Source organism: Hyperolius riggenbachi, chromosome 9, assembly GCF_040937935.1.
Source record: "Hyperolius riggenbachi isolate aHypRig1 chromosome 9, aHypRig1.pri, whole genome shotgun sequence".
Lineage (NCBI taxonomy): Eukaryota > Metazoa > Chordata > Amphibia > Anura > Hyperoliidae > Hyperolius > Hyperolius riggenbachi.
In genome coordinates this window covers 226091624-226163712 of record NC_090654.1, presented here as the reverse complement: position 1 = coordinate 226163712, position 72089 = coordinate 226091624, and positions in this window count along the sequence as shown.

Below are 72089 nucleotides of genomic sequence, written 5' to 3'. Positions count from 1 at the left end.
AGCGCTTTTCTTCCTAGGGACTCAAAACGCTGTGACCTTGCCTTCTGCAGTCTCAAAGGCTTGGGAAAATAGGTGGGGTTTTAGCCTGTTCTTAATGCTGAGAGATCCAGAGATGGGGCCTCTCACACTGATTGTGGAAGTGAGTTCCATAGAGTAGGGGCTGCGTAGGAATCCTGGGAATAACCATAATCGCCTTATTGGCGGAGCAGAGGGTGAGTGGAGGGGAATATAGTTCCAATAGATTCACTATCTATTTGGGTCCCATCTGGTTTAGTGCCTTGAATGTCAGCAGGCAGATCTTAAGAGATTCTCCATTTTACTGGCAAACAGTGAAGAGTTTGCAGTACTGGGGAGATGTGTGAGCTGCAGGAGGCAATGGCTAGGAGTCTGGCTGCTGCATTCTGTACTAGTTGTAAGGGGTGCAGAACCTTATCTGGGGATCCAACAAACAGGGTATTGCAGTAGTCCAGGTGGGAGGATACAAATGCATGAACTAGAGCAATTAGGTCTTCAGATAGGATAGGGTTGTAATTCTCTCTATATTACTCAGATGAGAGAATGAGGACTTCACGACAGCCGATACCTGAGTGTTAGTCTTCCATCCAGGATCAACCACAAGGTTTCGCACAGAGTCTTTATATTGTATGGTATCTACCTAGTTGTTAGTTCGAACTGGGGAGAGTTTTGGACTTTATCCATCATGTGTGGCCCATTTACCACCAACACCTCTATTTTGTTAGAGTTTAGCCTCAACCAGCTGGTGTTCATTTAGTTTTGTAATTCCACTAGACACGCAATGATGGATGCTGATGAATCTTGTGTGCCAGACTTGAAGAACATACCGTTGTGTGTTGTCTGCGTAACAATAGTATCCTAGGGCTAGGCCAAAGGATTATCTTACCCACTTGGGCAAAGAGTAAGGGTGATAGCACAGAACCCTGTGGGACTCCATAGGCAAGTGACACTGGACTAGAGTAGTGGGTGCCCAGACACACTTGCAGTGTCTTGCCAGATAGGAAAGACTGAAACCAGCTGAGAAAAGCACCCCTTAGACCGCATTCATTCTTCAATTGCTGGATTTATATCTCATGATCCATGCTATCAAAAGCTGCAGACAAGTTAAGAAGAATCAGAATTGAGCACTTACCCTTGTCTCTTGCTGTAAGCAGCTCATTCATTACTCGGACTAGTGCAGTTTGCTTTGTGTTTTCCTGAATCCTGAATGAAAGATATCAAATATGTTGTTATCTGTAATGCTGGGTACACACGATACTTTTTTCTGCTCGATTCTCCACCCGATCTTTTTTATCTGCTCGATTCTCTGCTGCATTCTGCACTCGATTCTCTTATCTTCTGCTCGTTTTTCTTATCTTTTTCCATTTACTTCTATGAGAAATCAAGCCAAAAAACGATTGGAAGGAATATTAGACATGTCGGAAATTATCTATCGAACCCATCTTTCGGGGGTAAAAACATATGGTGTATTCCCAGCATTAGCCTGGCTTCTAGCTGGTTGGCGACTGTTTTCTTGATAACTTTTGATAGGAATGGTAAGTTCGCCAGAGAGCTGTAGTTGGTCACAGAATCAGGATCTAGCAATGATTTCTTCAAGTGGGGTTTTATGATTGCTTTCTTCAGTTCTTCCGGCAGGGGCATAGCAATAGGGGTTGCAGAGGTTGCAACGCATTGGGGCCCTTGGACCCTGCCTCAATTGCAGTATTAGCTCTCTATTGGTCCTGTGCTCATAATAATCACTGTAATTGCCATTGACCTGTTTTGGTGTCCTGTATCAATTGTTATGTATAGAGTGCTTGGGGGGGAGGGGGACCCAATGTAAAACTTGCATCAGGGCCCACAGCTCCTTAGGTACACCACTGTCTTCCAGATACAGCCCACTTTGCAAGGAGCACTGAGTTATTTGTGTAGTGATGGTCTGATCAGCTCTGGGAACTGCATTTATGGAACCAGTTAGGCCGTGATGCAGACTTTGGATGAGAACACCAAAATCTTCTTCACTCAAAGGCCCATATGCAATTCACTTTTTCTCCTGAGTTTTCTCCTAGGTGAAATTTTCAAAATTGTCAATAAAATGCCATTCAAACCACCAACAAGCAAACAAATACTCAAAATATTTTTAATAGTACCTTTCACCTATTTTTTGGTACTTTTTCCATTGAAAAATCCTAAAAAGTTGTTATTAATTTGAAGATGAAAAAGTATCTCAGGTGAAACTCAGGTGAAAAAGTGAATTGCATATGGCCGTAAATGTCAAAGACTTGCCATGGTCGTACGGCAATAGGCACGTGCATAGTCTAAGGGTCAATTGATGCCGCTGGTGTAATGCTGGCATGGATCGCAGACAGTTGTGAAGAAGGCAGAGAATTATTCATGTCTTTCCCTGGAGAATGTGGTTGGGGGTTTTAGGCAAGAAGTATTGCAGAGTGTTTGCACTGTGTGAAAGATTTGAACAGCTCTTTTCGCTGTAGATATTTTGTAAGATGAAGAAATGTTTTTTCTTGGTTATTGCTTCTTGATATTGTTTGAGGCAGTGGCGTAGCTACAAACCTCTGGGCCCCGATGCGGAATCTGGATGTGGGCCCCCCCGGCAACAACAGCCCCCCCTCCCCCGGCAACACCCGACGGACGCACACACATATCAAAATCCCTATAGCCAGCTATAGGTCCCCCCAGTATAGGTAGCTAGGCATAGGTAAGCCAGTATAGTTGCCCCCGGTATAGGTGAGATAGGCAGGCGCCGCCGGTAAAAGTTAGATAGATAGGTGCCCCCAGTACAGGTTAGCTAGGTGGGTGCCTCTAATATAGGTAGCCAGAATAGTTGCCCCCAGCGTAGGTTAGATAGGTAGGTGCCCCCAGTATAGGTTAGTTAGGTAGGTGCCTCCAATATAGGTAGCCAGTTTAGTTGCCACCTGTATAGGCTAGCTAGGTGCCCCCAATACAGGTTAGATAAGTAAGTGCCCCCAGTATAGGTTAGATAGGTAGGTGCCCCCCAGTATCAATTAGATTAGGTCGGTGCCCCCCAGTATAGGTTAGATTAGGTAGGTGCCCCCCAGTATAGGTTAGATTAGGTAGCTGCCCCCCAGGATAGATTAGGTAGCTGCCCCCAGGATAGATTAGGTAGGTGCCCCCCAGTATAGGTTAGATTAGGTAGCTGCCCCCCAGGATAGATTAGGTAGCTGCCCCCCAGGATAGATTAGGTAGCTGCCCCCCAGTATAGGTTAGATTAGGTAGGTGCCCCCCAGGATAGATTAGGTAGCTGCCCCCCAGGATAGATTAGGTAGCTGCCCCCCAGGATTAGGTTAGATTAGGTAGCTGCCCCCCAGGATAGATTAGGTAGCTGCCCCCCAGGATAGATTAGGTAGCTGCCCCCCAGTATAGGTTAGATTAGGTAGGTGCCCCCCAGGATAGATTAGGTAGCTGCCCCCCAGGATAGATTAGGTAGCTGCCCCCCAGGATTAGGTTAGATTAGGTAGCTGCCCCCCAGGATAGATTAGGTAGCTGCCCCCCCCCCAGGATAGATTAGGTAGCTGCCCCCCAGGATAGGGCAGGTAGGTAGGTGCCCCGTCCCCATAATGGAGGGGGGGGGGGCCGCAGCCGCGGGGAGGGCAGCCCGACCTCTCCCTCCCTTCCTCTCCCCGGGGCCCCCCCCTCAGATGCAGAGTGAGCGGCTCACGGAAGCGCTGTAGGCAGAACTCACCTCCGTACCTGGTTCCAATCGCCGCTGATCTCCTCTCTGGCTGGCTCTGCATAGATGCTGTTACACACGCAGCTTCCTGTTTAGCCGGAAGCTGCGTGTGTAACACTACAGCATCTATGCAGAGCCAGCCAGAGAGGAGATCAGCGGCGAGTGGAACCAGGGACGGAGTTGAGTTCTGCCTACAGCGCTTCCGTGAGCCGCTCACTCTGCATCTGAGGGGGGGGGCCCGGGGAGAGGAAGGGAGGGAGAGGTCGGGCTGCCCTCCCCACGGCTGCGGCTCCCCCCTACCAGCGCGCACGGGCCGCATGGCCCTCCAAACGGAGATGGGCCCCCCGGGCCCCCTTCCCCGCCTCCTCAGGAGCCGGGCCCGGTCGCCAAGGCGACCACTGCGACCATGGGCCCTACGCCCTTGGTTTGAGGTGATGGACCAGGCTGGATTTGTGCTTCTCAGACCTCAATTTATGCCACTGTGTAGTCTGCACCCTGTCTGTTTTAGATCCATGATGGTTTTGTCAAACCAATTAGCTTTCTGGTTGCTGGTTGCTGATTTGATGCTCCATAGGGCGATACTGATGAATGTTTCATATTCGATGTTGTTGTGCTGGGTTGCTAGGGTGTTGGGGCCCATTGGACCATGGAGCAGATTTGTAAAATCAAGGATGGCCCTATTATGTTTGGCCCACTCTAGACCACCAAGGAAGCTATATTGGAAGTAAAGCCCTAGATCACCAGGGAAGGCATATGGGGGAAGGAGGGGGAAAGCACTTGACACCAGAGAACTGTTTATGGGAGGAGGGCAACTGGACATCAGGGAACTGTAAGGGAGGCTCTAGACACCAGGGGACTGTATAGGGGAGGGATGGGGCCACTAGACACCAGGGAACTTTACAGGGGAGGACCATTAGACACCTGGGAACTTTATAAAGGGAGGGAGTTGGTCACTAGACATTAAGGTTGACCCACCTTATTGTTCAATTTTGGCCCATTTTGTGTCTGAGTTTGAAACCCTTGGATTAGAGGAAGCATTGAGAAGAGTCTGCAATGCTGGACTACCACCTTTTACTTTTGAATTACAGTGTTTGTAATTTGTGGGTGGAGTGGTTATTAAATGACAAGACATGACAAATAACATTTATGTTGCACTTTTCTCCTGGCGGACTCAAAGCACTTGTGCTGCTGCCATTAGGGTGCATTCAGTAGGCAGCCAGTAGCAGTGTTAGATAGTCTTGCCCAAGGACTCCTTACTAAATGGGTACTGTCTTACTGAACAGGAAGAGCCGGGATTCGAACCCAGGTCAGAGTCAGAACCCTTAACCATTACACTATCAGCCACTACAAATCAGCTGGCTTATGGAACCATCCTAGTGTCAATACTGTGATACTCATGTTTACAGTCTTATAAACCAAAAAGGAAATTTCTTTAAATGGCAGGGGAAAAAAGTACAATTTATCAAGCTAGTCTTAGAACTGTCATCCGTTGTTGCACCCTAAAATTTCAACACGACCTCATTCTTTCTTTGTCAAAATGTATTTTTTAACCAGAGACAGGAGGCAATTACCTCTAATCTTCAAATCGTTCAGGGATAATTAGCACCCACGTATCTGAATTTACATAAGAAACATCTAGACCACTTGTATTGCTGTGACCCCTGCCACTCTAAGACCCCCTCTGATGCACAGGCTCCAGGGAAGCCTAGCTGTCAATCATCATTTTGCTTCTCGAAATCACTCGTGTTCACCGCCAAACACAACACAGAGTGACAGCTCTGCTTCCTTATTTAACAGCCTCAGACTTTGCTGCACTGACCTCTGTGGTGGATGACTGGCTTCCGACGTTGATTCAAATCATTATAATCAAACCAGCCTGCGGGCCAATTGCTCAGCTGCCACTCAGTTCTGCTTGCCCCAGAGCTGAACAAATTCCAGTGCCTTGCACGTGTTCCTAAAACAAAAGGTTGTATTTATCACATGACACCCCACATTGAATAACACAGCGTCTTCACATGGCCTGTGTTGTTTGTTCCCTCTAAAAGCTTTGTTGTCTTCAGGGTTTACTGGGCTCCTAATAAGTGTACGGTGTGCACCTATGACATGTAAAGGTTAGGATCCTGGTCCGTATTAAATTGGCTAGTCAGAGGAAGCTCCTTCAGCCTAAAGCCACACAGTATTTATATTTAAAGAGGAACTGAAACCAAAATAACATAACGAATAAAATTGCTTATTGTTTTACAATATTCATTTATAAATTATTTAGTCAGTGTTTTCCCATTGTTAAGTCTTTCCTCTCCCTCATTCACTTTCTGAAATGTATCACAGCAACATCTTTAGTACTGGCAAGTGATCTCTCATTACATGTTAGTAAATAACGGTAGTCGGCTATACATATAGCCGATACAATTACTAGGTTATATATGTGCCACAACCGTTTTGGCTATATTACAGCTGAACTCTGGAGCCAGTTGTTACCCCTGCTGCATTATAGCCCGGATTTTGGCTATATGATAGCTGAGCCCTGGCACCCCACATTCTACACTCAACGCTCCATAGCTGCAAATGTACAGTGCGGTCTATGGCGGATTTTAATTATACTATCACAGCGGGCGTACAATTAAACGTCTTCAACAAATTATTTATGGTTCCCCTGTATTTTTAGCTGACTTCTTTCTCCAGAAACAATGTAAATCGCCTGCCACCTGAGGACACCCATGTAAACCGGCCCTTATAACTTTTTTCTTGCTCTGCCCCTATTAAAAAGATTTTTTTTCAACTTTGTTTTTATTGAGATAAAGTTTTCAAAACATGAACATTAACAGCATGAAAGTGTTTTGTTAACAAAAGTCTCAAAAGTAAACATGTAAAAAAACATGAAGCAGCCATAAGAAGAGAATACAACAAGAACTGTACTATGCATTGTACACTTTAGGCTCGTCAGTCACCATAGAGACAAGTCCTAAATGGCAATGATGGGTTATGATTCTGAATCAGCAGAGTTGATAGAGCTCATGGGTCTCAAACATCCTTGAACTTGGATGGGCTATTACAGGGGTGCCCATTGGGTAGATTGTGATCTACCGGTAGATTAAGAAGGACTTCGTAGTAGATCCCGAGCATACTACAGTTTCCATTCTGTATACTTTATACAATTGTGCTCTTAAAATTGTACATAAGTAGATCATTTTGACTTGCTAATTTTTAAAAGTAGCCGTAAAAGTGTGGGCACCTCTGGTCTATTAGAATGGTCAGAGGTGAGCCTCTCTAGTAGAAAAATAGCCTGGACCCTGCAAATAAGAAAGGTCCAAGAGGGTGGGGGTGATCTCCAACTTTTGGCAAGCAAGGTCTGGGCTGCGTTGCATACTTGAGCTATAAAGGCACAGTTGTGCTTATTGCAGCCAGGTACTGGCTTATGAAAAAGCACCATGTGGGGATCTTTAGTAAGGGTCGTATCAAGGACATTAGAGATTAGCTGAAGGCAATCATCCCAGAATGCACTAACCACCAGGCATGACCACCAGCACTGTGTTTGATCTCTAGGGGACCCTCAACCCCTAAAGCAACCATCTGAGCTCAACACGACCCAGAAGAAGAGCTTCTGAGGGGTTCTGTACCAGTCATAGAATATTTTATTTGCTCTCTATTTGAGGTCTGATTTGATAGAAGCTTTGCTCATACCCTGGAAAATTAGGACCCACTCATCCTGACTCGGAGTGATGGCAAGTCTGTCCTGCCATTTGAGTATTGGAGAAGTCTCAGTGGGCAGGCGTTGATACCATAAGTAAGAATAGAGGGTGGACACCAAGCCTCTGCTATTGGGAGAGAAGAGAGAACATAGCAGATAAATCATTATGGAGGTTAACATGATTCTACTGTAAGAATTTGCTAACAAAACCTCTTGTCTGCAAGAGCCTGAAGAGCTCAGAGGATGGCAGTGCATGCTTTTCCTGTAATTGCTTCCAGCTGGGAAGGGAGCCATCAACTAGAATTTCCTCTACTTGGGCTATGGACCAAGAGCGCCAAAGTGTCCAGGCCCCTAAATCGCTACCAAGGGGGGAAATTCATTGTTACAGAACAAAGAGGTCTTAGGGACCTCCAGCCCTTCAGGGAGAGTTTATCTATTAAAAAGATTTTCTCCTCACTTTCCGATGAGGTGACACCCATCAATAGAAAGACAAAATGAGGTATTGCAAACCCTAAGATGAACATAGCAGGCTGGTAACAAATATGCAAATGCTGAATGAGAGCAGTATCTATAAATATACATAAGCCAAAATTAACAAGAGGACACACACACAAGTATGAAATGCAGGTAAAACTGTATTCTTATCTCAGAAAGAGATGCAAAAAGGTAACAGTATACTGGCCAGAGACATCAGCGCCAATCATTTGAAACATACATGCAGTACATACAAATGCACATAGCTCAGTGAGTTTAACTGAACAGAAATTCACCAGAATATATCATATATGTAATGAATAGCGGAGATGCCGCCGCATGGGCCAGCGGCATGGCGGCTATCTCCACGTTCCAGCCGGCGGCTTCTGCTGCGCAGCAACATGCTGCTGGTTCGCCTGGTCCTTCTAGTGCACACAGATTGAGAGCTACGTGCGCGCGCGCGCGCCAGGACCTTTATGCTAGTAGAAGGGGAGTCAGCTGATCAAGCCGATCAGCTGACTCCAGCTATGCTCCGGATTGGCTGCGTGACTGGGGCGGCGCTGTGGAGCGCTCTGGGTATATATAGGACTTGCCTGTCAGTTGCAAGTTGTCTGCTGTTGCGACAGCTTGCGTGTGAGCACTCAGACCCCAGTCAGATCTTACAGTGTGTTAGAACCAGCCGGAGCTGGGAATTCACACTTAGTCAGATTCCGTTGATAGCCTTATTACACTATTGTATTGTGTGACTTGTGTACCATTCTGTAGACTAGTTCCCAGGTGTTGAAACCAAGGACTTCACACCTAAGACTAGGATATTGCTACAATGTTACTGTTTATGTGTTGTTCTAGGTACCAGGTGTCGAAACCAAGGACTTCACACCTAAGACTAGGATATTGCTATATTGTTACCTGTTATGATCTCTGGCTTTCCTGACCTCTCTCCTGCTTGCTGATTCGGTACCTCCGCCTATCTGATAACCTGTTGCCAACATTGCCTGTACCCGGATACCGAATCAGTCTTCCGTCTCTGTGCTTTATCTGTCCGTGTGTTGCTGACCTGGCTTGTCTGACCTTTCTGGCTGTCACCTAACGTTTAGGTGATCAGCCTTACTGTACTGTATGTGACACTTGCTCTCAGGTGTACATTAGCTGCAAGCACAGGCTTATGGTCACCTGCTCCTCAGGAGATCATCTTGCAGCACAGTCAGTGGTCCCTACCCTTCAGGGGTCCACTGGCTGCAGTACAGTCTGATTCCCTGCTCCTCAGGGAATCCTTGGCTGCAGTCCAATCATTATCTCTCATTACACCAGGTATCACTCTCGCAGCCCAGTCAGTGGTCTCTGCTCCCCAGATGTCCACTGGCTGCAGTACTATCTGATTCCCTGCTCCTCAGGGAATCCTAGACTGCAGTTCGATCATAATCACTCATTCCACCAGTTATCACGCTTGCAGCCCAGTCAGTGGTCTCTGCTCCTCAGGTGTAAACTGGCTGCAGCACAATCTGAATTCCCTGCTCCTCAGGAAATTCTTGGCTGCAGTACAGTCTGTATTTCCATCTCCTCAGGAGATCTTCTTGCGGCACAGTCAGTGGTCCCTGCTCCCTCAGGGGTCCACTGGCTGCAGTGCAGTCTGATTCCCTGCTCCTCAGGGAATCCTTGGCTGCAGTAGTGTCTGTATCTCCCGCTTCTCGGGAGATAACTTCTCTGATTACTGTTACACCAAACACTATACCACATTGGGTGTCCTGTGTCTAGCTATACTAGTATTATTGGTGATTCTGCAGATCACCACATAATCAGGTATAGCGTCTGTATTATTGGTGATACTGCAGATCACCAATAATCAGAAAATCTGTGTTGCTGACACCAATTGTTACAACATACAAGAGGAAAGCAAGTGTAATACAAAATAGCATCAAAATGCATATACAATGGGGCTGTTAATGCTCAAATTATGCATTGAACTGTTCAGTGTCCATCAATGGAGGGAAAAACCTCCTGCAAAAGTCTATGAAAGCAACCAGTTTGCAAAAAGTCCCACACGGCAGACAACCAAAGTGGAAGGGAGATGCTGTCACCCCCTTAATTACCCAGACGTCAGTGTTTAGAGGATAAACCCCTTTATTGATGGGTCTCCAAGCAGTGAGGCAACTGTAGCAGCAGAGGAGGGAGGCAGGATTAAAACCAGTCAATCCAATCACTTGACTGAAAAGTCAGAAAAAGTAAGAAAAACACACACCAGGAACAACAATAGAAACTTAATGGCGTTTTATCCCTTCTTGTTATCTAAAACAAAACAAGAATAAATCGGCTTAATAAATTTTAATGATTAGATTTGGCTTGAGTTTCACTTCACTGCAGCATCTGCTCTGGGGCTTCACAGCTAGCGTTTTGAGTAGTGTGCTTGGAGCAACTGCTTTGTAAAGTGCAACCCAAGTTGTTTCCTACCCAACTACAAAAAATAATTGTACTGCTGTATGTTTCCCTGTTGGAAATAATGTTCCCTCACTTCTGGTTTATCATGGCAGGAAGTGAAAGGAAATCTCACTAGAGACAAAGACAGCAGCAGTAAACAAAACAGAGGCCTAACCTTTCCTCGTTGTATCCAAGCTTAAAAGAGAACTCCAGAATGTGTTCAATAAAAATATCCTCATAATGAATGTTTGCTGAAATTAGCATTTCTGTTGCTGAAAAGACAGTATATGCTTGGTGTGAGATACATTTGGACGCGTTTCTGCAGGTTCTGTTGTTAAAGCGGATCCTAGATAAAAAAAACTAACTATAATAAGTAACTTGTCTATATATCTTATCTAAAGTTTAGACACAGCAAATCTAGCTGCAAACAGCTTCAACAGAATATGATTATTTATTCCTGTGATACAATGACAGAGGCCATGTTCTGTTTGTAAACATTACACACAGACAGGCTGATCTGCATCTCCAGCCCTCAGCCTGCGAAAACCTAATTCCCCCTCCTCCCCTCTGCTTCTGAAATCTCTGGCTAGCAACACCTTCCCCTCCTCCTGCCCAGACTGAGCTCCCATAAGCCCTTGCTACTGTCTGAAAATGCCAAGGCACTCTGAAAAACTGTGGGCGAGGCTTGTTTAGTTTATAGGGAATTAGAGTATTAAAACAAAAACAAAAAGGTATTTGGCTTGAGGAATGCCCTATAAACTATATGAAGGGAACACAATTATGCAATAAGTAAAAGTTTAACTCAGATCCATTGTAAAGTGGACCCAAACTCTTGCACAGCACACAATGAAAATTCTATATTCCACATATACTGTACTTACTAAAGAAATTCACTTCTTTGTGTTCTGTGTTTGTCTAGGCAGATAAACTGGTCTAATTAGTTCTTATCACCAGCTGAGGATAGATTGCAGGAGAGCTCTGCAATCTCTCTCTATACAGTAAACACTGAGGCTTAACCCTTTCAGTGCCTTCTGCACAAGTGAAACCAAGTAAAAACAATTTGGGGGGGGGTGGGGAGGGGGATTTCCATGCATTGTAATGAAGGCATTTTTTCCCCATAAAAGTTATCATGAAATGGCTAATCTTTTAGTGCAGAGAAGAAGTTCTGACTTTATTTCCACTTTAATGCTTATTTACTCAGGCATATTTCTCCCAACTTCTACCTGTTTGTTAAATGATCTTTTCATCATTCTACTCAACTCTATCAAAGCCAAGCTGCACCTTGCTCTTGAAAAAAAGAGTTATAGGTAATAAGATAGCAAACGTGCTGCTTAAGTCCAAATTTACAATAATTCTGGTCCTGTACAAAACTGGACTGCTATCAGGGGCGTAACTAGAAATGCCAGATCCCCCCCTGCAAAAAAAAAAAATCACCCCCCCCCCCTCCCGGGGCGAACTCAGGGCCTTTTTGTGGGGCAGGAGGGGTCGCAATGTGAGAGGAAAGCGTGGCCGCATATTGGCGGGGAGGGGGGATTTTTGCCCCCCCTCCCTCACCTCGGGCTCTCCTCTCAGCGCTCCCCTCCTGCAATTATTAGTGGCGGCGCCAGGCCAGGCAGGACACATACCTCCATCCACCGTGGAGGTCTCCAATCTCTAAGTGCTTCATGCTACTTCCTGTTTAAGCAGGAAGTAGCATGAAGCACTTAGAGATAGGAACATCCGACACAATGAAGGTATGTGTCCTGCCTGCCGCCGCTACTGCCACTAAATTGCAGGAGGGGGAGCACTGATAGGAGAGCCCGAGGTGAGGGGGGGGGTGTCCCCCCTCCCCGCCGATGTGCGGCCATGCGTTCCTTTCATGTTGCAACCCCACCTGCCCCCCAAAAAGGCCCTGAGCAGGCCCTAGGGGAGCCCCAGGCCCCCCACGGGTGTAGGGGTTGCATCCCCTATTGTTACGCCCCGACAGCTATTCAGTTTTATGACCACTTCCTGTTTACACAAAAATGTAAAAAAAACCTGACTAAAAGCTGATCCTTTTTTATATTTAATGGTTGAAGGCTGAAGTAGACTAGAGTAGACAAAAATAGTGCTGACATCACTTGCAAAATGCACATATTTGAGGATGACACAAATAAACAATGATAAGCTTACTTAAAGAGACACTGAAGTCTTACCTGATTTTCTTCTTTAGTCCTCTTCAGCATTAAATTCTAAGTGAATTGGCCGCAGTCCCTTGGCAGAACGAAGGATTTACAGCAAAGAAATAGACCTGCAAAGTTCCACGACTTTGCAGGTAGCAGATTTTGCTCCCCGGGGGAGGCAGAGATTTGCGCAGTAGCTCTGCCTCCTATCCAGTCAATCTCCGCCGATCTCCACCTCTCCCCGCACCTCTCAGTGAAAGAAGACTGAGAGGGGTGGGAGGAGGCGGAGATATGCGAAAATTGACTGGAGAGGAGGCAGAGCTACTGCGTAAAGCTCTGCCTCTACCTGGAAAGTTCTGCAAGCCTAGGAACATTTTCTTTGTTATAAACCACTCGTTCTGCCACGGAATGCGGCGAATCCGCTTAGAATTTAATACTGAAGAGAACTTAAGAAGAGAATAAGGTAAAAAAAAAAAAAGGGGGGGACACTATGGCTGGCTGGTGGGGCCATTTGGATGATCAAATCAATGTTTGTATGGTGAGCTTTAGATATCTTTTTCCTAAATCAGTTGATAAATTTAAGGCTAACTAGTTCAGCAAGAATAAAACTCAATCAGAACTCAGAGGCTTTAGAGCAGAGCAGATTGTCCAAATGATGGTGCTAGTAAGAAAGAAAAGTTACCTAAAGATGTACTTGGCTAGTTGGCTGACATGCTTTAATCCTTACTTGCTACCAATCTGCTCCTGTGTGGACAGATCACAGACAAATCACTCCAGCCCCCAGCCTATGTCTGATGACTCTACAAGCAAGGGGAGAAGGGAGAGGCAGAGGCGTAGCTATGGGTGGAAAAGGTGGAACACATGTCCCCGGGCGCAGCACTGTAAGAGGGTGCAGAGCATGGCCACCGCACCCCCAAGTGAGTAAGAGGCAGCTCACTGGCTGCCCGAAGTGGCCCTTCTTTTCTCCATCCCTCTGCAGAGGAGTGCGAAAGTGTTAACAGCAGCAGTACAAGGGGCACATCTGGCTAACTATATATCTAAACAAGGGGAAGGGAAGCACATGGCTATCTAAAGGGGGGTACATTTGGCTATCTAAATGGGGGAAGGGGGGCACATCAACCTGTCAGGGAACAGCCATGAGAAACGACAACGCAACCGTAATCGGTTTCCTGCCTCGATTGCCGTTGCACTGCCAAATCAGAATCTCATGTCTGTGGATACCAGGCAGTCCAGCCTGGAGGGTCTTTGCTGTCTTCATAAGAGCAGCAGAGTTCTTTTCATGAAGCCTGGTGCCTGTGACTTGTTAGCCAGAGGTGTAAACTCACATTCAGATGTTAATTAAAGGAACCAAAAGGTCCTTTTCATACAGGGAGATCCCAGGAAGCCAGTCACAGCTTGACACCAGTCAGCCTGGCCTGGCTGCAGCCTTATCAGGAAGAAATGAATGTATTATATAATTTTTTGCCTATTTACAGAATACAGTAAATAGGGTAGTTATGAGAGCGGTATCATTGGATCCGTAGGGTCATGCTGAATCTCTTGATACCAGTCGAGAGGGGCCCGGGGCCCCTACAACCCAGGTATGAATCTTCTCAGGAACCTGACCCGCTGCCCTAGCCATGTCTGATGTCATATTAATCTGTATTTTCCGACAAGTATGAATCTGTTACCCCCCTAACTATAACGTGTATCGTTCATGAGTTACGGCATTTTATAAGTTTAGCCCTAAAATCTCTCAGAGGGAATGAACTGTCATTGGTGGGTAACTCAGAGGGGGCCGGCATTGCCACACCCCCAAACCAGCGTCATCAAAAGCACATGGTCGGCAGGCGGGCCTTCAGTCCTCCAAATTCCACCTTCACGAAAGCACTCTGCCAGCCAGGGGACCATGTGGTTGGCGGCCATTTTGTCTAAGCTGAAACAAAGGACACATGGCTAGCGGCCATCTTGATCGGCCATCTTGTCTGAACTGAACAAAGGACATTTTCCAGTTTGCTTGGATTTTAAACTTTGCTGAACTGAACAAAAGAAACTCTACAAGTTTTCCCAGAACGGACATATTTCCTCAAACCCTAAGTATTTTCTCCTTTTTTATTTCATACTGGCTATTACTGTTTTAATAATTGTTGATTTTAATAATTTTCTGTATATATTAATTATTTATATTGCCGTGAATAAAAGACTTCATCAAAGTCATTCACTGTTCCACTACCCTGCTTATCAGCCGCACAACTGAACCAGACCTCTGAAGAGACGCTACTATTGTTGATATCTAGCCAGAATAGAGTGTGTTAACCGTTTTTATTTGCAGCTCGAGAGATAACCAGTTAGTGAGTTCCTCTGTCTCAAAGAACAGAGGTGGTGGCAGTTATACCCTGAAATAGTGTGTAAAGTTGTAATTTCCGTAACCCCACAGGCTCCCTTCTGGTTTGTCTGCGGCCAATTCCCAACGGTTCCTACACATTGACTTGCGACCAGAGTTCGCACGATCCGCGGGCACCGTTTGGAAGGCATTTCGCGTTCCGACCACTAGGGCTCCTGTGACACAACCCATGACCACACCCACATTCTGATGCATGGCCATGCCCGATGTGTCCAGAGGGAGGGCGCAAAAACGTTGTCCCCGGGCGATTTAAAGCCTAGCTACGCCTCTGGGGAGAGGCAGGAGGGAGAGAAACACTGTGTGTGTAATTCCTTATCTTAGTAACTAAGCATTGCTGCAGACTATAGCTTGTATTATGCAGACAGGAAGTTTTGTATCAGGATAGTAGCATTTATTGGCTAATTTAAAAGAAAACAGTAAGCTTTCAGCTAGTGCGCCTTCTTCAGACTCTATTCCTGTTGACTGACAATGTTAGAACATACAGTACAATCAGAAGGAGGTAGAGAGATATTTTTGCAAATATAAGACTCATTCGGATACATTAATTACAAGGGATTTTGGAAGGACTGTGAGGTATTTATTTCAAATAGATGAGGCCCTTGGTCTACTTAAAGTCTATATAGACTCAGACGGACATGGATAATGTTTTACAGACCCTATCCTGTTCACTGTACTGCTGAAGTCTGTAAACATTTAACTGTATGTTACTGAGCGGGAAGGGGGGCACTGTGATTCCCACTGGGCCCCAGTGTAGCGCCGCCCATGACTGCAAGATGCAGATAGTGTCACATTTACTTTCAGTTTGCATTAAGTAAAGACTTAAGGTAGCCATACACTGGCTCGATTCCCGGCCGTTTCGACAGCAGATTCGATCCTGGGATCGAATCTGCTGCCAATCGTTCGCGGTAAACGCAGCCGCCGATCAGATTCCCTCCCGAAATCGGATCGGTCCGTTGATCGCGCCGTGCGGGAAATTACCCTCGATCGCCCACGGGTAAAGTGCGCGTCGCTAGCGGCGGCCGATCCGATCAGGTATACATTACCTGAGGCTGGCTCCCGGGCGTCTTCTCCGTACTGCACGGCTCTGTTCCGGCTCCATCCATCCCGGCGCTTCCTGTGTCACTGCAGTGACCAGGAAGTTCTAATAGAGGGCGCTCTATTTGAACTTCCTGGTCACGGAGTAACACAGAAAGCGCCGTAATGGATCCGGAACAGAGCCGTGCAATGCGGAGAAGATGCCCGGGAGCCAGCGTCAGGTAATGTATACGGGGGGGGGGGACAGGCGGCAGGAGCAGCTCAGCAGATGGTGAATCGGTTTCAGGCTGAAATCGATTCACAATCTGTTTGCAGTAAAGGCAGCCATACGATCCCTCTCTGATCAGATTCGATCAGATAGGGATCTGTCAGCTGGTCGATCTAATGGCACATCGACCAGTGTATGGCTACCTTTACTTTAAGATAGCTGATTGTGCAGACCTGTTTTCCACCGAGCCCTTTTGATGCTTTTTTGCTCTTTGCTCTTATATGGTTAAAGTGAGAGCAAGAGGAGGCTACAATCTTTATGCCTCTATAAACAGCGTCTGTTGTCATACTGAGCTTGTTTCTGAGTCACACAGCTGCAACAAGCATGCAGCCAGTGGAGTCAGATCCACCAAAACCTCTAGCAGATCCTCAAAACGCTAGCGGTTTTTGAAGCAGATTTCAGAGCGATTCTAGGCATGTTTAGAGACGTTTTCTAAACATGCCTAGCGTTTTTGGGAGCATTTTTGTGTAGCAGATTACAAATATTGTTACAGTAAAAGCTGTTACTGAACAGCTTCTGTGACAAAAACGCCTGGAAAACCGCTTTGATGTAGCGTTTTCCACAGCGGTTTGCATTTTTCCTATACTTTACATTGAAGCAGAAGCGCTTCTGCAAACTGCAAAGGTGCAGCAGGAGGCATGTTTGCAGTTTGCTAAAAAACTCAAACCGCTGGTGTGCACCATCTCATTGAAATACATTAGCCAAGTGTTTTCACAGGCGGATGCGGTTGGCGGATCGCTCCTAAGGCCTGGTGCACACCAGAGGAGTTTTTCTAAGCATTTTGAGTTTTTAAATCTGCTGCTAATGTTATCCTATGTGTCTGTGCACACTGGAGCAATGAGGGTTTGTAAAAAAAAACCATAGCATTACATTGGGAAGAGCTTTTGAAACCTCTAGCGTTTGGGGAGCTTTTCTGGTGTGTCTCAACCCTAAAACCGCTCGGTGTGCACTGGGCCTCTGAGTCAAAGCATCTGACCTGTTTGCTGATTCTGGGCCAGTGAATTATAGTATTGCAAATAAGGCAGTTGAATACTGTGATAACTCTCAATAAAGGTGATTAGAAGCCAAAACACTCCTTTTTGACTGAACAAAATTTCTGTATAACAGGATAGAGCTGAAAACTTCAAAAACTAGTTGCCACTCTTTTGTGGAAGCTGAATAAACCAGATCTAACCTCCCACTTCACATTAAAATTGCAGCCCTTACACTGAAAATAAGAGTATGAGACTCCAGGAAAGTTCTATTTACTATTAATACTGCAAAATAATAATTAATTATCTCATTGTGTTTATTTTCAGTCCGGGTTTGCTATAAAAATATTTATACTAAAAACTTGGCTGGGTCTCTGGTTCGAAACCCAGCCAGGACACTATCTGCACAGAGTTTGTTCTCCCTGTGTCTGAGTGGGTTTCCTCTGGGCACTCCGGTTTCCTTCCACATCCCAAGAACATACAGATAAGTTAATTGGCCTCCTCCTAAAAATTTACCCTAGACTGCGATACATACACTAATACATACATAGACATATGACTATGGTAGGGAATAGATTGTGGGCCCCTCTGAGGGACAGTAAGGCTAGGTCCACACTAGACACAGTTGCAGGATGGACCCTGCAGTCCGGATCAGGGGAAGTACCCACCGTACTGCAAACTGATGAAAGTGCATCAGTTTCCGTTCAGGTTTTTCCCTGACAGAAAACGTCTCCATCATTAGGAAGGAGTGGGAAGATTTTTTTGGGCCAATCATAAAGCTCAGGCTATCCGTTTTAACATCCGTTTTTTGCCAGTGGAGCTGGAGATGCGTTTTTTCATTGCTTTCACTACCCCCTGCGTGTATCCGTGGTCCTGATCCGTTGCGTGAAAATGCAGCAGATCCGGACCTTCCGTTCAGGTTTTGAAAACGGATCCCCGCAAACGCAGACGGATCCGTTTTTTACTTGGGTGAGGCTGGCTGCTATTTTCAACATTAGTATCCGGGACTCCGTTTTTCATCAGGTTTGAAAAACGCAGCCACGGATACGTTTCCGGACCTAGTGTGGACCAGCTCTTAGTGACAAGACAATATACTCTGCACAGCGCTGCGGAAGATGCCGGCGCTATATACTGGTAAATACCAAATCATCATAACACTGCTGTCAGATTCACACTCGTGCTTTAATATCACGTAATCTTCAATCTGATTGGTTGCTGAAGCAGCGCAGTTTGTATTTCTGATGCTTTGACAAATGAGGCCTGTAAAAGCTAGGATATACTGAGGTGAATCTGTCACTCTGTAATCTGTGTTCACATAAAAACAGCTCCAGAATATTCAAAGCATAAAAAATAATCAGCCACCACTGACCCAAGATAATTTATAATTGCGGTCTGAAATTGCACAGGCTCCTGGAATAGAGATGTATTTCAGCTAATTAGCTGATAGATCCAACTCAAGAACCTGCAGCTGCAGATCAAAGAGGTTCAAGTCATCAGGCATCCTGTGGAGAGAAACATTAGCCAACATGATTTATTTCTGAACATTACTTAAGGTCAGCATGAAGCCATACTTTAGATATGTCACTTATTCTCAGCAGATTTATTGGCAGTCGCGTTTTATTAACATATTTTTAATGCATTAATATTTTCAGTATTTGAAACAAGTTTCATTGTATTTGCAAACTAATGGTTCGTCAGTCAGCATTGTTTAATGACAACCCTACCATGAAAACTTTCTTCCTGAAATACTATTCAAAGCACAACCTGCTCTTTTATAGAAATATGTTACGTTGCTTTCCTTTTAAGCCATACATGTCAAACTCTGGTCCTTGGAGCCATCAGATTTGGCCCTCAGGTGGTTTCCCCACTTAGCATTATGTTTGGCCCACTCTAGACCACCAGGGAAGCTATATTGGAGGGTAAGCCCTAGATCACTAAGGAAGCCATATGGGGAGGGGGACAGCACTAAATACCAGGAAACGGTATAGGAGAGGGAAGGGGCCAGTTACCATCAGGGAATTGTATAAGGGAGGGAGGGGGCCCACTGGACACCAGGGACATGTATAGAAGAAGGAAAGGGTAAATACTAGGCACCGGGGAACTTTATAAGGGAGAAAGGTGGCCACTAGACATTGAGGTTGGCCTGCGACTTGGTCCCAGAGCTCAATTCTAGCCCACTTTGTATTTGAGTTTGACACCGCTGCTTTAAGCGGACCTGAACTTAGAACTACCTCTGTGCTGTAAAAGATAAGCAACAGCATAATAAACGTAAGGCCGGTTTTACACTGCAAACTAGCCTTGCGGTGCGATGCCGGGGTTGCATCTAACCACAACGTCAAAAACAGCCTTTGGGGATTTCCGCGTTAATACGCAATAATTCCTGCTCTGGCGTCAGGCCAAACAGGAAGTGAGGCTCTCTTGCGCTCACTTCCTGTGGCCGAAAAGACAAACTGCGTGGAAATGTATTGACAATATACGCTCTCGAAGCAAATTTGTGGGGCAGCCACTTTAAAATATCTACGTCGTCATAGACTTCCGCTTCGACGCACGTTGCTGCGCAAGATGCCCATCAACCCAGTGATGTGCTCACACCGGTCAAGCATCAAAAATGTCACTTCTGCCACATCCGCATCACATGGCACAATATGAAAGGCCCCATAGACTTTCATTGGCGTAGGGTTGGCCTGCAGCAAAACAGACCAATGCAACGCCACAGTGTGAAAGGGGCCTTACAGCTGATACAAATCCTGCAATAAATCTACAGTGTGTCTACTTTCTACTTTCATAGAAGCAGACATGGGGTTAACATCCTGTTTTTACAAATTAGCTGCTCAGCCAAGGCAGTCAGCTGACACAGCTGAGAGATCAAATTACAGTGGTGATTAGGCACAGATGATGGAGAATTAAGGTGGCCACACACCATACAATTTTTTAAATATTTGTTCAATTTAAGAATTGCAATCAATTTTTCTGACTGATTGTAACATTTTAAAAATATGACCAATGTACCACACACATATGTTCAATTTTTCCCCAATTATGATAAAAATGATTGGATACTCTGACAAAATTGCTAGGGTGTGTATATTCATAAATTGGCAATCTAACACACACCATACAATCTTTAGAAAGATTGAAGAAAAATATCTGGCACTCCGGATCAATAAAAATCGAAGAAAACGGGAAATCGGATAGAATTTTTCAGTCGAATGAAAAAAAAGCTTTCAATTTTTTCGGGAGATACGATCGTTTTTATCGAATTACCGTAAAATCGGATCATTTTATTGTATCGTGTGTGGTCACCTTTAGAGAGACTAATCTCTCTAAATGCATACAGGATGTATTTCTCTGTTTTCCTTCTATCCTGTGCAAGAGTTCAGGTCCACTTTAAGACCTTCTTAAAGGACAACCGAGGTGACCTGTGACATGATGGGATAGACATGTATGTACAGTGCCAAGTACACAAATTACTGTGTTGTATTCCTTTTTTTTTTTCGCTCTACCTGAAAGCAGGGATGAGCAGAAACTACGCCAGTGTGAATTTACGCATCGTAGTTCACATCTACACATCGTAGTTCATAGGTGAAGTTTCAAAACTACGCTTACGAATTTTCGCGTAGCTTAGGCCTTCTATTCGTAGTTAACATGTGTATTGCGTAGTGAACTACGAATGCGTTACTCGCATATAATTTTCCACGTGCGATTGTATGCTTACAAACGTACGCATTGGAAAGGGGAATGTACGCATAGAAGAGGTCCCGGTACAAGCATTCACTGCGAAATTAATGCGTAAATTTTTCTGCATACGGGCATAAGCATCCGCATATAATACACTTCACACTACGCGTAATTGCGTATTTTAATGCGTAGTCTACAAAATGCATACGAAGTGAATATTTGATTTCGAAGCCGTAGTTTGGCGAAGAGTAATTGCGTAAAACTACGCGTAGTTTCAGCGTAGCGAAGTTGGCTGACTATGACCATCCCTGCCTGAAAGCATTAAACATCAGTTATGCAAGTGACAGTTTCTATCCTGGTCGGGACCGGGTCGAACTGGGTCAGACTATAGCATAACCCTCACTAATAAGTAATTACAGCCATAAAATACTTTCCTGTCAGTAAATGGCTTTTGAGAGCAGGAAAGAGATAAAAAGGTCAATAATTCATAGATCTGAGCTGTGGCATACTACGATGAAGGTGACATTGAGCAGAGACAGTGAGACAGTGAAAACTTAAAAACTAGATTTAAATATAAAATAAAACTGTGGGATATCTAAAAAAAAAGTCATTTTTAGGAGAAGGAGGAAAGATACAATTGTTTTTCTCATAGTTTACTTTCACCTCAGATGTCCTTTAAGAAGCAGCTGGGCTATAGTTTGTAATAGGGAAAAACATCCAGAAATCCCTATGCAAGGAAATCCCAAAGCCAGCTATCTTGAAAAAGAAGAAGCTGTTATTCAACACTTCTCAGCCACTTAGCCACCCACAGGTTGCTTAGGAGAAGTGTACTTCTATATGATATGATCTGTTCCCCCGGAAACTGCACTTAGGTTAGTTCACTTTCTACAGATCCAAATGCGGTTTCCATGGAACGGTTCAGCTTGAAGCACATCCCAGTGGCAATCTGCAGGGTGGCTGAGAGGCTCTCTGGAGTGACATAGGAATGCTGTTTTGGTGTGTGCAGGCTCTTTTTTGCAGGTTTAGTAATGCTGGGATATGCCTACACGATAGCAATGTTAATGGAAACAGTCTCCATTAGATTATTTTTGATAAGCAGAGCATTTCCCCATGTAAGCACATTACAGCATTTGTAGCAGTACATGGAGGGCAAGCCCAGTCAACCAGATAAGCCCTGCTGCATGTTATTTTAAAGTGCTGAAAACCTATTTTGAAGAGGTGAAAAATTGATCTCCTAGGAGAAAATATTGGAGAAAAAGTGAATTGAATAATGGCATATGAATGAACTGGGCTTCTCTCAACCTCCCTACCCTCAAAAAAGGTCACACTTTGGACTTCATATTCCAGTCATAACTTTTAATATCCAATGTGGAAATTGATTCAGTAGTTTTGTCAGACCACTACACCATTCACTTCTTCCTTATAGCACTAACTGTAAAATGCCAAGTGGAAAAAAATAAAAATAAAATATTGTTCTTTTGTCACCTAGCACCTTCAGAACAACCTTAACCTTGATGGACTGATGGATCACAGCTTAGACCTTGACTCCATGGTCCTTAAAGAGACTCTGTACTGAAAAAAACATCCCCCGGGAGGTACTTACCTCGGAAGAGGGAAGCCTCAGAGTCCCAATGAGGCTTCCCCCATCCCTGTAGCTGCAGGCAATCCAGCGCTGGCTCCCCCGAAGCGTCCCGCAATCCTCCCTCGACAAGCCTGACGAGGCTTGATATATTTACCTTCCCTGACTCCAGCGGGGGCGCTGTTGCGGCTCTTAGCACAGAGATAGGCGGAAATAGCCGATCTCTGTCGGGTCCGCTCTACTATGCAGGCGCAGGAGACTTGCACCTGTGCGCAGGGCCGGATTTGTACTCTTTACCGCCCAAGGCCGCTGTCACCAGTCGCCGCCCTTCAGTATAGGTAGCCAGATGACCCCTACCCCTTTTCCTCTAGTATAGGTAACCTGATGACCCCCACCCCCCCAGTATAGGTAGCCAGATGAATCATCCCCTTTTTCCCTCTAGCTGGCTATCTATACTAATCTTTAATCCCTCCTTTTCCCACTTTTACCCTTTCAGTATAGGTAGCTAGCTCGCCTTCACACCGCAGCAGCCATCAATGTCACTCATCTCTCAGCTCATCTCCAGTGCAGAAGCTTCCTTTTTCCCTCAGTCTCCAATGCTGCCCAAGTCCATAGCCGCAGGCCACAATGCAAACGTGCACAGAGAGCAAGATGGTCCCTGCACAAGCCGCTGGCAGCAGAGTACCATGGCCAGGCGCTCGCCTGATCTCCGTGGATTGCAGTATTTGCAAGTTTGCAAATGCTGCAAAAGTTCAGCCTGCTGCTTTGGTGCCCTTGCTCTTGTGGTGCCCTAGGCCATGGCCTAGGTGGCCTAGGCCTAAATCCGGCCCTGCCTGTGCAGTAGAGCGCCCCGACAGCGATCGACTATTTCCGCCTATATCCGAGCGGAGAGCCAATACTGTGCCTGTGCTGGAGTTGGGAAGGTAAATCTTTACATTCCCGCTGTTCGGAGGGGAACAGCGAGGCCGCCGTGGGACCCAGGAGGACGGGGGAAGCCTCGATCGGATCCGGAGGCTTCCCCCACCCGAGCTGAGTACCCCCCAGGGGAACTTTTTTTAGTTACAGGTTTTCTTTAAAGTAAGTCTGAAGCGATTTAAAACAAAACAAAAACAACAGATACTCAACTAATGAGAGGGAGGGCTCTGGGTCCTAAAGAGCCTTCCTGTTCCTCCTATCGTGCCCATGTTTCAGCACTGAATGCCCCGTTAGCAGTCTCTAACCGATTGGCAAGGTAAATATGTAATATTCATTTGCAGGTACATTATGTATTTATTTTAAATAATTTTACTCGGTTCAGGTTTACTTTAAAGGGCAGGTCCGAGGTGATCAAAATGCAAAAATCTACTTACCTTGGGCTTCCTCCAGCCTCTTGCAGCAGTCCTGTGCCCTCGTCACAGCTCCGCTCCCCGCTGGTGGCCCGGGGTCCGCTCCAGTACAAAATGTCTCCTGTGCTTCTGCATGCGGCTCACGGAGTTGCGCTGACATCATCCGGACTGTACTGTGCAGACGCAGACTCCGGGAGCCGCACGCTGAAGCGCAATTAGATGCCAACCTTGCAAGATCGGCATCTGCACCGAAGGGGATCGGGAGCCATCGGAGCTGCCATGAGGGCAGCCGGAGGAAGCCCCAGGTAAGTAGATTTTTGCTTTTTATTCATCCTGGACGTTCGCTTTAAAAAAATTGGAGTTACATTTTAAAATATGATGTGGTCCCTGCATTTGCTTTCCTTCATAACACTTTATTCATATTCTGTGTACTTTCATTCACTTAATTATTTTGTGACATCTAATGCTGACAGCAGATAAAGACCAATCAGCCCATCTGCTCTGCCCTGCGACTGACTTCAGCCGCCATTAATTTTCCTCTTTGTTTCATAAATACACGCAGGTTGAAAATCGTGTTGCACCAGGAAGAGTCATGGAGTGAATTGTGGCTGACTTAAATTTACGCAGATTGATAAATATGCCCCTGAAGTCTCAGGATGAGGCTAATCTACAGCTGTTACTAGCTTCATGAAATGTATTCTGTCAGGGAGATGACATGCATTTCAATCATGGATTCAATTTAGAAGTCTTGCTGTTATTTATTCAAACCACCTGTACCTCAGCAGCCATGTCTGAATGAATACAGCGTATGGAATTTGTGATGTCTAAACAATGTTATCAAGTGAGTCAAGTAGACCACTGCCTCAGTTCTGTGAGATACAGCAGGCTGTGTGGGCATGGAACTGTGTAATGGTCAAGAACTTAGTGTCAGTGCAAAAAAAAAAAAAAAAAAATCCCATGATACAGTGTGTGTGGCAGGCAGAAGAAAAGACAAGATCTTCTTTGGAAGAAGTGTTCACATTATCAGGACAATTTTGAAGACCCATTTCAGAAACGTGTGTTTTTTTAGTTCTGTTTCAATCCCCAATAACCTGGCTGGCTGTATCATGGACTCTCTTAGAATGGGACTCCACACCACTACTATGCAAGATACAAACCGCAGTGAGATTTTGTCACCTCGTTAAAGCACCTTGATGAAGAACATATCACCCCCTTTCGAGAGACCAATCACTATAATCACTATATGCGCTTTGAGTCCCACGGGAGAAAAGCGCTTTACAAATGTTATTTGTTGTTGTTGTTGTTGTTATAATGGTCTTAAAGCGCACAGAACGCACTGTCAGGTGTATGAAAAGGAGGCGGCTGTTTACTTTGAAAAGGGAAGCACAAAGACAACGGGAGCCCAAATAGCACAATATGTCACCGACCCGAAAATTATACAGAGAAGTACAAATAGTAGTACTCACAAAGGTGGGTTGCACTGGGGGGGGCAACCAACTACATAATGCAGGTGGAGATTCACAGCCCTGTCTCCACTTGGGTGTCCAGGAAGTGCTCTTATAGAAGAAACATGAGCTACCAATCGTGGGGGTGCCACAAGAGACCAAGAACTTCCCTCCAATGGAGGTTGAGAAGCACCAGGGGATAAAGGGGTGGCCTGAGGAAGTGGGCTTAGACCTACGAAACACATTGCCAGTGCATAATAAATTTCATTTCTATATGAAATTGTCTTTATTGAGGTAAGCCACCTCCTTTTTCTTCTTTTAGTTGTTTTTAATCTAATTTTATATACTTCTGGGCACCTCTTTATGCCCCCCTATGGCAGGTGTATGAGTCTTCTGACGTAAGTTTACTCCTACTCCATTGTCAACAAACTTCAGCCGTTCCTCCGTCATAATAGTTCATAATAATAATAAATGGCTCTTCATAGTGTGTAACCATAGTACTGTATTTACTCATATTACAAGTTATAGCATTTCAGTAGGCATGATGAACTTGAACTGAGAACACAGACTACACAAGTGAAAGATGTCCCCAGCACTCCTCTCCTACTCTCACTTTTCCCCATCAGAACTGCTGCACTAGGCTCCACCCACCACACACAAGCTGAGCCAAGTGCAGAAGCTCCATACCAGGAATGCCACAGGATGGCTAATTCAATTTCATTTCCTGCTGATTTCCTATTGAGTTCACACCATGGACTAATAAGAAACCCTGCTGATTAATTTAGAGCCCACCAATGAGGAGGCTTATAATGAGTTTAGTGGTGGGTTGTAGTGGAGATGAATGACAAAGCCAATAAAAGTGATTTGAAAGTAAATCAGATTTCTGCAGGTCAGTATCAAGTGGAGCAAGGCAGTAAAACATTTGCTATTTCCTGATTTTTGCACTAATGTGCCAGGTGTATTATGCAACAACGGAAGGCAGTAGAATTTCATACCAGTAGTATTAGTTTTAGGCTATTTTAGATTTAACCTCTTGAGGACCGCAGTGCTAAACCCCTCTAGTGACCAGGCCATTTTTAGTAAAATAGGCCACTGCAGCTTTAAGGCTAAGCTGCAGGGCCGCACAACATAGCACACAAGTGATTCCCCCCCCCCCTTTTCTCCCCACCAACAGAGCTCTCTGTTGGTGGGGTCTGATCGCTCCCCCATGTTTATTTTTTTAAAATAAATATTATTGTTCTTTTTTAAAAAAAACAAAAACAGTTTCTTTAAAAATGTTCCCTCCCTCCCCACAGCCAGCCAATTATGGCGATCGGCTGTCATAGGCTTCTGCCTATGAGAGCCGATCGCTCTCTTGTCCCCCAGGGGGACAGCCGTGTGACACAGCTGTCCCCAGTACAGCGCTGCTGCCAATCGCAACGCTGTACATGGTCTCCCGCTCGGAGACTGAAGGCGGGGCGGAGCTCCGCCCCCCAAGCAGGAGATGCGCGCGCAACCTGCGCGCGATCTCCTGCAAAACAGAGCCCCAGGACGCCAATCAGCGTTAGGCGGGCCTGGGGCTGCCGCCGCGGCCACGCCCATCGGCGTGACACGGTTGGCAAGAGGTTAACACATTTAAAGGAAATCTGAAGTGAGAGGGATATGGAGGCTGACATTTATTTCCTTTAAAAAATTCACATTGCCTGGTTTTCCTGCTGATCCTCTGTCTGTAATACTTCTAGCCATAGACCCTGAACAAGCATGTAGATCAGATGTTCCTGACTGAAGTTTGACTAGATTAGTCACATGCTTGTTTCAGGTGTGAATTAGACACTCCTGCAGGCAAGGGAATCCGCAGGACTGCCAGTCCACTGGTAGGCCTAGTGCACACCGGAGCGTTTCCGCTGCGGTTTGCGATCTGCTTGCAGGTGCGGATCCGCTAGGGTAATGTATTTCAATGGGCTGGTGCACACCAGAGCGGGAGGCGTTTTGCAGAAACGCATACTCCCGGGCTGCTGCAGATTTTGGATTGCGGATGCGTTTCTGCCTCAATGTTAAGTATAGGAAAACCGCAAACCGCTCTGAAAAACGGCACTTCAGAGCGGTTTGCCAGGCGTTTTTTGTTACAGTAGCTGTTCAGTAACAGCTTTACTGTAACAATACATGAAATCTACTATACCAAAACCGCTTCACAAAACCGCAAAACGCTAGCTGAAACGCTGCAGAAAAATAAGAAATAGCGTTTCAAAATCTGCTAGCATTTTGCGGATCTGCTAGCGTTTTTTGGTGTGCACCAGGCCGTATTGTTTAAAGGAAACCAAAGATGGTTTCCCAGCCCTTATTTATACTTACCTGGGGCTTCCTCCATACCCATGAGCACCAGGGCCTCCCTCACCGACCTTGACGGGTTTCCCATTCTGCTGCTTTAACTTCCGGTAATCCAGTTAGTCGTAGCCTTCTGCGCATGCACGGTTAAGCTGCACGCTCATCCCTTGTCACGCTCCCGTCCCCTGGAGCAATCTGCCCCAGGTGCATAATGCTCCAGAGGAAGGGAGCCATGGCAGGGGCATGTGCACGACCAAGCTACGCATGGATTACTGGGAGCCGTAGCACCAGAATGGGGGACCTGAGGTGGACAGCAAGGGAAGCCCCGGTGCTCATAGGGCTGGAGGAAGCCCCAGGCAAGTATAAATAATGGCCAATGTACCATCTCTGATACACTTTAAGAGGAAATCAATATGGCAGCCTCCATACCTTTTCACTTCAGTTTCCCTTTAAAATCAGTGGTGTAACAATAGAGGATGCATAGGTTACAACTAGACCAAAGGGGTCCTCCTTCAGCAGTTGACTTGGCTCTTCATTGGTAATGATGTCTTTTATAAGTGCTTTGAATAGCGGCAATCGTTAACCAACTGCTTCTCTTCCCTGCTTACAACTCTTTGAATTTGAGAGGTACTCTATAATAATTGCTATTTACCGTATTTTTCAGAACATAAGACGCACTTCTCTTTCTCGAAACTGGGGGTGAAGTGGGTGCATCTTATATATATATTATTATATTCCGAGTATATGGTAGTCCTGCCTCCACAATATACTTACCTCATCTTGCCACTGCTCTCCTCTCCCCCTCGCTCCGGTCCTGCAGCCCCACACACATGACGTACGACGCATTTGCATCACTGGGGTCATGCAGTGAACCACTAATCATGAAATAGCCAGCCAGGAAGTACGGAGGTGTATAGCGGCAGGCAGGAGGAGAAAAGGAACGCATGTGAAGCTGCTGGACTGGAGCGAGGAGGAGAGGAGCGTGTGGCAGGATCAGGTGATAGTGATTGCGGTGTTAGTGTAGTTTAATGTAGGGCAGCAGGGATAATGCAATGTAGTGTAGCTTAGCTGGTAGGGCAGTGGGGATTAGTGTAGTGTAGTGCAAACTTAGATGGTAGGGTGGCAGAGGTTAGTGTAATGCAGTGCAGTGCAGTGTAGCTTAGCTGGTGTGGCAGCAGGGGTATGGTAGTGTAGTGCAGTGTAGTGTAGCTGGGCAGAGCAGCTTAGGTAGAGTAGCTTGGAGACAGCTTGGGGAGGAAAAGGTCCATAAGATGCCCCTGACCCATAGATGCACCAGGCTTAGTATTTTATTTTTTTTCCTCAGATTTTTGCCCTCTAAACCTAGGTGCATTTTATTGTTCCTCTTATAGTCTTAAATTCCAAATCATATGGTATAGAGTGCTTGAGGAGATCCAATGTAAAACTCACATTAGTGTCTATAGGTCCTTAGCTACGCCGCTGTTTAAATTCAGCTACATGTCTCATTGCTTGGTCCTCTCAAATCTCGTATGACCCCCTTTTTTATACAGCCTAATTTATATGCAGCCAATCTTCTACCTAGCAGTTTTTTTCTCTATAAGAATAGCTGTGCTATTCCCAGCCTAACCGCTTATTATTTTTTAAGCAAGAGGCAAATTAGAATGTGTAAAACCTATAAACATAATTCTATGTCAACGCTGATTTCTGATAAGATTACATTTGCATAAACCGTTAGAACAGAACTGAACAAAAAGAACATTATACGTGAGAATGAAAAAATCAGTCAAGCTTACATATCATCATTCAGTCCTACTTTATCCAGACCAGCAGCTGCGTGTGCAGGGCTAAAGGAGAACTCAAGACGTACTAAACGACGCTAAATAAAATATCTTCCTTGCGTTATCTGTTATTGTAAATCATTTTTGAGTGCTGCTTTTTTTCCTGGACGATATCAGTGGTGTACCTGACCTACCTTAAACCTTGTGTATGGCCACCTTCAGCACAGCAAGAGCGACTGAGATGCCTTCTGGTATGTCCTTTAACCTTAAGGCAAGACTACCACCCAGCGGTGTAGCAATAGCCATAGCAGCCATAGCAGATGCTATGGGGACCTGGAGCACAAGGGGCCCAGGAGGTACTTGATGTATTCACTATTAACTTTCTTGTGTTCCTCCACCTTCTGACTTTGTCTCAGTGCCCATGGACTATATGCAGTGTCGATAATGATCTATTTCCTGTGTCGCATGATAATGTAAATTGCTCAATTAACTCACATCCATAGGTTAGGGGCAGGTGGCATTGCCTACATCTTAGGGCACTATGAAAGGTTTGCTATGGGGCCCCACAATCTCTAGCTACGCCACTGCTACTGAAAAAAAAAACAAGGGAGGAAAATTACATACAGCAGTTTCACACTTCCCAACAGGGGCATAACGAAAAATCATGCCCCCCCCAGCAAGATTGTAATGGGGACCCTCAATTTTCACACCCCATCCTTCCTGTTTGGTAACCCTCACACCCCATCTTGCAAGGGTCATAAAACAAGTGTGGCTATCTTGATCTTCACGCCCATAACAATTGTAGCCACAAAAACACCTGATATGAAGCATGGCGCAGTTTATTGGAGAAAGGGAAGGGTAGTAGTTGGGGCTCCTCACAGCTCTGGGCCCCCCTGAAGTTATGCCCCTGCTTCCCGATCCTCCTGAGGTCCACCATTCCAGCACTGGCTTCCTCTAAACATATTTGACAAGAGCTTGTTGAATAGGTTTGTTGTGGCTGTGGTCCCACCGTGTACGAGTGCATCTGTACTGGGCACACACAAGTATGTAAGGTAGCTTTTTACCTTCCTGCACAAGCGCTTTGTTCTACTTGTCCTTCTTAATCACGCATGCCCGGTACGGATACAGGAGTGCGTACATGGACGGGAGTGTATCCAGAAGAGCATCTTGCGGTGGAACGCAAGAGGATCTGGGAGGCCTCTAAACCACCTGGAGGCTTCTAACTACTGAGGTACTGTAAGTATTTTCTCCCCATCACAGGCTTGCTGTAGAGAAATTAAAAAAAAAATTCTACCATAGGAGCTCTCCTCCCCGAGTCTCTGAACCCTTTGGAATAACTGTGTTTCACATGCACATGCTCTATACTAGGATTAAACATAATAAAGCTGAATTTATGGCTTAATATTAATGCCTACTGTGCAGGTGCAGATGGCTTGCACCTGCTCAGTAGTGCAGAACGGTTCCACCCTGGCTTTTTCCGAAGAAAGTCGAGTAGGATGGTGCTAGTGCGCCCGTGGGAACTATCAACAAGTGTTGACAAGCAGTTTTTCAAGGGTCCCAAAGCAGGAACGGGGCAGCAGGGAGAACGAGGGAAGCCTCCTGAGGTTAGAGAGGCTTCTCCCTCCCAAGGTGCCTTGGGGCACTTTTTTTAGCTAGTGATTCACTTTAAAGCAATCCTGGAGCAGTGTAAAAAAAAAAACATACTCACCTATGGAGAGGTAAGGCTCTGGGTTATATAGAGCCTTCCCATTCCTCTCACAGTCCCCTCATTCCAGATCTGTCACCGCCATTCAAATCTGCCTCCTGGGGAGTCTTCGAGTGCTCCCGAAGATGGGCGGCTCTGTACTGTGTGTTCAGGAGAGAGCGTGCTCACATAGGCGAAGTACAGAGCCGCTGTCTTCCGGAGCACTTGGGCTCCTGAAGATTTCTGAGCCTCCTGCAGCGGCACAGAGCAGTCTTCAGCCCATCGGTCAAAGGCTGCTAACAGGGGTTACAAGGCTGGAACGAGGGGACCGTGAGAAGAACGAGAACGCTCTATAGGACCCAGAGCCTTCCCTCTCCATAGGTAGGTATGTGTTGTTTTTTTGTTTTGTTTTTTTAAATTTGCCTTCAGGATTGCTTTAAAGATGAGGTGCTGCAGGACTCTTCTTCCTCCTTCCCCTTCTCTATAGGGATGAACATGTAACTCGGCCGCTAAGCTGCATATTCATACAGTTATATCTGTTTTGCATGTCTGCCTTCAGTTACCTGAGAGCAGCAGGCTGTCTTTTACCATAGAATAATCCACTGCAATGTAGTCTCTTTGATGGTTTTACTCTGGGTAATTCTGTCTTTCGGTATTCCTCAAGAAATCCAGAGGCTCTATGTGGATATTAAGAATCCACAAAGAAATTAAAGGCTGTTTTCCATTAGGACTGAAGTGTCTCTGGGATTTAGGACTTGATGAACCCGAGGCAGACTGCAGCAGAATCTGTTTGCAGTCAGACTCTGGGGACAGATATCTGTTTATTGAAGTCCTGTCTTGTAGTATGCCCCAGGTGCTCAGTGGGGTTTTCTCACTTGAACCGTGTATGTTGATTACAGCATTCAGACACATGGTTATACATGTATCGGTGTTAACAATTCTCCAGGAAACAGATCATTATAGAAACCTTCTCCTGGCACAGGGCAACCTCTCTGGATCCTATTGTGTCAGGCGTTTCCCTATTGATGCTGGCTTAAAGGACATCCGAGGTGAAAATAAACGAATGGGAAAAACAATTGTGTCTATCCTCAGTCCTCTAAAACTGACTTTTTTTTAGATATCCCACAGTTTTATTTTATATTTAAATCTAGTATTTAATTTTTTACTGTTTCATTGTCTCTGTTCAATGACACCTTCATTGAAGTATGTCAGAGCTCACATCTATGAATTATTGACCCTTTTTATCTCTTTTCTGCTCTCAGAAGCCATTTACTGACAGGCAAGGGTTTTATGGCTGTAATTACTTATCAGTGAGGGTTATGCTGTAGTCTGACCCAGTCCGACCCGGTCCCGACCCGGACAGAAACTGTCACTTCCATACCTGATGTATAACTTTTTCAAGCAGAGAATGAAAAAAAAGAACACAGCCGAGTTATTTGGGTGCTTGGTACTATACATTTACATGTTTATCTCATCATGTCACATTTTAACTCGGTTGTCCTTTAAGAGAAAGAATAAAGCCGACTGTAACTTTTACGGCCATGTTTCCCGCAGTCAGAGCCAGATCGTCCACAGGGCAATCCTAGGGCCTGAAGAGAGTCTTGGGGCCTGGTAGGCTTACGTATACAGTGGGATGCGAAAGTTTGGGCAATGTTGTTAATCGTCATGATTTTCCTGTACCAATCGTTGGTTGTTACGATAAAAAAATGTCAGTTAAATATATCATATAGAAGACACACAGTGATATCTGAGAAGTGAAATGAAGTTTATTGGATTTACAGAGAGTGTTCAATAATTGTTTAAACAAAATTAGGCAGGTGCATAAATTTGGGCACCACAAAAAAGAAATGAAATCATTATTTAGTAGATCCTCTTTTTGCAGAAATTACAGCCTCTAAACGCTTTCTGTAGGTTCCAATGAGAGTCTGGATTCTGGTTGAAGGTATTTTGGACTATTTCTCTTAACAAAATATATCTAGTTCATTCAGGTTTGATGGCTCCTGAGCATGGAAAGCTCTCTTTAACTCCAGATTCACCACAGATTCACCACAAATTTTCAATTATAGTCAGGTCTGGGGACTGAGATGGCCATCCAGAACATTGTACTTGTTCCTCTGCATGAATGTCTTAGTGGATTTTGAGCAGTGTTTAGGGCAGGCCCGTTTCTAGGGCCGTGCGGCCCGTGCGGGCGCCCTGGGCGCTGAGGGAGTGTAATGGAGGGGGGAATCAGCCGCGGGGAGGGCAGCCCGACCTCTCCCTCCCTTCCTCTCCGCGGGCCGCCCTCCGTACTCCCCCCTCCGAGTGTGACTGCGCAGGAAGCGCTGTGTACAGAGCGCATTAGCGCAACTCACCTCCCTCCCTGGTTCCAATCGCCGCCGGTCTCCTCTTCTCTTCATAGCCGCTGATACACACGCTGCTTCCTGTTTAGCTGGAAGCAGCGTGTGTATCAACGGCTATGAGGAGAAGACAGAAGAGGAGACCGGCGGCGATTGGAACCAGGGAGGGAGGTGAGTTGCGCTAATGTGCTCTGTACACAGCGCTTCCTGTGCAGTCACACTCGGAGGGGGGAGCACGGAGGGAGGCCCGCGGAGAGGAAGAGAGGGAGAGGTCGGGCTGCCCTCCCCGCGGCTGACTCCCCCCTCCATACTGGGGGGAAGCTACCTATCTAACCACACTGGCGGGCAACTACCTAATCTAACCTATACTGGGGGGCACCTACCTAATCTAACCACACTGGGGGGGGGGGCACCTACCTAATATAACCTATACTGGGGGGCAGCTACCTATCTAACCTCACTGGGGGGACCTACCTAATCTAACCACACTGGGAGGCACCTACCTAATCTAACCACACTGGGGGGCACCTAATTAATCTAACCATACTGTGGGGCACCTACCTAATCTAACCTATACTGGGGGGCAGCTACCTATCTAACCTATACTGGGGGGCAGCTACCTATCTAACGACACTGGGGGGCACCTACCTAATCTAACCACACTGGGGGGCACCTACCTAATCTAACTACACTGGGGGGCAGCTACCTATCTAACCTATACTGGGGGGCAGCTACCTATCTAACCTATACTGGGGGATACCTACCTAATCTAACCACACTGGGGGGCACCTACCTAATCGAACTACACTGGGGGGCACCTACCTAATCTAACCGCACTGGGTGGGGGGGATTGCACCTACCTAATCTAACCTATACTGGGGGCACCTACCTAATCTAACCTATACTGGGGGGCACCTACCTAATCTAACCTATACTGGGGGGCACCTACCTAATCTAACCTATACTGGGGGGCACCTACCTACCTAGCCTATACTGGTGGCAACTATACTGGCTACCTATATTGGAGGCACCTACCTAACTAACCTATACTGGGGGCACCTACCTATCTAACCTATGCTGGGGGCAACTATTCTGACTCCCTATATTAGAGGCACCCACCTAGCTAACCTGTACTGGGGGCACCTACCTATCTAACCTATACCGGGGCACCTGCCTATCTAACCTATACTGGGGGCAACTATACCGGCTACCTATACTGGAGGCACCTACCTGGCTAAACTATACTGGGGGCAACTATACTGGGGCACCTATGCCTGGCTACCTATACTGGGGGGGGGGGAGCTATAGCTGGCTACCTATACTGAGTGCAACTAGACCTGGCTAACCTATACTGCAGGCATGTATGTATTTAACACCCTCGCCCTGGGTGCATTTTAGCCTAGAAACTACCCTGGTTTAGGGTCGTTGTCTAATTGAAAGATCCAGCCCCGGTGCAGCTTCAGCTTTGTCACTGAGTCCTGGAAATTGGTCTCCAGAATCTGCTGATACTGAGTGGAATCCATGCGTCCCACAACTTTGGCAAGATTCCCAGTCCCTGCCACACAGCCCCACAGCATGATGGAACCACCACCATATTTTACTGTAAGTAGCAGGTGTTTTTCTTGAAATGCTGTGTTGTTTTTCCTCCATGCATAACGCATGAATTTAGTTTCAGCAGTCCACAGCACCTTATTCCAAAATGAAGCTGGCTTGTCCAAATGTGCTTTAGCACAGAGTTCCCCAACCCTGTCCTCAGGGCCCACCAACAGTGCATGTTTTGCAGAAAACCACACACATGCACAGGTGGGGTAATTAGTGTCGCAGCAGAGCTGATTAACTACCTCCGTGGCTTTCCACAAAACATGCACTGTTGGTGGGCCTTGAGGACAGGGTTGGGGAACACTGCTTTAGCATACCTCAAGTGGCTCTGTTTGTGCTGTGGGCGGAGAAAAGGCTTCCTCTGCATACAGCATCTCCTTGTGTAAAGTGTGCCGAATGGTTGAACGATCTCCATCTGCAGCAAGATGATGTTGTAGGCCTTTGGTGCTGGTCTGTGGGTTGACTCTGACTGTTCTCACCATTTGTCGCTTCTGTTTATCCGAGATTAGACGCTCGCTTTGAAGGCTTTTAGGAAGCGTTCAAGGCTAGCAATTCTGGTCTCTGCTATTGTTTCCTGGCGTATACCGCCTCTGAAAGCAACATGTTGCTTTCGAGACTTGACGCAACGCCGGGATCAACTGCCAGGCTTTCATGAAACCCTGCAAAAGCCAGCTCTAAACGCTTCCATTCACTTGAATGAGACAGCGGTAGATCCCAAAAAACGCAGCGCCTGAAACGCTGCGTTAAACGCCCCAAAAACGCCCGTTTGAACCAGCCCACAGGTTGGCTTCCTGCAGTGCTTTCCAATTGCAGGCGATCTGCAAAGCACTGCAGCACTGGAACCCTGTGAGGGTGGTTCCACTGCAGATGACAAAAGCACTGCATGCAGCATTTTTGGTGTGATCCTGGAGAGTGAGCATTGAAGGAATGCAGTGGTAAATCGCATTCCTTCAAGATTCAACCTTCTGCAAAAAGCCAGAAAACTGTGCTCTATTTACCAGTAAACCAAGGTGCAGACTACTCCTGCTCACAGAACAAACAATAGTTTTTCTCCATTCTGAGAGCCGGTGTAGTCTGCACCCTGGTTTACTGGTACATTGAGCGCAGTGTGACTGCTTTTTGCCAAAGGTTGACTGTTGCAATAGGGGAAAGCACCCTGATAGTCTAACTGCGAACAGAGACATGGCTAGATCAGAAACGGCCTAGCTGGGCACTGAGCCTGGTTGCAGGTGTTCACATATTTTAGTGTTTCTTATTGTATACTCTAAACAGATGTAGTAGAGCAAGCACAGAAAGTCTGTCTCCAAATACATGTATTAGAGTGAGTGCAGGGAGTCCATCTCCAAATAGATCTAGTAGAACAAGCACAGGGAGTCCATCTTCAAATAGATCTAGTAGAGCGAGCACAGGGAGCCCATCTCCAAATAGATCTAGTAGAATGAGCGAAGGGAGTCCATCTCCAAATAGATCAAGTAGAGTGAGCGAAGGGAGTCCATCTCCAAATAGATCTAGTAGAGTGAGCGAAGGGAGTCCATCTCCAACTAGATCTAGTAGAAAGAGCACAAGGAGTTCCTCTCCAAATAGATTTAGTAGAGCAAGCGAAGGGAGTCCATCTCCAAATAGATCTAGTAGAGCAGGGATGTCAAACCAGTCCTTCGAGGGCCGAGGTCCTCACACTTTTTTGACACAGCTCAAATTAATTGATTGGTCTGAATCAGAAAAGGTGTGGTCCATGAGGTAGAACACATTCCTCTCCTTCTCAGTCCATACTAAACACTGGCATGGATCTGGCCCTCCAGGCCTGGAGTTCAGCACCTGTGTAGTAGAGCAAGCACAGGGAGTCCATCTCCCAATAGATCTAGAAGAGCGAACGCAGGAAGTCCATCTCCAAATAGATCTAGTAGAGCAAGCGCATGGCGTCCATCTTTCCATTCCTTCAAGATAACTCCTGGAATTGCACACAAAATCACTGTGTTTTTGCGATTTAGAAATCATAAGCGTTTTCAGGAGCACTTTCCGAAATCGGAAAACTGTTCATAGTGGTCCCCAGAAAGACATTGATCCCATGAACTGCAAACTCTGATTTACTTAAATGTAGCTGACTCTGGGAAACCTGTTGCAAACAAAAGCTATGGCAGAGTTCCCCTCACTGTTCTGATTTCACACAAACCTCGTGTCTACAACTACAATTTTTTTTTTTACTAGATAATGATGTCTTTCACTGTGTGTCCTTGGTTGAGAGTAATACCTTGTTTCTGCACCTCAAGCGTAAATAAACTGGAATAGATGCCAGATCTCATTCAGGTACATATGCACTGTAGGTAAGGTAAGTTCCAGTCTTTCCAATAAGTAAGATGGCAGTTTTATTAAACAGAGACTGCGAGAGGTTGCACATAGAAGGATCTGCTGCACAAGTTTGTCACTCCTTATGGAAGAGAAGGACTTCTGTATATAAAAGAAAAGGCATCTGCACAGGTTGCATATGTTAGCGAGAGCAGCACATAGAATTAAAACAGTTGTAGGGTTGAGGTGAAGCTGTACAATAGCTGTACAATGGGAGCCTCTAGAAATGGATGGGGGTTTATCATAAAAAAATGAAAGGGATTTGGATTTGCACAGGCAAGCTGACTTAAAGGAAACATCGGGCAAAAGGAACAAAATGAGATTTACTTTCCCGGGGCTTCCTCCAGCCCTTGGCAGCCGACATGTCCCTCGCCGCAGCTCCGGTTGCTCCCGGTCCCCTCGGACCGGGAGCCACGGAGCTGCGGCAAGGGATGCGTCGGCTGCCAGGGGCTGGAGGAAGCCCCGGGTAAATAAAACTAATTTTGTTCCTTTTGCCTGATGTTTCCTTTAAGGGGCTAAAAGCATAAATCCAATCCTGCAGGTACCCATGGGTTACCAAGTTGCAGGTTGGGTTCATTGGACCACAATGGGCCTGATCCAATTCACTTTTTTTCTTGAATTTTCATTGAGGAGATAATTTTCATCTTCTGTTTAAAATAACTTTTCAGCACTCTGCTATAGAAAAAGTGAAAAAGTACTGTCAAAATTATTTTGAATATTTTCTTGCTTGCTGGTGGCTTACAAGACATTTTATTTATAAGATGTGATAATATCACCTAGCAGAAAACTTAGCAAAAAAATAGTGAATTAGGTCGGGCCCAATGTGTGTAAGTGGATCAGGCGCACGCAGAAGGCAAAACATCTATAAGACTGAAAAATGTCTTGTAAGCTGATCTATTCTGTCCTAACTGCCTATACATAGCATGTGGGACAAGTAATGTATTTCATTTGGGCTGTGGACATGGCTCAGTCAGGTCAATGGCAGACAACAGATGAGATCACGTCTTCCTAGTAAACTGGCAAATCCATATTGCATTTCCTATTAGGAAGACACTGCAGGTATGTGCACATAAGAACAAAATAAAGTTCTGGAATAAAGTTTGTTAAAAAAAAATTACCTGGGTAGGATTGATTTTATTATTTTTAAAATACAAACAAATAGAGCTATACTTTAAATTAAATAGTATATTTATTTGTTTTATTTAGCTTTTCAACCATTATACCAAATTAAAATCTTAAAATATGTTCTTATTCATTTTGTAAAGGACTCATTACAAGAAGATCTTTATTGTACAGTAATTTTCTGGTTTAAGTCTCCTTTAATTATGTCAAATTGTTATGCATAATTTCATATTGTTTGTGATAGAGGAAGCAAACAGATTCCCATTGCTGTTCCTAATGCTTCATTAGCTCAGCTAATTCTGTAGATCCTGAATGTAGCATTATTATAAAACAACACCCTTGCATTTCTAATCATTTCCACCAGCTTAGGGTTATACGGCAATATTATTCTATTCTATTTTTTCTTCACAAGTCAAAAACATTCCCAGATGCTCAAGATCAGCTTCTCTCAACCTTTTTAGGGTTGAGGAACCCCCTACAATATTTTTTCAGACCTCAGGGAACCCCTGCATAAAAATTACAGATACAAACTGCACCACTTTTTTTGAGTTTTCCCTTCTACCTACTATTATACGCTTCTTGGTTAACAACAGCACCATCGGTAAGACCATCGTCACATTGCAAATGCAGCAATCCCCCACCACCTTCCCTGTGACAGGAAATCTGGGCACCAGGGGCGCCTTGGAAGTTTGGGCACTTCATATGCGTGACACATCTGTGCATAAACTAGGAGGCTGTCTGGAGAATACAGACTTTTTGCATTTATACATTGGTACTTTGCTGTGGAATGCAACCTCTTTTGGACTTTCATATTGTTTGTGATAGAGGAAGCAAACAGGCATACCCTGGTGAACTAAGAACGGCTATGCGCATGTGTGTTTACTGTTTAGTCTGTCTTCTGTACATAGTGTGATGACCTCACAAGGAAGACATCACCAGCCACAAAGGTAATGATCAAAATGGAAACAGAAACATATGGTAAAGAAGTAATAGTTAAAATTATTGTGGTAACATTTTTAAGTATGTATTGACGGGTTTACTTTAAATTTAATCAATCTAAGGCCAAACTAGACGCCAACTAACATCTGTATTTTAATAATACAATGTTGTCTTTGATAATGTCTGCCAGCGATCACAGGTTTCTGATTTCTGACTGATTATTTCTTGGGAACTACATTTCAGCAATGTCTTTAGAGTCCGCAAAGGGCCAAAAGGAACAAAAACACAATTTCAAGAAATGAAACGCCAGAGAAGGTGGACAGAAAAACACTGTGTGGGTTCGAAGATTAGATTTGGAACAACAATACTCAAAATGATGGGAATGTTACCAAGTCATTAGTGAAATAGAGGGGAAATGCAATATTGGAGCTGAGATATAGGTCTGAAATAACAGAATGGTGACCTGCTCTGCAGAAACAAGGCTTAAATGCTCAACAGAAAATCAAAGGTAAGAGTAACTGGCAGAAAAGCAAAGAGTTCTCTACAGCTATTTATCAATATGTAGAAAATAATCTTAATCTTAATCAATAGAAAAAATAATCTTGTGAATATTTTACCTCAAAACAAGGGTGTCACGCTTAATCGCATAAGAGGCCAAAATGTAAAATGCAGTCTGAGCTGGGGACAAAATTATGACATGGCACTGGTGTGCTCCTCAGAATAGGAAGGCAGCATGGCACTGCTGTGCTCCTCTGGATGGGAAGGCAGTGCTCCTCTGGATGGGAAGGCAGCATGGCACTGCTGTGCTCCTCTGGATGGGAAGGCAACATGGCACTGTTGTGCTCCTCTGGATGGGAAGGCAGCATGGCACTGCTGTGCTCCTCTGGATGGGAAGGCAACATGGCACTGCTGTGCTCCTCGGGAGCAATAGTATTGCTCACTGCAGTGAGGGGTGTGTGTTGTATGAGAGAACGTGTTTGGGCTGCTCAGTATAGGTATTTACCTAGTTTGTTTACTTCATATTATTGACTGTTTACAGGGTCGGTTCTCTCATGAGGCAAGGTGAAACATTTGCATCAGGCGGCAGAGATTACAGGGGCAGCATTTTTGTACTATGTTTACACTAACAGCATGCAGTCAGAGTAGGAAGAGAATAAGACTCACAGGCCCTGATGCAATTCACCTTCTCTCCTAAGTTTTCTCCTAGGAGATAATTTTTCATCTTCAATTTATATTAACTTTTTAGCACTTTATAATGGAAAAAGTACCAAAAAGTAGGTGAAGAAGCACAGCCAAAATTATTTTGAGTATTTGTTTGCTTGTTGTTGGTATAAAAGGCATTTTATTAACAAGTTGTGAAAATATCACCTAGGAGAAAACACAGGTGAAAAAGTGAATTGCATATGGCTCACAGACTCATGGCCAGCCAGTGTGCTATTGTGTTGAGCTGCAGCATGTCACGTGAGAACATTAATTGAAGCAGAGTAAATTGTTGAGTTCTGTGTGATCATTCCAAATCAGGAGGGGGGGGGGCTCATCCTCAAAAGTTTGCCTCAGGCAGCAAAAAGTCTAGAACCGGCCTTGACTGTTCATTAAATATATGTTTTATACTGATAGCACCATGGATTTTTTTACATTAAATAGGACAACTGTGAGGGCAGTAGAGTAGGAAGCAGCTTTGTATCCTTCAATAAGTTTTTACTGTTTAAGTATCTCTGCTTAATGAAGCATTCATTGAAGTATGCCAGAGATAATATCTATGATCTACTGATTCTTTTTATGTCATTCCTGCTCTCAGAAGCCATTTACTGACAGGAAAGTGTGTTATGACTGTAATTCCTTATCAGTGTGGGCTACGCTATAGTCCAACCCAGTTTTGACCTACACTGAAACTGTCACTTGCATACCTGATGTTTAAAGGAGTCATCAGGCAAATGACATGAAATCCGATTTACTTACCTAGGGCTTTCTCCAGCTCCTTACAGCTGACATGTCCCACGCCGCAGCTCCGCTCTCAGGCGCCGGCCTCTACTGTGTCTGTACGAGCGCTGCTGTCAATCAAGGCCATGTTGTCCGCGGCTTACTGCGCAGGCGCAGAACTGCGCCAGCACAGTATGCCGCGTACCACGTGGGATTGATTGACAGCAGTGCTTCACGCAGATGCAGCAAGGACTACCTCGAGGTCCTCCTCTGCACTTTGCTGAGACCCTGGGCTGGAGGCTGTGAACGGAGCTGTCAGCACGGGACATTCGGCTGCAAGGGGCTGGAGAAAGCCCCAGGTAAGTAAATTGGCTTTCATGTCGTTTGCCTGATGAATTCTTTAACTCTTTCAGGCAGAGAAAGAAAAAAAGGAACACATCATAGTTATTTGTGTGCTTGGTACTGTATATACATATGTCTATCTCATCATGTCACATGTCATCTCAGTATTCCTTTAAGGGATGTTCAGGCGAAGTAAAAATGGGAAGAAAAAAGCAATTATGTAACTTGCCAACAAATAAACAGAACCAAAATATCTGTAAAGATCTATAAAACGAAGTAACTGTGGCAACCAGCACAGTTCAGCTACACTGTTATTTGTTGCTAACATGTTTTCATTTTTGCACATACTGTTTTTTGTTTAGTCGTTCATTGTTGTCCTTCTTCCATTTACCCATAAGTCCATGAACACGACAGCAGCAATACTACTTTGCTTATTTACTAGCCAGATGAAAAATGCCATCAGATTTTCCGAGAACCCAAGCATTCAATTACATACACATTATATTTATATCTATAAATGTCTGCAAACTAAACACAGGAGGATTCCCTCTGCCCACCCTTTCCAGCCACCTATCATTTGAGTTCCTGTGGTCAGCCACAGTGTACGACTAGATGTTTGTCTAGCTAAGATGGCACATCTTTGTCAAGGCACATGTGTCACATCTAAATCTACCTTTTCAGAATGACGAAAGGTCTCCTACTCTTACAGTTATTTGTGTTTGTCTTAAAGAGGAACTGCAGTGAAAAGGGGAAAAAATTATTCAATACATTGCAAAGTGAGAAGTTAAAAAATAAAAGAGAGATCAAGAAATGATTGATATTCACCATGTAATTTGTTCATGTTGTTTGAGCCACAATGCCTCAATTCACTAAGCAGTTTAGACTAGTCTACAGATGGTTTTTAGTCTACTGATGGTTTGGTGTAATGTTTTAGACCTGGTCTGAAACATTCGGTAAATAGGTCGGTAAAGCAGGGAAAATTATCAAAAGATGCATTTCACAAAGGCAAACAAGTAGTAACCACACCCACTTTTTCTGACAGAGATTAGACCAGCTGATTTCTGTCGGTAAAGTAATTCGGTGAGGTATTTTAAACATGAGGATAGAACCTTTTGAATTAATTATGTAGGAGTTTAATTGTATCCAGAGGAGAGCTCATCAGAGAAGGAAGTCGGTCATAGCTATTCGTTTGTGAATTGCATCTTTTGATCATTTCCTCTGCTTTACCGACGTAATTACCGAATGTTTTAGACAAGGTCTAAAAACAAGTCTAAAACATTTGGTAATTATTTGTGAATTCCCTCTTGATGCAACTGATTTACACCAAACCATCAGTAGACTTAAAACCATCAGTAGACTAGTCTAAACTTCTTAGTGAATTGAGGCCTATGAGCCTGCACATAATCATCTTTACTACTGGCAGACAAGAAAAAAATAGCACCAACTGCCATTTTCCATAAACACACCCCCTAACAATGTGATAGGCTAAAAGGTTGTTTTATGTTTAATAGATATACAGTACATATACACAGAGGGAGATACTGGTTGCTTGGCAGTTGGAACCAGCTGTTATTTCCCACAATGCAACAAGGCTTACAGATAGGAAACTATCAGGACCTTGGTCATGACATCAAACTGTGGGAGGGGTTTCTCCACAATATCAGCCACACAGACCCCCTAATGATCTGTTCAAGAGAAGGTAAAGATTTCTCATGGGAAAGTTCCAAGTGTAATCTTTGGTAAAAGTTCCTCTTTAAAGGTTATCCTAAGAAAAGGACTGCTTTGGGGTGTGTAGACAGCTGTTCATATTTTGCTCTCATGTGTTTCTAAAATACTTGATAACGATCTTGAGCACAGAAAAAAAAGATTTTGTATTAGATCATACAGGGAGATGTGAAGATCTTTTTTTTTTTTTGCTGGGGGGGGGGATGCTATGAGCAATTTCTATGTATATCCTGTTCTGATAAATGCCTATACAGCCTAAGGGCTGGGAACCTTTATGGGTGCGATTTACATAATCGCGAAAGTGCCGTGATTTCCTGGAGCGACCGTGGTTTGGCTACTGTAGCCACTACTGCCATGGTTCTGAGATTGCTACCAAACTGCTACATGCAGCATTTTGTGATCGCTCTACAATCACAATGCTGCTACTAGGACCACCTCCATCGGGATCCACTGGCAAAGTGCTTTGCCAACCACCGGGGATCGTCTAGCATTGCCAAAGCGTGCTTAGTGGGTCCCAACCCTAAAATAGTTGTGCACTAGTTGGTACAAAGAACTCTGTAAAATTAACACTTTTATAAAAGGGATCTTGAAGTGAGAGGAATCTGGAGGCTGTCATTTTATTTCCCTTATAAACAATGCCAGCTGTCTGGCTGTGGTGCTGAGCTTTTGGCTTTAGTTGAGTCACACACCTGCAACACCTGCAATCTCCCTTGGAGATAATTTTCATATTCTCTTTAAAACAACTTTTAAGCATTTTACTTTAATTGAAAAAGGACCTAAAAGTTGGTTCTGTCAAAATTATTTAACTATTTCCTCACTTGCAGGTGGTTTAAAGTGAAACCTAGGTGAGAGAAATATGGAGGATGACATTTATTTTCTTTTAAGGTTAAAATAGCCTGAAACAGCTGTCTGAAAGCTGGATGTTATTCCAATGTAAAATTAATAAACTATAGGTGCGCTCTAAACCAAATATGTTGGAAAAATGCTTGGGTTTCAGAGACGTAAAGGAATAAGTTGCATACCTATGCACTGTCCCGAAGTGAAGCATAATGGGAGTTACAATTTGCAAATAGAAAATATATTATTTTTTAGGAAACAAATTGTACTTTTTAAATGTAACACTTTCTGTTTTGTTAATGTAGCAAGAAGGGAATGGCAACATAGCATAGGTAGGGTATACCTTTCAAAACAAAAGTAAGTAAAACAAAAACATCACATTTCCTGAATATAAATAGGAAAAAAAAGTCCCAAGCAAGACTTTATACCCTTTAAATAGATTTGTTTTTTTTTCTGCTTTATTCTAGTTTTAAAGAGGAACTGTAACCAAAAAACATAATTAATAAAATGTCTTATTTCTTTACAATATTAATTTATCAGTGATTTTATTTTTACTCGTTTACTGAGAGGTCTTAAAGTACCCCTGACCCCGACCTTGGCCCCCGATATTTTTAATATTGTTTTGTTCCTGGTGCTGTGTGACTAGCACACAGCACCAACCTCCCACCACCAGCACCCCCTGTGGCCTCGTTCTGCTGTCAAATATGGGCAGGGAGGAAGTGGCAGCTCTACCTCCCCTCAGCCCATCCTTAACTTCACCCCCTCCAGACGCAACACAGGAAAGCCTGAAAGCCTGGCGGCCAGCTAGCGGGGGAGAGTCCATGCCTAAATTACTCTGAGCTGTAATTTTATCAACAAGCATGTAAGTGCATTTTAGATTTATTTTAATAAATTATTAGTTGGTTTTACACTATATGGAGTGTTTTAATTGAGGTACATGGGACCCGGGAAGTGCAATAAAAGTGTTTGCCTGGAGGACCAGGAACGTTTGGCAGAAGTATCCTAAAGAGGTGGGGGACGACCCGAGAATGGTCCCAAGGTGCAATTAGACCTAATTGGGGGTCTCATCACATGGTGAGTTGCTCACTAGGGTGTGTTGGAGGCTTTCCCTATCTGAACTATCTGAGGAAGACGAACTTGGAGGAAGTTTTGTTATATGAACTGTATTGTTATCAGCAATTTAAGATCGTGGTCATATATTGGTCTTGGATGTCATATTATAGAGTGGACTTTGTAATAGTGTGGTATCATACGTTGAGAGCACCATCCTCTTTCTGTGTATGTTTATTTGGGGCGAACCAACCATGACTTTTCCAAATATAACGAGCTGGTGTGTAATTTTTATAGTGGTAAGTGGAGGGGGCTGAATAATGGACGGGCAGAGGGGTGTAATAACCACTTCCTCCCCGCCCATATGCAATGTTCTGCTCAGTTGAGGACTATGACTGAGCAGAACGGGGGCTACAAGGGGCGCTGGAGGTGGTAGGCTGGTGCTGTGTGCTAATCACACAGCACCATTAACAAGATATTACAAATATTGTAGCCAAAGTCGGAGTCAGGGGTACTTTAAGCCAGCACAGAAACATAGCTGGTCTGCCATAATTCTCAGGGGAAGGGGGGTCCATATAATAGACGGCCTGGGAAAAGCCTCAGTGTAAGGGCGAGGCTACATACCAATATACAGCAATATTTAGCTATAGGAAGTGTTTCTGATGCTGATATCAGGATATTTCATGTAAAATTGTGTATCCTGAATAATTAACTGCATTCTACTATAGTTTGTTACAGTTCTTCTTTCAGGACAGAAATGTATTTATATGTTATTACATTTAATAAAATGTTAGGAGGTCTGTTTTTGCCCCAGTAATCACTGTTAATTGAAACTATTTGTAGCACCTAGCCCTTTTTGTTCTTACTATTCAACTGGATTTTTTTCTGGTATTGTTACTAAGGAAAATTCTTAGTAAACACATGGTGAATACATGGCGAATCCTTGACCAACACCACACAAATACATCTGATAAACAATCCATTTACTCACGCTGCTTTTAAAGGGACTCCGAGCAGTGCAAAAACTATGGAAAGATGCATATCATTTTAAAGTTCTCTTTCTCCTCTTTCCAATGATATATAAATCGCTACGCTACGCCTTTTAGTTTTCGCTATTTTCGTGATTGAAATCACCGCGGCCGCGATTTCGATCGTGAAAATAGAGAAAACTAAAAGGCGTAGGGCGACAATTTAGGGGTCGTCAGAAAGAGGAGAAAGATACAAAGGCTCCTCCCATCTCATCAGCCTATTCGCAGATGACGTAGCTTTATTATTAACAAATCCACTAATTTCCCTCCCATCATTACTGCAGGATTTAACCAGCTTTGCAGATGCATCTCTGTACAAATTGAATCAAAACAAATCTATAGGATTAGGCCTAAACTTATCCAATGAACTAAGACAAGCATTTGCCTTTTCTTGGGCAGAGGAAGCGGTTCCCTACCTAGGTATTCACCTAACCAGATCTTCATCATCCCTATTTAAGTATAATTTCATTCCGTTACTTTCAGAGGTTAAAAAAGAATGCTCTAATATGTCTAAATTTCACCTCTCATGGTCAGGCCGAATAGCAGCTTTCAAACTATTTATCCTCCCAAAGATCCTTTACATTTTCCGAACCCTACATATTCCTATTAATAAAACGTGGTTTATTGATGTTCAAAAATGCATCAACAACTTTGTCTGGAATGGAAAAAAACCTTGTACCTCACACAAGATAATGACCCTAAAAAAAACATTTGGAGGTATGGGTTTACCTTGTATCGAATCATATTATAAGGCGGCAAACCTAGATATGATCAGACACTGGTGGTCTTCAGATAGACCCTGGGTACAACTTGAACAACTTCTCACAGGCGCAAACTTGAGGGACTTACTAACTAGCTTTATAATGGGGGCAAAACTTCCCCCAAATCCGTATCCTTCCATACAAGCTTCATTAAAAGCCTGGGAAAGCTTTTTTAAACACCCCCCTCCCAAATCTAACTCCATTGTAATTCAGACTAATTTAAGAGCCCTCAGATATTTCACACCAGACCTAAACCTGTCGGTATGGAATCAACTGGGAATATCCTCCTCTGACCTTTTCGTAAACAACCAACTCAAATCCTTCAGTTCATTAAGCAGCCAATTCCATCTCCCCCCAAACCAACTCTTTACTTACCACAGACTGTATCATCTGATCTCCTCTAAAAATCTATGTCCACCTTCTATACAACCTGAAATTTTAGCCATGCTTAACTTTAAAGGCCATTATAAAGGTGGCATTTCTGTTTGGTATGAAACAATTAGAACAGGCAAGACTTCACCATTACTACGATACTCCAGAATTTGGTCTACGGACCTTCATAGAGATATCTCGGTACCTCAACTAATAAAATCCAACAACATGATCTCTAGACTGTCCAAATGTAACTCCCACTGGGAAATGTCCCGTAAGATTCTCTATAGATGGTACATAACTCCGAGGAAGATTGCCTCATTTGCACCTAATGCCTCCCCGACTTGCTGGAAATGCAACTCTGACACCGGTACCTACCTACATATGTTTTGGAGCTGTCCTAAAGTTTCACCACTTTGGACAGAAGTAGAATCTCATATTAGCAGAACATGCCTTCCTGGCTTCAAATTATGCCCTTCTTTAGCATTATTGATGGTTGACATAGATAAAATTCCTCCCAATCTACAACCCATTATTGCCCATCTCATCCTGAACACACTCTATACAATCTCTTCGAACTGGAAATCTCAGGAAAACTTGGTATTTCGACAGGTACTATCCTCTACCTGTTCAAACATCCAACTAGAGCAAAAGATCAGAGCTAGATTAGGAGTTAAATCTGAACACTACATTATCCCTAAATCTTGGTTATAAACCCCTGGCTTAGGTTTATGTATATGCAATTTTGTTCTCTATATTCAATGATGACATCAAAGTCTGTCTTCAGCTAATAATGCTTAGACCTTGGTTTGTTATGTCTGTTCCTTATGTTCTATATGTTAAGGTTGAAGGTTATTACTTATAGCCATTTCTCTTCTTGGAAACCAACTACAAGTCAAACCAGACGATATACCTACACTGGCGGGTGGCCTTATGGCCATCTGGTCCCGCCGGTTTTAGTAATTGGACTCACCCCCCTTGATGACTACCCTAAGGGTTGTGTAAATGTCAGATAAGGGGCTCTCCTCCTGATTAATGACTTGTCCTGTTAAGTATAATGATGTTATTTCTTTTTCATTGTTCCGCATTTGTACAATGAGCTGTGTATCCAAATAATTTGTAGTGAACTGCCTATCTTACCTGTTACAATTTATAATAAAAAATTTTGTATAACGAAAAAAAGAAAGAGGAGAAAGAGAGTTTTAAACTGATATCCATCTTTCCATAGTTACATTGTATTACACAGGGCGACTTTTTCTGTTGAATGGAGCTGCTGACTTTAGGAAAAAGTTGCCCTGTGTAATACAATGTAACTATGGAAAGATGGATATCATTTTAAAACTCTCTTTCTCCTCTTTCTGACGACCCCTAAATCGTCGCCTTACGCCTTTTAGTTTTCTCTATTTTCGCGATTGAAATCGCGGCCGCAGCAATTTCAATCGCGAAAATAGCAAAAAACTAAAAGGCGTAGGGTGGCGATTTATATATCATTGGAAAGAGGAGAAAGAGAGCTTTAAAATGATATGCATCTTTCCATAGTTTCTGCACTGCTCGGAGTCCCTTTAAACATAAAGCTAGATTTTAGAGCGGTTATCATCTTTCAGCAACTACATGTTACACAGAGCTGTACAACTGTCTGTACATTATATTGTATAAGGTGTGAAAATTACAAACATGAGACAAATGATCAAAAGGAGGAAAGATGCACCCCACCTAAACAAAGCTTACAGTCCAAATGGTGGGGTTACAAATAAAATAAGTAAGCGGTTGGAGGTGATCAGAGTCAGTCATTCAGTTATAACGAAGGGTATAGAAGAAGTGTGTAGGCAGTTATGAAGGTTTGGGTTTTGAGGGTCATTTTGAAATTGCTAATTGCTGATGGTACAGTAAGCCTAAAAGGCAAAAGAAGAAAGTTCAAAGGAATTGGGGTGGCTGTAAAGAAATTCTAAAGTTGTGGACAAGACGAAGTTGTGAGCGAGAAGGACATTATAAGGTCAGATGAGGAAAAATGAAGATGAAAGGAAAGAAAGGAAGGAAATAAAGAAAAGGGAAAGAAACAGCAAACTAAAAGTTGTGATGTGCAGAAAAGCTGAGGCTCTTGTTAGTTGAAGAAAGATGATGAAGTTACAGCAGTCAAGGGAGATCTAATTGTGGCATACACTAGGACTTAAAGGACACCCAAGGTGAAAATAAACGAATGAAATAAACAATTGTTTCTATCCTCCCTCACCTAAAATGACTTTTTAAGATACAGTATTCCACAGTTTTATTTTATATTTAAATCTACCTTTTAAGTTTTTACTGTTTTATTGTTTTTGCTCATTGGCACATTCATTGAAGTATGCATGTGCTAAAATCTATGAACTACTGACTCTTTTTTATCTCTTTCCTGCTCTCGGAAGACATTTTCTGCTAGCAAAGTGTTTTATGGTTATATTTTCTTATCAATGAGGGTCACACTGTAATCTGGCTCAGTCCTGACTCAGACAGGAACTGCCACTTACATACCTGATGTTTAACCCTTTCAGGCAGAGAAAGAAAAAAAGGAACACAGCATAGTTATTTGTGTGCCTCGCACTGTACATACCCATATCTATCTTATCATGTCTCATGTCACCTCAGGTATCCTTTAACTGGGCTCTAGAATTAGTAATGGGCATGGTTTAGAAATTTTATGGAAGAACATAGAGATTTGCTGGATGTTTTGAATGGTCAGAGTCAAAGGCAATTTAACTCAGTGAACGTAGCAAACAGGATAAGGGTAACATAATTAGTTTTTAAGTTTTTGCATATTATTGATTTCTCAAAACTTTACATGCTGTATGAGTATCAGTGCCACTACATAAATTGGCAGCAATGAAAATAAGCTCATTCTCATTTATAGTTGATGAATTTTCATGTACTGAAAACTTATGTAACCATTGGCTTACACTAAAGAGAAGCACACGGTCACATTCACTCTACGCAACACATGCACAATTGCAATTTCGTCCTCTGTACCCGATGCATGGCATATGCATTGCAGTGCACTAAACTAAAGCATGTATGACGGTGGCCGCAACGCAGTAGAACCTGATGGGAAAACACGTGTTGTACGATAAAATGTTCTTGGTCGCATTACTTCACAATGCGTGGAACGCACAACTGTACTGTGAACGGTAACATAAAAGTCTATGGACTTTCATGGTACCATACGAATCACACACTATGTGCAGTGGGTCAAGACTTACTGCAATGCACACAGTGTAAATGAGCCCTAACTGTGTTTACTATCCCTAAATCAATGTACTCTAGCCAGACGGAGATGTTTTGACAGCCATATGGTCATGGTTCTTTGTGACTACCAACTGCAATACAACCTAAGAAACAAATAGGGTCGCTTTAACTGGTAGCTACCATATTTTTCCTTTGGATTCACCAGGACCTAGATACACAAGAACCTTTACAGAAAAATTCAGTGTAAGTGCAATCTCTGAAAATTTCAGTGTAACTTAACTCTGATTTTTTTCTGTTTTTTCAGCTTTTTAAGAAAGAAACAAGCCATTCTGATTTCCAGCGACTGCCCTGGACCTATGTAGTCTTTGCACCAATACAGTGTTGTCTGCTGTAGAACCTCACGGCCCTGGAACTAGAAGTCTACTTGGCAGATGAGTGAGTAGCTCTAGAAATACAGGTCTGTATGCAATTAACTTTTTCTCCTTAGTTTTCTCCAAGTTGATATTTTTAGATCTTGACAATAAAATGCCTTTTAAACCTCCAGCAAGCAAGAAAATACACTGAATAATTTTGACAGTACTTTTTCACCTACTTTTAGTATTTTTTAATTACAAAAGTGGTAAAAAGTTATTATTATTATTAGTATTATTAACAGATGATTAAAAATTATCTCCTTGGAGAAAAGTTCGGAGAAATTGCATATGGGCCACAGAACACAAACCCTTGCCCATCTGAGCAAACATAATGCCCTTCTGAGCAAACATAATGCTTTAATTGTTGAAAAAGGTCACGGTTGTTATACAGTATAAGCTACTCAATGCTTTCTAGAAATCCTGGTGATCCCTAAATGCGTTTCGCTCCTGAAAGGCTATGGAAGTCAGCCCACAGCAGGGTTGTGATTACACGGCGTTCGTAAAAAGTGCTGCCTGCACTATTTTTGTGATTTGACCAGAATAATTGCATTCATTCCAATTAGAGCAAAATCGCAATCTCTCCGGAATCATGTGCAAAAACGTGGAACTTCAGCGATTTGGAAATTGCTAGTGATTGCTAGGAAATGCGGAATGCTGCCGCAATTGGGCGCCCAGCCAAACTCCCTTCCACTTTTGGCAATATGAGGGATGTGTAAATGTGCAATGCAAAACATCCCTGGTTTGCTATAGTTATGTGAACATACAGCACATTTATTTGAGAAATAAGTTGAGGTTTAGCTTCAGCGACTTCTTGTTTCTGGCTTAATAGAGACAGGGAGAAAGAAAAAACAAAGTACTTGATAAAGTCACTGAACGCTACAGAGTTACAAAATGGCACCGGGGTCACCGGAGGCAGAGAACAATAAAACTAAATGGAGGCAGAAAAACATTTCTCTGACAATGCTGCTGTCAACCTGATGCTCCAACAAGAGGGCCTTTCACAGTATTTGTTTGTTTCGTGCAAAGAAATGCTTGTTTTGATGTGCCCGTGTTATTTGTCCTTCACATTAAAACTACTTTAAATATACTGAATGCAGGCATGACTTTTGCAAACAGAACATATGGTAATGATGTTTACCATCAGAGCTCATGGAAAGCTGTTAAAAAGTTTCTTTTGAGTATTGACAGAAAACTTTTCCGACTAACCTGTTTTGCAATGGGCAAACACTGACTGAATATAAATTAATTTTGTACAATAATTAGTCATTTTATTCATTATGTTATTCTCACTATAGTTCCTCTTTAAGGGACCTAATTGTTTTCTTATACATTTGAGCCCTCAGGGGCAATCCAGGAAGTATCTGCCATGCAGTTTATAAAACTCAAGTTGTTTTTTGGGTTGTTTTTTTTACTCAAGTTGTAATTTTACCAGCACCATCAGAAAAGAAGGCTGTTAGTTATAAGACAGCAACGTGTATTACATTTTCACAGTTTACTTTACTTCACAGAGCTTCAATGCACTCTGTTCTGAGATGTGCTGTAGGAGGTTTATTTTGGACACAGGAAAGCAATCACATGTAATTAGCATCTGTAACATACTGTACTTTGCAGGGGTTGTTTTTGTAAAGAACTTTTACATTCCATTTAGTACACTGCATATTTTCCCAGCAGTTTTTATTCACCATAACTGAATTAACCTCATGAATCCCTTTCCTGACCTCATGAACCTGACGGGATTGCGATCCCGTTTCTCAGGCCGGAGTGACATATGATTGCTGTGAAAGATAACTGTACTTATATAACTAACTAACTAACCGTGTATTCCCAGCATTAAAGACAGAAGAGTTAAGTTTACTACATGCCTTATCAACATGGTGATAACACTAGAAACAGCTCAAAAATGTTATTAAAGACAGGAGAAAAGCTGAATGAATTAAAGGGACTCCGAGCAGTGCAGAAACTATGGAAAGACGCATATCATTTTAAAGCTCTGTTTCTCCTCTTTACAATGAAATATAAACCACCGCCCTACGCCTTTTAGTTTTCGCTATTTTCGCGATTGCAATTGCCGCAGCCGCAATTTCGATTGCGTATATAGAGAAAACTAAAAGGCGTAGAACGACGATTTAGGTGTCGTCAGAAAGAGGAGAAAGAGAGCTTTAAAATGATATTCATCTTTCCATAGTTATATTGTATTACACAGGGCGACTTTTTCTGCTGAATGGAGCTGCTGACTTTGAGAAAAAGTCGCCCTGTGTAATACAATGTAACTATGGAAAGATGGGTATCATTTTAAAGCTCTCTTTCTCCTCTTTCTGACGACACCTAAGTCGTCGTTATCTGCCTTTTAGTTTTCTCTATTTTCGCGGCCGCGGCAATTTCAATCGTGAAAATACTGAAAACTAAAAGGCGTAGGGTGGCGGTTTATATATCATTGGAAAGAGGAGAAAGAGAGCTTTAAAATGATATGCATCTTTCCATAGTTTCTGCACTGCTCGGTGTCCCTTTAAGACCAATATCTCCATTGCCAGTCTGGAATGGAGAGGGCACCAGGCCGCAGTGAACAGTTCTCTGTAAGAGGATATCCTAAGCAGGAGGTCCAGTTCAATGTTTTCATGTACTTTGGGGGACTTACGGTAAGTGTGTAAGCTGTTTGCTTACGGTAAATATGTGAATATTGAGCGGAGTTCTTTCCATGTGTCATTTAGGGCCAGACCCAACCCTAGTTTTCCTTTATCCAAATATGGATATTGGTTTCAGTGCAGTTTGTTAAATTTTATGCTTAATTCAATAAAATGTTGCAGAGATTTCACTGCTGGAGGCTGTTGACTGTCACTCTTGGCCCAGAACTGCAGGCTGACTGACACTTAAGGATTCCTTGTTAAATAGTGTACAGTACTTTTGATCCTTACAAGGCTACACAAACTGTTTCACTGTGTAACTTATAAGCTGTTTTAATAATAATTGGTATCAGCTGAAAGTTAGAGTGATAATTAAGTTTCTGTTGGAGAAAACTGCTTGGAACCCTTAAATGGACCCCGAGCAGTAAATAAAATCGAAATTTGGACTTCTTTCCCTTTCTCCAGCCCCACCATAGCCCGCAAGGTCCTCCAGCATCCTCTTCTTCCCTCTTCTGGTCCCGCTGGCGGCTCCAGTAATCGGCAACTTCAGGTGAAGTCGTACGTGGGCACGCCCGTTGTGTCATCACGCCGGTTGCCCTAAGCCACATGCGCGATTCAGTCCTTTAGAGAACTGCACATGCACAGGAGGCTTATGGCAACCGGCGTGATGACATGACGGGGGCGCAAATCGGCGACTTCATCCGAAGTCACCGATTACTGGAGCTGCCAGCGGGACCAGGAGAAGGGGAAGAAGTGGATGCCAGAAGACCTCGCAGGCTACGAGGGGGCTGCAGGAAACCCCACGTAAATCCAAATTTCAATTTTATTTACTGCCTAGGGTCCCTTTAAAGAGAACCTGTAATGAAAAAAGGACCCCTGGGGGTACTTACCTCGGGAAGGGAAAGCCTCTGGATCCAATTGAGGCTTCCCCTGTCCTCCTCAGTCCCACGGTGGTCTCGCTGTGCCCCTCGTAAGCCACAGTCGACAATTTGTCAGGCTGTGGCTGGCTGAATATTTACCTTACCAGGCTCCAGCACACGCGCAGTAGCGGCTCTCGGCTTGATCAGGCGGAAATAGCCGATCCCAGTTGGGTCCGCTCTACTGCGCAGGCGACTTGCGCCTGTGCAGTAGGGCGGACCTGACCAGGATTGGCTAGTTCTGCCTGATCCAAGTCGGGTGCCGCTACTGCACCTGCACTAGAGCCAGGGAAGGTAAATATTTACATGGCTGCTGTTCGGCCTAGAGAGACCACAGTGGGATGGAGGAGGTTGGGGGAAGCCTCAATCGGATCCAGGGGCTTCCCCCTCCTCAGGTAAGTACCCCCCAGGGACCCTTTTTCTCATTACAGGTTCTCTTTAAGGTGGCCATTAATGATACAATCATGCGGCCGTCGGAAAATGGATCGATTTCATTATTAATCTGATCATATCACAAATACATAATTTTGAATTCCAATTTGATGAACAACATACAGATATTCAAGGTAAGCAATTTAAATAATTGGTCAATTATGCAAAAGAGTGCCACACAAAGTTAGTCAATTGTACTATCAAAACAGTCAAATGAAAAGTAGCCCTTCTTAAAGCAAACCTGGACTGAAAATTAGAGTCAAACTAAACATACATACGTCATACTTATCTCCCTGGTCTACTCATCAATCTCTTTCTCCTCTCCTGGGCCCTGTTTGTCCATTGTGATCAATGGAATTCTCCTGCTTCCTGGTCAGCACACTGTTAAACTGTAATATCGCTCACTTTAAGAGAAACCGTAACCAAGAATTGAACTTCATCCCAATCAGTAGCTGATACCCCCTTTCCATTGAGAAATCTATTCCTTTTCTTAAAAGGATCCTCAGGGGGCTCTGTATGGCTGATTTTGTGGTGAAACCCCTCCCACATGTGATGTCAACACCTCACAGCTCTGTGGTCCTGACATCACACTGTGGGAGCCTTGTTGCATTGTGGGAAATAACAGCTGTTTTCAACTTTTTAAAAAAGCAAGCGACATCTCCTTGGAGTGACATCACCTGCCAGCAGTAAAAATGTCACCATGTGATAAATGTCTGAATGTAAATCAGGGAGAGGAAAGATTTTAAAATGAGCAAACACTGACTAAATCATTTATACATAATTCTTGTAAAAATTAAGCACTTGTCAAAAATGGAACCACAGATATCAATATTAAAAATAGAAGCCTTCTTCACTCAAAAAAAACCCAAGAAACGGACCCGTCTGCATTCAGGGGGATCCGTTTTGAAAACCTGAACGGACGGTCCAGATTTGCTGAATTTTTTCGGATCGCACATGGGTCCGGATACACGGAGGGGTAAAGGGAGGGCAGTGCAAAAACGGATCCCCCTCTACACAGGCATCTCTGGCATTTGTTTCTGTGTCCCAGCCTGTGGTGGGAGAGGCAGCAGCCATGATGGAGGGGTAGCAGCCATGATGGGGGGGCAGCAGGCAGCGGGGAGGGGGTTGTCCCCCCAACTCCCTCACCTGGATCCCCGTCCCCGCTACCCCTCTAGCTACTTTGCACAAAAATGTGTTAAAATGTGTAGTGGCTGCGAGCGGGGAGCTCACCTTCTGTCTACTTCTTCCGCTCGCCACGTCGCTTGCTGCAATGCCTCCCTCTGAAGTATAGAGGGCATCATTGCAAGAAGTCAAGCGGTGAGCAGAGGAAGTAGAAGGTGAGCTCCCCGCTCGCTGCCGCTATACATTTGAACAAGTTGTTTGTGCAAAGTAGCTGGAGGGGTAGTGGGGACATGGGACCCAGGTGAGGGAGGGATGGAAGACCCCCCCTGCTGCTCCCCCCCCATCATGGCTGCTACCCCTCCAGCATGGCGGCTGCCTCTCCCCCCACGGCTGGGCATACATTTCCATGGACTGGAAATGTATGCTGCAAAAAAAAGCAATTTTTGGAAAACCCGGGGCGGGGGAATATGGTGGTGAAAGTTTAGAAAAAAGGATCTGATCTGCAACGGACCAGTGTGGACCTGGCCTAAGCTTTTTGTAGCCTTCTACCAATCCGTGATGAGGAACAACCTTTACTTTCAGATCTTTGGAGAGTTGCTTTGAGGAACCCCCACTGTTACTCTTCAGAGGAGAGTCAAAGAGAAGCGCAATTTGCACTAACCATCTACATACCTTTTCTCATGATCGGTGGCAACTTTTTATGAAGATTGATGCTTAAGATAATAAAACAATTTGCTGTGGCAAGTAATTAAAAAAGTTAAAATTAAAAGTAGCAAAATTACAAGGTAACCCAAATATTTGCACAGCCGGGTATCCTCATTTGATTTAATTTCATACAAATAAATACTGCTTCACTAAAAAGCTCTGTTCTGAAAATACCCCAGTACACAGCTGTTCCTAGGACACGGCACTGCTATCTTTTCTGTGTGTGGTCCGGTATTATTCATGGAGAGAATCCAAAGACATAACAACTAAAGTTAGGTGATACCTTTAAAGTGAACCAGAGACGAAAATGAAAAAGATTTTATACATATTCCTCCAGCCCCATCCGTCTGGATCGCTCCCACGCCGCCGTCCTCTGCCCGCAGCTACGAGAACCGGGTCCCCACACTTCCGTCAGTCAGAGCCAGTCTAGCCTAAGATAAGTGGGCTGTTTGCGTATCTCTCCAGCATTTGGTGGAGAGATACCTAGAGGCTGCACTTCTCCTGCAGCTCTGATGACGTCACTGACGGGACCCTGTTCTTGTAGCTGTGGGCAGCAGAGGATGGCGGCGTGGGAGCGATCCAGGCGGATAGGGCTGGAGGAAGCCACTGGTATGTATAAAATATTTTTCCTTTTCCCATCTCTGGTTTCCTTTAACCTCTTTCCGCCCGCGTCACGCCGATGGGCGTGGCCGCGGCGGCAGCCCCAGGACCGCCTAACGCCAATTGGCGTAAAGTCCTGGGGCTGTAATTTGCATGAGGTCGCGCGCATGCTGCGTGCGCATCTCATGCTCGGAGAGCGAGCCCGGCCCCTCTTAAGTCTCCGAGCGGCTATTGCCGCTCGGGAGACTGTTAGACAGCGTGATCGCGTGATCGTCGTCTATTTACACTGTGCAGCGCTGCGATCAGCAGCAGCGCTGCACTGGGGACAGCCGTGTGACACAGCTGTCCCCCTGGGGGACAAGAGAGCGATGGGCTACCATACGGTGAAGCCTATGAGAGCTGATCGCCATGATTGGCTGGCTGGAGGGAGGGAGGGAGGGAAGGGGTTTAAAGAAACAGGTTTTTTTTTTAAATCACTAACAGAAATATTGATAAAAAAATAAATAAACATGTGGGGAGCGATCAGACCTCACCAACAGAGAGCTCTGTTGGTGGGGAGAAAAGGGGGGGAGGGGGAATCACTTGTGTGCTATGTTGTGCGGCCCTGCAGCTTGGCCTTAAAGCTGCAGTGGCCTTTTTTACTAAAAATTGCCTGGTCACTAGGGGGGTTTAGCCCTGCAGTCCTCAAGAGGTTAATGACTAACTGTACAAGATTTCTTTGCAATGCTTGAAGAAGAAACATGTCTGAAGAAGAAACTTTCGAAGGCTTGCAAAAAAATCTTGTACAGTCATTAAAGGTATCACCTCCTAAATAACTTTTGTTGTTATATCTTTGAACATTTTCTGTTGACAGTAAAGTAAAATATTGTACAGGAGGAGAGGGGTTCCCATACTTGTTCATATGTCTGTATTTGGTGGGAACACCCTCAACTTCCTTTATTTCATATTTTTTTTACCCTTCTTACATCTTCAACCTTCTTTTTTTCTTGCCTTCCTTTTCCTTTCTATTCCGTCATAACTTTTCTATCTTCTTTTTCTTTCCTTCTCTTTTCTTTCCATTATCTTCTTACTCCTTACATAATGTTTCCTAACCTTCCTGCTCTCTACCACCAATCTTACTTTTTCCTCATATTTTTCTCTTTCTATCCTCTTACCTAACTCTTCTTTCTTCTGTCTTCCTACTTATATTTCCACTTTGTTTTTTTTTACTTCTTTGTTATAGCTGTTTTATTCTCCCTTCCTACTACTTCTTACTTTCCTTCCTATCTTTTTTAACCTTTGGCCTTACCTCTACTGATCTTCTTTGTAAAGTATTTTCTTTCTTTCAACTCACTGCTTTCTTTTTGTCCTTCCTTCCTTCCTTCCTTCCTTCCTTCCTTCCTTCCTTCCTTCATTCTCTTCTTCTTTCTAGTTGCAAAAGTTTTTTATTTGACAAAAAGTCATTTTCAGTGAAAAAACATAACAGCATTTTTTTGCCCCAATGGGATGTACACCAAATTAGTAAGTCACAACAATTTATGAACAGTTTTCAACAAGGTAGAAATCAGTACAATCTATACGTAGAGTCACTTGGTGATATTGACATGGCTGGGGGGTCGACTAAATGCCAGAGCTCTATAGGTAGGTCTAATTTCTTTCTTTTTGCCAGCTTTTTACTTGTGTCTCTCTAGCTATTTCTATTTTTTATTTTTTTTTATCTTCTTTTCTTTCTGTTTCATTTCTTCCTACTTTCATTTGCCCTTTCCACTTCTTTTCTTCATCTTTCTTCTTCCTAGTGTTTTTGTTTACGCTCTTTATTTTTCTTCTTTTTAGGCCCGGTTCACATTAGCGTTTTTTTGCGGAACGTAACCGGAACATATACTGTACAAACGGAACAGATGTGAAAGGATCCAATGTTAACCTATGGATCCATTCACATGCATCTGTTGGTACGGATACGGATACGGATACGGTCCCCGGATCGAAAAATTGCTTTAGGCCCTAATTTTCCCGACCGTTCTGCCCAGCGGAACGGATCCGGACAAAAAATGCTGCAGCATTGGGGCAATGGAAAAACGGAACATTTCTTCTCACTAGAAATGGACCGTTCCACGGGTGATGGGGGCATGTGCCGTCAGGAGGGTGAGGGAGGGTGCAGCAGCCAGGCGGGTGAGTGAGGGAGGGTAAAATACATACCTAATGTTCTGTAGCAGCTGGCAGTAGACTTTTTTCTGATGTGTGTACCCACCTTTAGGCCCGGTTTACACCTTGTTTAACCGACATTCATCTGCAGATCAGACAATTATCTATCCATCCTGGTGGATCTGATCTGCAGATGATTGTCCGTTAAACAAGGTGTGTATGAGATCTGCAGATATCATAGACTATTAATGCATTTTGCAGGAACTGATCTTTTTCGGGAACAGATCTTTTGCAGATACTGATCTGTTGCATGTGTACAGCATCTTTGTGTGCAGCATCTTTGTGTACAGCATCCTGCAAAGATTTTTATCTGATGGGGAGTTCAGCTCAATAGAATAGACTGTGTAGAGTATGGCTCATATACTACATGGAAGGGGGTAAAATTGGTCTGTGATCTTTCATTTTCCAAAGACTTTTATCTGATGTGTGTACCCACCTTAACTCCTTTTTAATTTTTTTCTACTTACCACTTTCTTTCAGCATTTCCTTCTCCTTTCTCGTTTACTTCCATATTCTAATAAAACGTTCTCTTTACAGATTTAATTCATAAAAATATGCAGTTTAAATGTATATAAAAATGTAATATAAATTAATGCATTTTAGAAAATAAATGAATGTGGTTATATGATCATCCCCTACTCCTCCAGTCCCTCCAGTCCATGGGCATTCACGATCTTGCCCTGTCCTGGCTTTCATCCTACCTCTCCAACCGCTCCTTCACGACCGCCTTCAATGAGTCCTCATCCACCCCCAACCACCTCTCGGTGGGAGTCCCCCAAGGTTCGGTCCTTGGCCCCATACTGTTCACCCTATACACATCCTCCATTGGCAAGGTTATCTCCTCCATGGGTTTTAACTATCATCTGTATGCAGATGACACCCAGATCTACCTCCACACCCCTGACATATTCACCACTACCATGGGCAAGGTCTCCTCCTGGATGTCCGCTAGGTTCCTGAAACTAAACCTAGACAAAACGGAATTTATGATCTTCCCACCCCGGACATCCATAAACCTCCCAGACGTGCATGTCACTGTTAACCACATTACCATTCACCCTACCTCTCAAGCCCACTGTCTGGGTGTCACCCTGGACTCCACACTCTCCTTCACTCCCCACATCCAAAACCTCACAAAGTCCTGCAACTTCCACCTTCGTAACATCTGTAAGATTCGCCCTTTCCTCATCCACCCCCAACCACCTCTCGGTGGGAGTCCCCCAAGGTTCGGTCCTTGGCCCCATACTGTTCACCTTATACACATCCTCCATTGGCAAGGTTATCTCCTCCATGGGTTTTAACTATCATCTGTATGCAGATGACACCCAGATCTACCTCCACACCCCTGACATATCCACCACTACCATGGGCAAGGTCTCCTCCTGGATGTCCGCTAGGTTCCTGAAACTAAACCTAGACAAAACGGAATTTATGATCTTCCCACCCCGGACATCCATAAACCTCCCAGATGTGCATGTCACTGTTAACCACATTACCATTCACCCTACCTCTCAAGCCCACTGTCTGGGTGTCACCCTGGACTCCACACTCTCCTTCACTCCCCACATCTAAAACCTCACAAAGTCCTGCAACTTCCACCTTCGTAACATCTGTAAAATTCGCCCTTTCCTGACCTCTGCCACCACCAAACTCCTCATCCATGCCCTCATAATTTCCCGCCTTGACTACTGCAATGCCCTGCTGTCTGGTCTCCCTATGACCCGAACAGCCCCACTGCAGTCCATCATGAATGCAGCAGCCAGAATTATCCACTGCTCCCATCGCTCCAGCATGGCGGATCCCCTCCTTGAATCCCTCCACTGGCTTCCTATCCAGTCCAGAATCAGATTCAAGATACTGTATCTGACCTACAAATCTGTCCACAAAACCTGTCCAACCTACATTTCCGATCTTACTCAGAGGTGCACACCTAGCCGCTCACTCCGCTCTTCCAATGAACTTCGCCTAACCGCCCCTCGCATCACCCAGTCCCATGCACGCCTCCAGGACTTCACAAGAGCTGCTCCAACACTATGGAACTCCCTACCTCCACCCATTAGGACAGCCCCCTCCTTCAACATCTTCAAGAAAGCCCTCAAAACTCACCTTTTCACTCTGGCCTACTACCCCTCACAAGTGCTCTAAACCCACAGCTGAACTCTGGTCTCCTACCTCTCGTGTCCCTACCTCTCCCTTTAGATTGTAAGCCTTTGGGCAGGGTCCTTCTCCTTTTGTGTCCAACCTGATCATGCACCTCCATTACTGTGAACCCATGCTATGCATCTGAGTGAACCTAACATGCTTAATCTCCATGCTCCCCTCCAGTGACTGACTAAAGGCAGCCATACACTGGTCGATGTGCCATCAGATCGACCAGCTGACAGATCCCTATCTGATCGAATCTGATCAGATAGGGATCGTATGGCTGCCTTTACTGCAAACAGATTGTGAATCGATTTCAGCCTGAAACCGATCACAATCTGTTCAGCTGCTCCTGCCGCCTGTCCTCCCCCCGCGCATACATTACCTGACGCTGGCTCCCGGGCATCTTCTCCACGCTGCACCGCTCTGTTCTTGCTCCATCTCGGCGCTTCCTGTGTCACTCCGTGACCAGGAAGTTCAAATAGAGCGCCCTCCCAGGAAGCGCCGGGATGGAGCGGGTGCAGCGCTGAGAAGATGCGGAGAAGACGCCCGGGAGCCCGCATCAGGTAATGTATTTTTCATCGGATCGGCCGCCGCTAGCGACGCGCACTTTACCCGCGGGCGATCGAGGGTAATTTCCCGCACGGCGCGATCGACGGACCGATCCGATTTCGGGAGGAAATCGGATCGTCGGCGGCGTTTACCGCGAACGATTGGCAGCAGATTCGATCCCAGGATCGAATCTGCTGTCGAAACGGCCGGGAATCGGGCCAGTGTATGGCCACCTTAAGCATTACCTTGTACTCATACTGTGCTGCATGATCTGATCTTTCTTGTATTCAGGTATTGTCATTTTGCTGTATGTCACCCCTAAATATTGTATGTATCCCTATTTATTGTCCAGCGCTGCGTAATATGTTGGCGCTTTATAAATACAATAAATAAATAAATAAATAAATAATAATAAATAAATATGAAGTTCAAATCACTAACAAATGTATATAGGTAGTCACAAATCATTACAGACAAGTAAACAATATGTTAATAGCTCTACTTTTATACAAACTAAATAGAAAGAAATAGGCTTTTGCTCACTGCAGGACACCAAGTATGTGATTTTCAACAATTCTACAATCTATGCTTCTTCTATTTTCAAGGCTATCCAATATATATGCGCCTGGAATACATCTTATTTGAGCTAATAAAAGAAAGGGGTTTTATTACTAGGTAAATTACTGTACATTATCCAAAGAAAATGTTCTTATGTGTTAACAGATTGTTATCATAGACATTATCATCAGTTCACTTATCTCATTACTCTCATTAGTTGTAGGAGAAGTAATTCATTTGATCTATCTCTTACTAGCTCTACTTACATAACCTATGCATTGCACTGTCCACATTTTGATTTTAGTGATTTTTCTATAATAAAAAAAAAAAGAGAAAATCCTTCTTAGCATTTTCAATGTCGACTCTGTCTATCTTGAAGCCAATCTTGACATAATTTCCTCCCTTACTCTGTCTGTGTATCATTGCCCGCCCTCCTCCCTGTCTTCAGACACTCCTACACAACTGTGCAGTACAAAGTGCATTGACTCAGCATGAGAGAGGGAGGTTAATGCCTACTGTGAGGCATTAGGAGAAAAGTAATTTGTAGGGCATTTTACTCTTGGAGAAATGTGCTTTGTGTACACATGTATTTTAAATTAAATTTTTTTTTGCTATAGTGTATTTATTTGCATGTGTATAATTTACATTATATTCCAGATAATGAGTTCTTTAAATGACAACTAAAGTGAGAGGGACAAGGAGGCTGTCATTTTTTTTTCTATTTATACAATACCAGTTGCTTGGCATCCTGCTGATCTTTCATGCATCATTAGTGTCTGAATCACACACCTGAAACAAGCATGCGGCAAATGCAGTCAAACATCTGATTTGCATGTTTGTTCACAGTCGATGGCTAAATGTTTTAGAGGTAGAGAATCAACAGGACAGCCAGGCAATTTGCCCAGTGAAGGTTTTATTGACTCAGATCTGGCTAGCTTTTAAGATATCATGAATGCTCCATGTTCACTTTTGCTGGGTGTAGAGTAATAGTAAGAAAGCCTAAATTTGGCCATACATCAGGCGACTTGGTGGCCGATTATTATAATCGAATTGAATGAAAATTGGTGCCGCCAGGTGCATGCCCGACCGACAAAGCGACCATAATTTCGGGATGAAAATTGCATAGTCGATCGCGCATGCTGCAAGATGTCGGGCCGAAATTGGTTGGTCGGGTGTGCGTCTGTACGGCAGCAATTTCTGGAACGAGCAACAAGACGACAAAAGCCTCACCTCTACCGTCGCAATGTATAAATGTGCCTGGTGTGTGCAATTATACATTACCTGTCCTGTAGCAGCCTCCGTGCGGTGTCCACAACCTCCGGGCGGCTCTCCGCACATGCTGCTGGCGCATAGTGGCTGATGTCGGCTCATAGCGTCTTATGCCAGACGCTATGCGCCAGTGGCATGTATAGATAGCCGCCCGGAGGATTATGGACAACGTGCGGAGGCTGCTACAGGACAGGTAACATATAATTCCCCCCACGGGGGGGGGGGGGGCACATTATACATTGGGGGCAGCAGCGGAGCAGTCTCAGCTGATTTCATGCTGAAATCGGACAGGAATCGTCCTGTAGTGTATGGGCAGAATCAACAAAAAAATGAATTTATCAGATTCAGTTAGAGATACATTTGTCTCTTTGTTGAATCTGCCCATAATCGTCAGGTCTATGGTTACCTTAATGCTTGAAGAAAATGCACTTTTACAATATGACCACATGGCCCACAGGGACGTTTTTGTTCAACTATATTAATAACAATGCGGGCAAGCTTTGAATCTGCCCAGGGACATAGGCACAGTAACAAGGAGCCTAACTCCAGATGTTCCTAGATCAGCATCAATGAATTGATAAAAGGGCATACATTTCTTAATGCATCATCTGCATATTGGACTTCCTAGTTCTCCTGGTCCACATAAACAATAGAACACCAATACTTCCCATCCTGCATTTAACAGCATTAAACTGGCTGTACATAAGCCGATGTGATAAGCAATAAATACTCTCCAATCCAATATCAACTGAGTATTAGTGCTTAATGCTACCACCCTTTCCCACTCAATCTTATTTATTGTATTAGAAAGCAAAAGGCTAAAAAAGAAGAGCGATCAGACCGGCTGTACAGATATCAGATGACAGACAAGGGGAGGGTGTCAGATCATGAATAAGTAAGAAATTATGTTGCTCCTCTCTATTGGCAGCAGTGAATTATCTGAACTCTTCAGGTTTGTGCAAAATTATCCATACTTACTGGTATTATTGAGCAGGGACAGTAAGGTGCTGATTTAGCAAATGTTTGAAACAAGTACTCATCCCCTGGGCTAACAGCCAATAAAGTAGCGCTAAACTCAGAGCTTCCTCTCTGCTCTAAAAGATGTGCCACAGCATGATAACCTTGATGGGAAAAAAAATCCTCATTACAAGTTATAGAAATCCCCCCAAAAAACTGAATTTTAACTTGAATTCACTTTCCAGAGACACTGAAAGAGTTATGCCTCAGTGTTGAGGTATGTATGAGGAGATTGCCATAAGAGATCCCGGCAGAGTTTGATCTGGCAAAACAAACACATATTACAGTGGCAGTGAATTTCTTAAGCAACTGTATGTGGAATGAAGAATTTTCATTGTGTGATGTGCAAGAGTTTGCGTCCTCTTTAATAATATTAGGGGTTTTATGCTTTCCATAGTTGTAGCTAGAACACTGCTGAAACATTCCTTCCTGTTATGCAGACTTGCATGTAACACAATGTTCTAAATCTGTTAACCATCCTCCCTGCGAAGATAATAAGCACAGCGTCACTTTAATAAATTGTACATTTCAGAATGGAACTGGGTAACTACAGAAAAAGTTTTATTACTAATGCCGTTCGTTAACACCCATGGTATTAGGAGTTGCAGGTGTTAAAACGTTTATTCCTTGAGCTGCTTTTCCTGCAGTTTTTACTGAAATTAGCACCCTCAGACATCAAGGTTAAGGCGTCATTCCTAATAACTGATTGTTTCAAACAGCTTTTCTCAAGTGAACCGGCGCTAAATAAGGAACAATGAAAGTGAACCAAAGTCAGTATTAATGTGCATCAAGTGCCCATAAATGTTCAGTGATATTCTTTTCCAATGACTCATTGCTCTATTTAAAAACCACACTCACAATGGTGCTGGTAAAATGAATTTCACAAACACCAGTGGTCTGAATATTTTAACAGCTATCTTTTTCTTCTTCTCATTGACTTATTAAGAACTATAATAGAGGTAATAAGCCTGAATTTCCCACTCCTCATAAATGGAATGGAAGTTGAATTAGACGCATATAAAGCACAGTAGGCAAGTTGCCTCTAGCCGATTGGGCATTTGTTCAGTTGTAAGGAAACAAAGGAAATGCATTATAGTCAGCCTTTTTTTTCCATAAAGATAAGATGTATCCATTTATTGAGAATAAAAGAAATGATGGAAGACGGGAAGGCTCACACTTTCTACATTATCATATAGAACACCAGAGAGGTAAATTGGGCACTGAATAAAACAGGAATGTGTAATTACAGTTTCGGTAGGTCATGTGACTGCTATAGGGACCCATAATTGGTAGGGGAAAATCAGCTGTGATTGTGAAGTTCTAGAGCTGTAGTATCGAGTGGCAGTAATGAGATTCACCTCGCAGCTATTTGTTTTGTTGAGAAGATATCTTGATTGGTATAGATTTACTCGTATGAAAATGTGGTACTTTTTGTTGTTATTTTGAATTTAAACAAGCCCCCCCCCTTCCCCAGTGTGTGAACTGGAAAAGGAATAGTTATAGAGTGACGAGTCACACCGAGCTATTAGAAGTAGAAGGGCCATAAAATCAGTTCTTCTGGCACTAGGTCAAAGTGATTCAGTGACAAGGCAAACTGCTTTACAAGAAGAATCCACACAAAAAACAGTATATTCACATGCACAACATGTACTCAACCAATATTAATAGCTCATTAACACTTAATGGCCGTCTAACGCAGATAGGCGGCGGCAGGTCGTTAGTGGATTTGCATGGAAACGGCTGCTCTGTTCGAGCGGCCGTTCCATGTCAGTTCATGGAGGGTGCACAACAAGCAAACTGCAGCGAGTCCCTGTGGAATAGGCCTAGTCAGGTCTATGTTGCCGGTGCACAATCCCTCTGTGGGTCACCACTCCACACATGGTTCAATGTAGTAAATACGAAGGAGGCACTCAATTGGCTTCAAACTTGCGTTTTATCAAATCCCAGTAATACACGACATGTTTCGGGGCATATGCCCTTCATCAGGTGTACATACATTGAATGGCACACAGTGAATAAATACATACTTCTAACCACCACACCCTAAATTGGACCACCTCCATCTTGTCAGCTGACAAGTCAGCTGATCACTGACATCACACAGTCCAAAGTCTTGTTAACCCCTTAGGGCACTGATCAGAGGCATTACTATATCCGTCTACCTCGGTAAACCTGATTAACAAATCAAATTACTGCATCTTAGGTAAACCTAATACAGACAATACTGCGAAAAGCTTCTGTTGCAAATATTTGGACCACAGATCCATCTTACCACCCTCCAACCGACACCCCCAACCAATCACGATGGTGTGTGCCCCATTAATACCTGGGGATTGGAGAGAGAGATAGAAATTAAATCAGTAACACGTAATACAGCATCATAAAAAACATTTCAAGCTGAACATTTCATTCATCCCCTTGGGGTTGATGGACTCCAACTTTCTCATCCACCGGGCCTCCTTCTGTAGGAGAATCCGGTCTCTGTTCCCACCTCTCTGCAGCGGTGGTACGTGGTCCAAAACTAGCCATCTTAACTGTGACACCCTATGTCCGCATTAAAAAAAATGTTGGGCTACTGGGGTGTCCCAGTTTTTTTCTCCTGGCTTATAACCAGGAATGTCACCCCTATGCTCCTGAATCCTAGATTTTACTATTCTGGTGGTTTTACCCACATAAAACATCCCACAAGGGCATTTCAAGGCATAGACAACAAACATGCTGTTGCATGTATACATTGAGTTAATCTTTATTCTGACACCAAAGTATGGATGTTCAACATAAGCGCCTTTTATAATTGCATGGCAGCAATTACACTCCAAACAGGGAAAAGTACCCCTTTTCCCTGTCAGATCACTAATACATTGTTTCCTGGTTGACAGATCAACCCTGCTCACCCTGTCCCGTATTGTTTTACCTTTCTTGTAGGAGAATAAGGGTGGCTCAGTGAATAGCATTTCAAAACTTGGGTCATGCTGAAGTTTGGGCCAATACTTCATAACGACCCCCTTAATCATTCCAGACTGTTTACAGAATGTCTGCACGAACGGGATCTTGTTTTTACTCTGGTTATTCCCCTGTCTACTACTATTCAATAGGTTATCTCTTAAGATTTGAGCCACCTCCTTCTCCACTTTCTCAAGCCCAAGTTCATGGAGGGTGTCTCCGTGAACAGCCTGCGAGCCTCCGATCGCGGCTCGCAGGCTAAATATAAACACTCGGGGAAAAAATCCCCGGTGTTTATGTCGCACGGCGCTGCAGCGCAGCAGCGCTGTAAAGGAGATCGGCGATCCCCAGCCTCTGATCGCCGGCATCTGATAGGCTGAAGCCTATCTGATGCAGTACAGGACGGATCGCTGTCCTGTACCACCCATGGGAAGGAGGTGAGGGAGGGAAAGAGAGGGAGGCCGAATACCGCTGCGGAGGGGGGCTTTGAGGAGCCCCCCCGCTAGGCTACACAGAGCGGCAGCGATCAGACCCCCCAGCAGGACATCCCCCTAGTGGGGAAAAAAGGGGGGGGAAGTCTGATCGCCCTGCCTCAATCCTGATCTGTGCTGTGGGCTGAAGAGCCCACCCAGCACAGATCTGCCAAAAATAGCCCGGTCCTTAAGTGGTTAAGAGGGATTAAACTCTGACATAACATTCAATAAAAACATGTTTCCCTACTTTTCATCCCCCATACCAGGCCCAGATTTACATCACTGGAGCCTATCGGCACAGATGCCCTTCCACCTTAGACTTCTTCCTCCATGAACCTACAAACTCCCGCTGAACTGCACCACAAGTGTGCTGGCTGGTTCATCTGTCACTTCTCCCTTAGTTCCCTTGCCCAGTATAGGTAGCTACAGGTGCCCCTTAGTAATAAGGAGCCACAGCTATCCTCAGTATTAAGTAACTAGAAGTGCCCCCAAGTATTGGGTAGCGATAGGTGCCCCTGATTGAAGGGAGATCTGATCAGTGGAATGTCGAGACCCAGGTGAGTAACCTCTCATTTACACTCCGCTCAGGACTCTGCAAAGGTAAGGCAGGAAGGAGGCACTTGGGGAGAGGCATAAGGTGCCTTTCCATCATCAGGCGCCTTTAGGCATGTGCCTATTGCCTTATGGTAAATCCGGCCCTGACTCATACAGTTATCATATTTGCTTTTGTGCACGAGTATCATCGTCTGTTTACAAATTACAAGTTCCCAAAGTACAGTTTGTCTGCTCTGAAAAACTGCCATTGTAATTTATTGCATAGCTGCTGTATTTATTAATGATAAAGTATTCACTGAGAATTTGTCTTTTGTGTACACTTTCTGCTTGTATTATTCAGCTAAAGCACTGCTAGGAATGTTTATTAATAGTGGCCGATAAGGAAACATAAATAAGGTAATGTAACGACTTCCTCAATTTCAGATTTGGAGCTTAGCTTTCCACTGAAGAAGAAAGTGCTGTGTTTAACTGTTTGAATTAATAGATTAATCGCATATGTGACTGAAAGCCACTTTGACATGAATTCAAATCAGCCTCTTAACTAGCATGGACTATGATATATGATAAGCATATGCATTTGGTTGGATCAAGCATGGGAGGTGTATTTGCTGTGGGACAATCCTGAGGATATTAACAAGTGCCATATAAGTGCTATAATCTTTGGAGGCTCTTTAGTCTAAACCAGGAAACCCCTGATGCCCCCTAGGAGCATAACCTCTGATGAACACCCCCCGATGTGTCCCTGCAGTTGTGGGCGGCTAAGCTTTTGTGGGTGGTGGCTTAATATGATGGTGGTTGTGTGCGTGCAGCTGTGTGTCCATGCATACTTAGAACCCTCAATTAGTATTACAGATTTGCATCTTCTCTACCATATCTATCTATTCATCTATCTATTTATCTATTTCTCCACTGAACATGCTGCCAACAGGATTACATCAGTTTGGCACAGGAGTTGAAGAAAGGATGTTATGACCTTGCAGCTCTGCATTTAAGATAAGAATGTTTACACCATGGCAGGTTTCTGACTTCATATGTTTAATCAAAAGTCAATTTTGGTCAGATCTTTCTTTCTCAATCACTACTTTTTAGGGTAATAGGATTTGCCTCTAAAGTAGTGAACTGCATTCCCATTCATTGATCTAAGTCCCCGTTGCAATGATCACCGGCTTCAATGAAAAGCCACACACGCTTCACTTCCTGTAAGCATACATAGTACTCTTACAGCACACATAGAAAAAAATGACTGGGGACATCTTGTGGCCAAATAGTAAAATTATACCTACATACATTTATTTTTATAACAATACCTACACATAATTTAAAATTAACTCCTTACCTCCCAGACTCTCCCATAGTTACCCAAATAAAAGGTTTGCATTAAAAAAAATTACATAAAAAAAATACATAGTTACCTCAGGTGCTGAACTTTTTTAATATTTATGTCAAGAGGGTATATTACCGTTATGTTTTAAACTATAGGCTTGTAAATAGTGATGTATGGGTTTGTAAATAGTGATGGATGCAAAAATGAAAAAATGCACCTTTATTGCGTCATAAAATATTGGCGTTATATATTGTGATGGGGACATAATTTAACCGGTGTAACAACTGGGACAAATGGGAAAATAAAATACATGGGGTTTAATTATGGTAGCATGTATCATTTAAAAACTAATGGCTGAAAACTGGGAAATGATAAATGTTTTCAATTTTTTTTTTTGTATTATTCCCAATTTCCCATTAATATGCATTTAGAATGAAATAATTCTTAGCATAATGTAAGACCCAAAGAAAGCCTAATTGGTGGTGAAAATAACAAGATATAGATAATTTTGTTGTAATAAGTGGTGATATCAGTTACTGGCAAATGGATGGAAGGAGCGCTGAAAGGTGAAAATTGCTCTGGTGCTTAAGTGGAAAAAACCCTCAGTGGTGAAGTGATTAAACTTCTTTGTACTATTTTCAATTTCTAGGTCAACACAGACTTTTAATTACTCTTTACCCAGCATTCCAGCTTCATGGGAAACATGGATTTATTTTTTTTTAACACATGTGGGTTTAAAAGACCCTAAAACAGCTACTAAACAAATGCTAAACTCAAGCCTATATTACTTCAAAGGTGAACATACAGATACAAAGTTAAACAGTACAATACTCATAATACTGGGATGCATGTAGGTTCAGTGAACTATTCCTGGATGAAACCTGAATCACTACCTTAGAGGGCTGTGGAAGTGAGGCTGTAAAAGGGCAGCTACTGAATAAAAGCAAGCCAACAACTTAACTACGCATAGAAGCAAACTAAATTGATTGTATCAAACTGAGTGAAGCAGGCCAGCCATGTTTGGGCATAGAGTCATAGTCCCAAACATCTGTGAAACCTGTTGCACGCTCAGTTAAGCTGGCCACTCAAAGTTTGTGTCTGTATGTTTCAATTTGCCGTTTGTTTAGTTGCTCTTTTATGCAATTTTATAATCACATTTTTTAGAATGTGCTTGTGAACTTTTTGTATACAGTGTTCTTACAATTGCGATATTTTACCAGGCTTTAAACTGTATTTCTTTTTTCCTGTGTTCTAATAATTATAATTTTTGACACGTTTTACAAATTGAAGAAAACTATTATTTACAGATTCTCTCTAAATTATTGGAATACAATTTAATGGTTCATTATTGTAATATGCTGTCACAAAGTCCTGTCTCCCCAAAAAATGGGACAATTGAATGTGTACATGAAATAAAGGTGCCAGGATATAGTTGATAGTAAAATATCGGTAGCATTTACCTGACCTAACCTTAACCCCCCCCCAATCTGCTGCATCTGTGGGGAGCACAGTGGTGTATTGGTTAAATCATTGGCTTTCCCTAAGTTGGCCGAAGACTAAGATACATGCACTCAGGGACGGATCAAGACCAAGTTGCGCCTGGGGCAAGGTCAGGTTTTGGCGCCTAAAGGTAAGGTTTTGGAGCCTAAAATGCCATTCATTTTGCCGCCTTTTTAAGAATTCAATAAACTGCGCCTGGGGCAAGATACCCGCTTGCCCCCCCTAGATCCGTCCCTGCATGCACTACATGATACATACATAGACATGTGACTATGGTAATGATTAGATTGTGAGCCCCTCTGAGGTACACATAGGTGACAATATA